Source organism: Folsomia candida, unplaced genomic scaffold (genome assembly GCF_002217175.1).
Source record: "Folsomia candida strain VU population unplaced genomic scaffold, ASM221717v1 Fcan01_Sc013, whole genome shotgun sequence".
Classification (NCBI taxonomy): domain Eukaryota; kingdom Metazoa; phylum Arthropoda; class Collembola; order Entomobryomorpha; family Isotomidae; genus Folsomia; species Folsomia candida.
In genome coordinates this window covers 20,748-92,836 of record NW_019091205.1, presented here as the reverse complement: position 1 = coordinate 92,836, position 72,089 = coordinate 20,748, and the positions used below count along the sequence as shown (strand labels likewise).

The 72,089-nt window shown below is 38.5% G+C and overlaps 4 protein-coding genes across 4 annotated transcripts; 2 read left to right on the top strand and 2 right to left on the bottom strand.

Moving 5' to 3' along the window:
• The first annotated feature begins 22,880 nt into the window (after positions 1 to 22,880).
• On the top strand, positions 22,881 to 24,388 carry LOC118437364 (zinc finger protein 665-like). Its single transcript, XM_035856319.1, has 3 exons — positions 22,881 to 23,425; positions 23,496 to 23,903; positions 23,989 to 24,388. Exons 1-3 carry the CDS (start codon positions 23,306 to 23,308, stop codon positions 24,376 to 24,378), a joined length of 918 nt encoding a protein of 305 aa, XP_035712212.1. The 5' UTR covers positions 22,881 to 23,305; the 3' UTR covers positions 24,379 to 24,388.
• A 12,108-nt stretch (positions 24,389 to 36,496) lies between these two features.
• LOC110855768 (ATP-dependent DNA helicase pif1) lies at positions 36,497 to 37,687 on the top strand. Its single transcript, XM_022104159.1, has one exon. It carries the CDS (start codon positions 36,497 to 36,499, stop codon positions 37,685 to 37,687), a length of 1,191 nt encoding a protein of 396 aa, XP_021959851.1.
• A 21,438-nt stretch (positions 37,688 to 59,125) lies between these two features.
• LOC110855555 (astacin) lies at positions 59,126 to 61,354 on the bottom strand. Its single transcript, XM_022103961.2, has 6 exons — positions 61,179 to 61,354; positions 60,842 to 60,988; positions 60,594 to 60,769; positions 60,064 to 60,205; positions 59,626 to 59,753; positions 59,126 to 59,547 (listed from the first exon to the last, which is right to left on the bottom strand). Exons 1-6 carry the CDS (start codon positions 61,276 to 61,278, stop codon positions 59,470 to 59,472), a joined length of 771 nt encoding a protein of 256 aa, XP_021959653.1. The 5' UTR covers positions 61,279 to 61,354; the 3' UTR covers positions 59,126 to 59,469.
• A 5,353-nt stretch (positions 61,355 to 66,707) lies between these two features.
• Positions 66,708 to 68,690, bottom strand: LOC110855556. The gene is made up of 2 exons (XM_022103963.2): positions 67,588 to 68,690; positions 66,708 to 67,112 (listed from the first exon to the last, which is right to left on the bottom strand). The coding sequence occupies exons 1-2, from the start codon at positions 67,928 to 67,930 to the stop codon at positions 66,778 to 66,780; spliced, it is 678 nt and encodes a 225-aa protein (XP_021959655.1). The 5' UTR covers positions 67,931 to 68,690; the 3' UTR covers positions 66,708 to 66,777.
• Between the last annotated feature and the right edge of the window lie 3,399 nt (positions 68,691 to 72,089).

Below are 72,089 nucleotides of genomic sequence, written 5' to 3'. Positions count from 1 at the left end.
TCTTTTTTGGATGCAAGCATCTCTGCTAAATCTAAGCATTGGCAGATCGTGTCTTTTGCAAATTTTATAGTCGTTAAATTGGTGATTGATTGACACTAATGAGGTAAAAATCGGAGGGCATACGCTGCAAACCTCCCTTGTGATTACATATCTAATGGATTTACTTCAATTTGTATGCAAACAATTCTAAAAGCAATTCCAACTTTAATCAATAAGTTGTGGACGATACTGCTAGATATTTTCCTAACAAACTGATTTTTCCAACTATTTACATACGTACATTGTAAAAAATGGACCTGAACGAATGGTTACAATCCGTTCGTAGTGGGGCCCAATGTGGTGCACTGCCATACAGTGTCTGTGCAAATAGCGTTATTCGTGTCAGTAAAAATTCGAAACAATTGAAGCAATGGAAATTATCAATTTATTTATTCGTGGCAACCGTAATTTTTGAATTTCTGCGAAGTTTACATTTTTACTTTGAAGCTACTTCATCCCCGATATTTGATTCTTCTAATGTGTTAAATCTGGGTTTGTGCTTAGCCTGGGGCTTGATGGGGTCCACCGCTCTGCTTTTGGAGGTCATGGTCATTCTCAAACTGGAGGAAATTCCGGTCTTGATTAATTCATTTGTGGCCTATGTCAAATTATTTTCTCGTAAAAAATAAAATTAAGAAATCAAAATCATACCTGTTCAAAAAATCTTTATTCATTCAAAATTTATCTGTTTTAAAGATTTGGAAAAAAATTCATTGAATATTAATTTATTCCGAAATTTTGACAAAATTATTCATTCGTTTCTCGTTCATTTATTTAATCTCTATCAATGAATGAATGTGAACAGGTATGATTAGAAAACGAGAAAACTAAGAAATTTAGGAAAATAAATTTCCTCACTTTTTAAAATTTCAGCAAATTTTCCGCCCTTACAGGCATCGAAACAAATTCAAATTCTTCCGCAGCTAAGACTATCCCCAAGATTCATGTTCTGCTTCAAAATTTGTATGAATTGTGGTTTAGCCATGGCACCCGCATCCGGTTTGGCGATTATTCTTCTGCCGGAAATACCATGTTCCCCATCGTCCATGTTTATGCATTGGTCACTTCCAGTGCGACTAATTGTGACGATTTGCTCGGCAAGTATGGCTTATTCTCTGATTTATAAAGCTTGGAAAAGTGCGAGATTTCATTGTCTTATGGGACTCAGCGTTCCAATTGTCGGATTTAGAATACACCAACAATTAAGGCAAGTTTAGGTTTAAGTTAATTCCACGTTGTTTATGAGGAGCAAGTCTTATTGAGTGTACATATTCTTTGTTCCTTCGTATTCTTCGTATCGTTACAAACGTTAGGCGGTTACGAGATTTTTGTAAACGTCGTAAGATTTTGCTATCGAAAATAATGTCTACTTACGATTTTTCCGAAGCTTCTCCCTTGTTTTTTCTGCGCAAACCATTTTACAAAAGAATTCGAAGACAATTGTAAATATCCTCATTATATATGTATTTACAAAAATGCGCGTTATATCTGTGAATTTCTGAATATATTTCTGTCCAAATATTTCTTTATTTTATCATATAAAAACTGGCCACCAAAATAATATATGTTAGGAAAACTCGATCTCCAAAAATCGTTAAAATATTGCTAATCTTTCAGAATTTAGATTTTGCGTCGATACAAAATTCCTGGATTTATTTCCCGTTGAATAAAAATATTAAATCGCATCGTGTTCCAGAAAGTTGTTAATATTTAATCTGGATTTCATTACAGATTAAATCTCTCATTTCGCAAATACTGGACGTCTCCCCACCTCCGTTCTTTCTCTAATCTCCTCATCCACTTCAAATCCTTGACCATTCTGCAATATCTCTTTCACTCTATTAACTCCCACTTTCTCCTCCCACTCGACCTGATCGTGTCTCACGTGACCATTGGCACGGTTTGGATATTGCTCCGTTATGGCGACGTTATCCATCCACTAATTCACATTGGCCTGTTTGGATCTATGATCGTCATGCACATCATTGTTTGCTGTCTCCTCATAATATTCGCAAGGGTGCAATTAGTTTCTGAAAAATGTGTAAAATCCTGGAAATATTGTTCCTATAGTTACACCAAAAATTGTGCAGAAAAACGAAAAGAGATGAATCGATTAATCAATTCCTGCAAACAAATTGGAATACGATTCGGTATATTTTACACGGTTAAGCCAAAAACCGTTTTATTGTATCAAATCAGTATTATCAGGGGAATTGTTAGATTGCTAATTGCAACGAGTAATGCATAGTAAATTAGTGCGGAAATAAATATAGTTGGTCTTATGTAATGTCGAAAGTTCTGTCAGTATTTATTTTCATACATAGCCTGGATATTACCCAACTGTATGGATGCAGGTATCCATCATATGATATCCATCGTGTTCTTAGAAATCCGGTAATAATATAATACCAAGCGGTATAAATTTATGTATGAGTCTACGAAAGTGGTATTGATAAGTAACACCGGGTAGTAGTCGCTCTTTTAATACTAGGCGATAGCAAGTTTATTTAATACGGCGAAATCAATACATGTTTGCGTGACTTTGCCAGATTTCTAACAGTGTATAAATTTGAAAATTAATTCAATTAATTCAATTAAGCATTGTTTGTCCGCCTCCGCAGGGGCAAATATTTGTTTCAGTTTCGGAAATACTTTACACGTGGGCAAATATCCATACATAGTTTCTGACTTTTCTCATTCGTGGCAAAGTTGTTTGAATGAGTTTAAAGTGTACCTTGATCAAAGGGTTACAAATTTAATTATTTCTTAAACTTTTCTTCCGCCTGTCCTGGAGCAACGTGTAAAGCGCCCATTAAATCGACAAAGTAAATAATGCGTGTATGTATACATACACAAATGTGAAATCAGCACGCGAAATTTCTACAAAGGAATTTTCGCAACTTTAATTTCTAAGTAATCAAGTAAACAACAATTTGCGATAAAGGATTTTCCACTAACTCAGCGCCGGTTCTCACTCTATCAGCGACGTAGCAACGAAACTGTTTTGGGCATAGGTTAAATAGGTTGAGGATAGGTGCCTTCGGTCACTTTGCATAATTTATGTTGTATAACAGCCATTTTACATAAATAATGTTTAATCATGTAAAACCCAACTTTGCATAATTGCCCAGTGGGTACTTATGTTGTATTGGGTATTATGTGCATGTCTTCACTAATATTCTCAATCCTAATTAAGAACTAATTATGTAATATATATACATATGCACATATGTACAAACATATTTATCTATTAATGCATACATATGTATATGAAAAGTCCTGCGGAATGATTTGTATGCAATAAAACTTAAGCAAGATGACCGGTATGCAGAGGATGGGCATTATGTAAAGTCACATAGGAGTCAATATCTCGAGGAATAATCAATTAACCAAAATTATCGAAAGTGGCCAATTTGGGCATGTCTTTCATCTCAAGGCCACTAACTCTGAAATTCATCTGGTCGTAATCATCCATTTCGCATGAAAATAACAAACCAGCCAACTTCAGTAAACAGAGATACTGCCATTCCTCAAAATATTACGGAGACCTCAACATTCTCCAAAAATTTCCCAACAAAATGATAACTAAAATATTCCTGAAGTTCTTAAAACAACACTTAAAAGCTGCAAATCTTGTCGGCTGTGTAGAAATTCAATGGGACCGAGCAACCGAAAGCGTCACTTCAATTTCTTTAGCTATACGAAAACGCATCGCTAAGGTCCAACTTTTTTCAGTGTTTATCTATTCGGCCCTACAGTTAAGCCTGACAGCATTTTCGAAGCACTCGGCGGCAAGTAAATTGCGGGCGATAACTTTCACTGGAATTTATGTGACTGCATTTTTTCTTATTTGGGGAACTGAACGAGCATCCATGCATCTGCTCAATTCTTTCATCAAGTTTGAAAATATGTTGTTGAATGGTGAGAATTTTTACATTATAATTTTCTCCAAATTTTGGGAACTTATGTATTTATGTAGGCAGGTGGTACTACATGAAAAATTAAGCGTGTCTTAATTACAACGACACCTTTATACATAAGCCAAGTATTATAGAGATACTCATATCTGACTATACCAATGTGATATTAATAAGTAACACCATGTAGAAGATGCTCGGTATTAAAGTTTTATTAAGGTAGTAATTTTTTTATGGAATTTTCTTTATAATTTTAATACCAAAAAATTTTCATACCGAGAAAGCAGTACAGGTGTGACAATGTCAAATTTCTTATAGTGCTCCTCAAAGAAAAATTAAAATTGTATAAATATATTTGGAGTTGTGTACGCCACAGTTAACCACGATACATTTCTAGTCGAATCGTTTCCTTAAACGAATGCTTTACTGTGATGAATTTGTGGCAATTGTGTTGTAACCAAAATGTAAATATTTCAGGTCATAATTACACCAAATCAATTCCTGACAAGCTCATGGCGCTCGTTTTACCCCTGATTCTATTCTCCATGTTTGCCGTGCCGATCTGCACGGGTGCCGTGGTCGTTTATAACCCTTGCATTCCGCCATTTCTCGGGTCAATGCTGCCCGCCTGTGGGTTCCACAGGGTTCCGATGTCTTGGGAGATTCGCCTATTTCTTGGCATCTTTGATACCTTAATGTTCCTCCCAGCCACGGTGGGGGGCGCTTTCTACCTCGTTCACATTCTTATCGCGGGAAGTCTCTCCATGTGGAATTATTGCAGAGTTATTAAACAATTGTAAGCAGGTTAATTAATTAGTTGAATTTATTAGAATTTGAATGATTGGCTAACAAACAATGGAGATGTTCTAGGGTCAGCTCTCCGATTTTGGCCAAATTAGTGTCAATGGATAACAAAGTTCATTAGTAGGACAGTTGCAAATGACACTGCTAATCTGCAAATACGCAAAGATGGGCAGAGATAGTTGTATCCAAAGAGGAGAACTCGCCACCTAATGGTGCATGGCAAGTTTTGCACTTTCAAAATTTAATGTGCATTTTTTCCTCTGCGAGTGCAAAAATCTCTGCCAAACCGGTGCATTGGTAGATCGTGTCGTTTGAAAATGTCATATTTGTGACCAATTAACTCATATTTAATCAAAATATGAGAGCATTCACTGGAAAATCTGTATCGTAAAAGTAGTTAATTTATACCCACAGATCTCTGAACACGACTCGTAAAGGTCACAAGGACCTTCTCCAACTCTACAAGAATCTGCAAATCCTTGAAGTCCTTACTAATTCTTGCGTCCGTAGACGAATGCTTCCCGCTTGCTCGATCGGACTTCCTGCCGTCCAATTTGCGGCGGGATTTGTCTGCCTAAAATTTCAAGACAGAATGAGCCTCGCGGCCGTAGCTTTTTATGGTCTCGTTTACTTGGATGCTTTGATTCTCACCACTGCGGTTTTTACAGCAACATCACACGTTTTCATTAATTCGATTGAGCTCTTGTCCACGTGGAAGACTAGTTGGCAAACGCGAGGAGAGATGAGACGACGTCTGAGATCCTTAGCCCTATCAAGATTCGTTTCGGAAATAATTTCGTGGACAATAAAACACCCCTGGTGATTCAGGATATGTGCACGAGGCAAACTGCGACATCACTTCTTATTTCGAAATAGTGTTGGGCATCAATATGTAATTAATTTATCCAGATAATTAGATAATAGACTTTGCAATTATCTTAATATTTTTAGTAATCGAGTAAAATTGTAATAATTTTCGAATTAAGTACGTGTTCAAATGAATTGCACACAATTAAAACATTATTTGTGGACAGAAATTCATTGTTTTTTGATCAATATAATTTTAAGTTGTGCATTTAAATTGCGAAATAATGCATTATTTCGCAATATTATTTCACAACAGGTTTCTAAATTAGCTGCGATGCGAAATAGTACCTTATCTGACCTTGTCAATCCGATACGCACAACGAGTGTAACATCGCAATAATTCTAAATACCTAGAGTAAATACGTAGAGCCGTGTCTAATTAAAAAAAATGCTGCTATGTTTTTATATGTTTTTATGTTGCAGGTACTTGTTGTTTAGAATAAACACCAAGTACCATCCTGCTACGATATCTAATACGGGAAATTAATTTTGGCCCAGAATGATATTTACGGCATATTTTTTGTATTATACAATGTTTACGAAAAAAGAAAATTGTTTAGCATTGAACTAAAATATGCTTTTAATAAAATCACCAGAACCGTGTTTGGAAACGCTGAAAAAGCTGACCAAAACAAATTAAAGGGTAAAATTAGAGAGCAGTTTTGTTTTTTCTAAGGTGAGGTAAAAAACTATAGTTACAGTTACACCTTAGTATGCATTCACCCCCCCCCCCCCTTCGAAAACTTTGACCGCCTCCTACAGCCAAGGGGGTGCGTTTTAGAGAAAAAAATAAAGAGACCGAAAAATCAATTACGGACCTAATCTAGTGCTATTGAAAGGGATTTTTCGATACGAGGTTCTAGAAAAAAGTTTTGATGGTGGTGAATGGTTGCGTTTCGCAATTTAAGTATGAAGGAGGCTACCTACATAGCTGGGTATTTAAATTTATGAAAGATCGCCCCCACTTTACTATAAGGGGAGACAAGAATTGGGTCGATTGGTTGAGAAACCAGCGACTTTTCCCTATAACGAAAATTTCCGAGTGGTTGCTATATAGTAACTATATAGTTACACCCTCGCTATGGAGTAATTTATAGTCTTAGCCCGTGTCCTGGCTTATGGGACCGTCATGTCCGTCAGTGAACACGATAGACTTGCAATTTTACCATATGCATATTGGACAAAGTTAGGAAACGAGTTCGAAGGTGGACGAAATCGGTCAAATGGTTGACCCGTGGAGGATCATCTAGTGGGTGGGGTGATATGCACCAGATTTCAAAATTGTCTTAGAAAGCTGAAATTTGGCATATAGATTTTTAATGGCTCCTGATGGAAGAATATGAAATCAGATTGGAAAAATTTTCATCTAGAGGGTCCCTATATGGGGTCACCCTATATGGGGTCACCCATACTGATATCTAAAAATCATCAAATCGAGTTGTAATTTGGTACATCGGTTTCCAGTCGCACCTTATGGAAGAATATGAACTGGAATTTAGAAAATTGTTATGTGAAGGGATCCTTTGAAGTCACCCACACCTTTAGAAATTGTCATCTAATAGTGGTTATGGGGCCGTCCATAAATTACGTAACGCAAGAGGGGGGGAGGGGGGGTCATGGGAAGAGCGTTACGAATTGTTATGTAGGGGGAGGGGGGTATAACAAATTTGTTACGTAACGCATTTCATAAACGCGATTAAAAATCGAATTGAACTCATGTCATCCAGAAGGTTTCAGTGTACGCATGTAAATACGTTTTTCATTATGGTGCTCACATTAAAAGAAGAGCAAAATTCTTGCCTACTTGTGAACCATCATTCCTCCACAGTGACCTCGGAGAGCGATGGTGTGACGTAAGTTTCACGATTAATTGAGCCTTACCTTTAAGATGAGAATTTGATCGAATTTGCCGATCACCTGAGCCCCAACGAGGTCACTTAGGAGGCATGATGGTTGTCAAGAATTGTACTCATCTATTAATGGTCGTACGATAGTTTTCCGGGTGCAACTTGACAAAAGGTTCCATTGTGAGTCTTGGTAAACGTTGAGAGACCTGTAAGATTTACAATTTCCATTTCTTATATGATGATGTCGAATATGATTTCGTTGTTCTTGAACAAGAAATTCACAAAATTCTAATTTATCTAGCAATTTAAAAGAAATAGAAGCAATAAAAGCGACATTTGTCTACACAACCTGGAACAAATGAAAATTTTGCAAGTTACTGTTAAAGAAATTACCTGCGGTGAAATCAAATTTACGTTACGTTACGAAGGGGAAGGGGGGTAGTCGAGAAGCGTTACGATGCCGTTACGAGGGGGGAGGGGGGGTCTAAAAAATGATGATTTTTGCGTTACGTAATTTATGGATGGCCCCTATATTCTATATTTACTTTTAAAATTCAAACCTAAAAAAGAATTAAATAAAATATAGCTTGAAAAAGTAAAAATTTCTAAGGTGAGGAAGTGCACTTAAAAGTATTAAACAAGCTTTCCACACCTCCACCCAGATAATTTTACTTCGCCTGGGCTGTCTATAAATGTCTAAATATTAATAAAGGAAATCGTGCATTACTAATATTCAACAAAAAACAAATTTGTTGGACTTTATTATGTTATTAAATTGTGACACAAACTGCTAAACCCGAATTTTACATTGTTATTAAAAAATCGGTTGTAATTAAGACGCACAAAGAGTTATTCAAAAAATCTAAAAACAATGGTTGTCACTGTATAGTACATATATACATTCGGAACCTCCTTCAACAAGAACGATGACGAAGTAGTTACAAAAATAATTAATAAATATGTAGGGACGGATGAGCCATATGTAATAATTACTACCAAATTACCATAATTGGTAATACTTTAGCATCCAGAACGTACATACTATTGATTTGGAAATTGCCCAATTCAAATGTTACCTTTAGATCAAAAAATTAATTTTAACGTTTATTTTTTTACATGACGCCAAAGCATTATTGTCGACATTTTGCATGCAGTAGACAGCCCAGGCGAAGTAAAATTATCTGGGTGGAGGTGTGGAAAGCTTGTTTAATACTTTTAAGTGCACTTCCTCACCTTAGAAATTTTTACTTTTTCAAGCTATATTTTAATTTTTAATCTATACAGCTTTAATCTGGGTGGAAATATTTTGCATACTCTATAATTATGTATGAACTTCAAAATGAAAATGTAGAGTTAATTGTGTAGTTTCATATTATACAATTTTACTAAATCTATCCACTTATGTATTCACTTGAATTAAAGTAATTGATATTCAAACTTGGGCTTGAGTAGCTAACAAATTAATAAACAACTGTACACAGGAAATTGTAAATTATTCCCATAGTTGCTACTGCACACAAACGTTTATTCTGACATTGAATAGCCGAAGTTTGATTACAAAACATAACCTCAACTCTCTGCAATCCCAGCAGAACAATTTCGATTACATACAGGAAGAATCCAAGATTTTGTATCCTTTAAAAAACTAACAGGAATAGTATTTGTCGAATTTCATAATTTTGGACTTGCTTATGTATTTATGGTTTTGTGAGACCGATTGCTAAATTAAAATCCTGTACAACTCTTGCTTTAGATTACTGAATTTAATATACAAAATGAAATCTATCAGCTCAATCCTAACCACGACGAGACCAATCACCTCGTCAACTTGTACACTAGAATCTCAATCGCTCCAAACGTTATTCACTCCCTTTCAAGCATTGAAACGATTCACCACTCTTAGCGAATGGTTCTATCCTCAACATATAACTTTTAACCGAACAACGGGGGAGGCTACACCAACCAAAAAATCGAAACTGATCCCGTGGTATTTTCTCTCATTTCTGGGGATCGAAATGCTCTCAAGCTACTTCTACGTTTTACTTCGTGAAGTGTTTTCACTGCATAAAGATCCCGACATCTCTGTGACAATGTATGTCATCCTCATAATCCTCTCTAATGCGTATTCCCTGTCGACCACAATATTTTTCATGTATCATACTAATGCTGAAGAATTTTGCTTCTTGATCAATAATGCTTGGAAAACGAAAGGTATTTAGATATTTGTTTGAAACAAAAATAAACCGATGTAAACGCACATACGGAAAACTTCAGACTCACTTCACCCCAACCAATCCCATGAAATCACGGGAACACAAAATTTAACTCTATTTCATCCATTGATTCAATTTTTGGAAAAATCTCATTATATCCCAACCACACCCCCTTGCGCCCAGGGGGTGGGGCAAACAGAGGAACATAAAATTTCACTCCATTTCATCCATAGATTCAATTGCGCTAAAAATCTCATTTTGCCCGGACCACACCCTCTGGCGCCCAGGGGGTGTTGTCCGATTGGCCCTAAACGTTGAGGATCCTCCCCCTAAGGTACTACATATGTACATATGATGGCGAAAACCGATTTCAATTATCTCGATCCATTCTCCCGTTATATAGCTGACAGACAGACGGACAGAGAGACAAAGTCTTCACATAAAGTAGCTGAAGCTACTTAATATGTAATACTAAGTTTATTTATGGAAAAATATGTTTTGCTTTCCAGCCAGCCTTAAAGGACGCTCTAATATTATCGGGATTTTTCTCAACGGAATGGTCGCCCCTGTGTTACTTGTTCCCTTCGGGGTCGCTGTTGTAACCTTCCGTCATCCAAATTTGGATCTGAGCAACCTCTGGTTTCAAAGCATAACCTCTATTTCTCCAGGGGTCAAACTATTTTTCAGGATTTTAGCCTACTGCTTCTCATTAATGCAGGCTTGCCAACTTAATTTTGGGTTTGGGATAATCGGTTTTATCGTGATTCTATTGATCCTCAGTAGACTAGAGAGGCTCACAATTTATAAGTCTAAACGGTCGAAAATTTCCGGTCTTATAAGGAAATACCGACAACTTCAAATCATCACTGTGATACTGAATCAATTACTGACCTACGTTTTACCCCAGACCAATTTAATTTTTTTAGTGGGTAATGTCATGTTGGGATATTTGCTTATAAAAATGACTGGTATAGTACCCCACGCCTTGATAATTCTAGATTTAATAACATTGACCTCAGTAATGGGCTACATTCAACTCGGATTTGGATTAATGGCAGATGTGGAAAGGAAATCGGATAATTTTTTGATGGGTTTACAATTTCAAGGAGATTCAAGTTACAGAAGGAGAGAGCTCAAAAGTTGTAAAGAGCTGAAAATTTGGGCAGGTCCTTATTTTGTGATAAAGAAAAGCACGCGCATTGAGTTATTCGGTTTAATGGCGTACTACGCAATGTCTTGTGTAATTTCGATTTGAAATATGTTCAAATCGTTTTACCTACATCGATGGATGTGTTACGTCATGACGTGAGGATGGCGGTTAAACTGGTCTTTTAATGGTTATCTGAAGCCCCTGATCAGTGCAATGCAAGAACTGTATTAAAGCAACAATTCAACATTTCGTTATTTTAATGGTAATTTTGGCAATATTGCCGTCTGGACTTTATACAGATACATATTTATAGTTACTTCATTTTCCGCACAATTTACTTTTATTTCTTTGGATTATTCAAGATAGCCTTGAAATACCAATTTGTTTCTAAGTTTGTTATGGCATTCAAATATGCACAGACAGAAAAGTCATCATCCAAATTAATTCCTGGTTTGCAATTATACGTTTCTATAAACTAGCCTGTGCTTAAATAGTAATTGGTGAAATTGTTGGTGGTAATTATTTGGATTATATTTTGGAAAAGAGGGGAAATTATTCTAGCCGTAGATTACAATATAATAACGTATTATTACTTTAAACTGTTATCAATTTAGCCTGCTCATGAAGCTAAATTAATGATGGTAGGAATCAAACATAACCAATTGTTATTGGAATGATGAATAAAAATGGTTTAATACTCAAGTATTTCAACGTCGGAATTATTATCATGTTATATATAATACTAATTTACTTTTCATATACAAAATTGCAGTTAGGTTGAAACACCCAACAAATTGCACTACCGACGGACATTTGGTTCGAAATACGTTTATAGATATGTTTAGTCCATACAACGATTGTACGATATAAGTCAAGCAAATTTTTCATAATCTGTGGAGCATGGCATGGAGCATGCCACAAAATTTAAATAAGTCAATTATATAAGTCAATTAAATAGTCAAAAAAACTAAACAAATAATGTTTCTAAATGTTGCTTTGGTGGTTATTTAAGTATTTATGCAAGTTAAATTTATCCACCCCAAAATTATTCCATAGTCCGGTTCATCTTCATTTTGCAACGTTGAGAACACAGTAGCGTTCCGTACCCCTGACAGAATCATGTACTCGAAAAAAGCGGGTCTTCTAATTTACCTAATCCTCGGGGTATCTTCTTACCTTGGCGCTTCACCAATTAGATTCAATATCTTAGCGAAACGATTTTATTCCACGAAATGGACCCGTTTCTTCATCCGCATAACGACAGTAGTGTGCACAGTCCAGCTATTATTCAGCACTTACTGTCTCTACAAATCCCCACCACTAACTAAGCACTCCACACCTGACGAAGTATTTACATTTAATAGCGTCTACATAGCTGCAATGTGTCTGATACTTCCTGTCATATGTTTTCTCCTCTTGTCATTTCGAGGAGACGCGATTGCGCGAAGTCTAACCCAAACTTTGCGCTACTCAAAAGATATCGAGTCGAAATGGTGTTCCTTCACTACGCTTGAAGAATTTCGAGGCTATCCAACCCAATTCATTTTGGAAACTTTACTCCGTTTCTTTATCCTCTTAGGGGTAGCTACCTCATTTGTGACTTCGACTGCTGTAGTTTTGCATCAAATATTTCCAAATAATTGGATCTCGCTGGTCCCAAAGAAATATTGGAATAGCCCAATGCTCTGGGCTAATTATATCTCGGAGGCTTACCTAATGACCATTTGTCCCGTTGGAGTTGTGACAACGTGCAGCGTCATTACGTTTCCACTTGGTAAGAAAACATATAAGGCGGTTGACGTTTGGGCTCCTAAATGAGCGGCAAATCTAGGTTGACATCTATCATGCATTCCAAGTTTTACCTTAAGAGATGAAAGAATTAACTTCTACTTATCTTTCTAGCATTCTCCTTACCATTCTATGATGAATTTTGCGTAAATCCTAAGTCCGGGAGACGTATGACTCTACCCGGATTTCAAAGTCCGGATGTACTTCCCAAAGAATATCGCAAGTTTGAACAACTTCACAATCAGTACATGCCAATTTTCGGTCCGATGCTTATCCCATTTCAGGCTATGGTGATGCAATATTCCATGATCAGCAATTTGATGCTGAAACACTACTGGGGCACCTTGGGAATTCTGCGGCTTGTCCTGATTTCAATGGAAGTTGGTCTGATCGTGTTTTGGATAATCGTTCTTGAAATTTCAGGAAGATATTATGCAGCCTCGAAAAGGAATAAGGAGTCATGGCGGCAATTTGGTGAGCAGAACAAGCTTTTAAGAAAATGGAGAAAATCGGTCCGTTACATTTATGCTGGGTATGAAGGATATCATGTGATCAAGCGATTAAGTGTGCTTAAATTCTTAAACGGTATTGTCCGTGGGACGTTCCGAATCTTCTTAACATTTAATGACGACTAAGAGAATGAATTGGAACGAGTTTTGTACTGGTAAATATTTGAAGTTACGTTATAAGGTGTACGCTAGCATGCACGAATTTCCTTTCAGACTAATAGTAGAACACATTTTAAATTATTGTAAACATTCAATTACGCCAAAATAAATGTAATCATACAAACATTAGAATTTATTTAATCCGACTTTACAGTACGTCAACGTTTTCAAAGTTTCCGATTTTTTTCTATCAATTCAAAAATGGTTTATCTTCAGCTGGGACAAAACTGCTCGAGTCGACGTGTATAAAAACAGGTGACCTGGGTGACTCAGCCATCGTCCCATCATCACCCTCCGGTCACCAGGTATTAGTATGCAGAACATTATGCGTAAAGTGCATCGCATCTCATCCCTCTTCCAACACTCCTTCTGAAAAGGATTGGCATGTAGCGTAATAAATATGTATTACTACCACCAGCACAAGTGACTGAACAAGTTCGACACAGGGTTACGTAGGGTATTCAGTAATTTTAGGATTCTAACCGATTAGCGACTAGATTTGGGAATCCACCAGTTTGATTATCAAACTTTGATAATCAATTGTAATCCACATGTTTGCAAAATTGCATTATTGTCACCAGATTGGAAGTACATATTACCCGTTGGTAACAAGCGTTACAAGCGTCGAATAAATTTATTATCAGTTTTAATATTGCCATCATTCCTGTTCAAAAAAATTTTTCATTCAAAGTTCAGTCATCCCGATTCCTGACTGAAGATTTTCATTCATATTCAGTCAATTTCTTTAAAATTCATTTCAGTTCACTTTATCAGATTTCATTTCTGACTTGACCCATGTACTAAGCATAGGGTGAAAAATCCTTTCATTCACAGTCACTCATCTGAAATGATGGAATCCTTCAGTCATTTTCATTCAAATGACAGGAAATCTAGTTCCACCGAAATCCTTTCTTTTTTGCATTGTTTGTGGTGTTAAAATTTAAAAAAATTGAAGAAATATTGTACATATTGTCAACTTTCAATTCCCAGCCATTTAAACCCGATCTCTCACTAAATTCGAGTAAAATCGTTATCGACTTATCGCCCACGCAGACAAACAAACGTATTCCTATTAAGGAGTTTCACCCCTTGATAACAGGTTACAGAGTTCAGATATCGATCAAGTTTATAGGAAACATAATTTTCTATTAATATTTTCTAAATTCTGATAAAGTTTGACTTAATTGGTGACTTACTATATGTTAGACATTTTCATGGATGGCCTAAAGCGATCGAGTTGCTTAATAGCAGTACGAACTCGATTAAAGTATACATAAATCCGAATTATTATAGTATGTTTACTTAGACGACATGCCCAGGTTTCCTTCTGAACTTTTCTATCTGATCGCCAGACATCATAAACTAACTAAATCACGACATTTTGTCACTAGATATTTAGTTCTATACATACATATATCTAAAAGCGTGGGTTTCATTTTGAAGCAATGTATGGCGATATATTTTGTACCAATTGTTTTCTAAATATCTCTGGAGCCTGAAATAAATAATTTACAATGGGTCCACATCCAAGTGATTTTTTTTCATATTGGTCATCAATATGATAACATCTTTATATTTAAAAACTACGATTCACATGGAGGACACCCAGCAAGATTTTTTTAATCCAGCGTTTGTTATCGTATCTAGCTCCTGCTAGACTTTGTTTCCTCGCTGTTAACTCTGACATTAATGCGTATCTATGTCTTAATTGTGCCACATAAGAAGAACAAAGTCAACAAGACTTTATCCACAAATTTCTTGGACTTTGCTTTACTTCAGCAAATAAAACAAGTCATGTTGAGAGCAACTGGGCTTATCAACCTCTTGACTTAAGTAGTTTAATGCGTATGTATTTAAATTTGCTGTAGAATGTCTTATACATAAACTGTGCATATAAGTATCTTGAAAACTCTATGTAATCTTATATATTTAGATATTTAAGTCGTGGCTTAAACAGATGACAGACAAAGCACACTTTTGGTCATCCAGACCATTATTTTAAACTATCTCTTGTCTAAATTGTCATTTCTGTCTAAGCTCTTCACAACTGTGAATTAATTTCTTGTACATATTTTTTACAGTTTTTGATTCTGAAAAGCATTTTTTACTGATATTTACATAAACATCAAACGTTAACAACCCACAAAGGGAACTTACATATACTGTTTCAATAAGCTGTATCACGTAATTGATGCAACGATGGCAACGGTAAGAAACTTAGTACTCACTTTGCAAATATGTATATAAAAAGTGAGGCCGAGCAGAATTTAATAATGCGTTTTCTGAATTATGAAGGTTTTGAACAACTTTGAATAAGTTTGGGTCGTTCCATATGATCGTACATATGTACTCTTGTTTTATTTACCATACGATCCTCGACGTCATCACTCTCATTACTAATAGCATTGCAGTGGTGACGTCGATGGTCGTAAATAAATGGACTGTATGTACATTGCGAATTAGATTGAGTGAATATTAATTGATGGATGAATCCCTAAAGATTACATTTATCCCTAAAGATTATACCTAAAGATTTTTTTATAAAAAATATGTTTAGTGGCATAATAAATAAAATTCATAATATGATTTTTCAATTCATTCCAGACGAGAAATTTAGCACGCTTTACTTATTCTTGGTACTTGACACTTAAAACGTCTATAAAATATTAATCAGAGTCTAAATAAATTGTTCGATCTCATCCAACTCCCTTCTTTATGTTTATTGTGTCAATGTTATAAATTTTTAAGCTCAAATTTTCTAAAGTTATTTGATCAAATTGATTTTATAAATTATTACCTGTAAATCCACCAACCTACCCTGTTCTTCATCCTCCTATGCTTCGGATGCTTTATCACTCCTATTTTGACTAAAGGCGTTTCAGTTTCGACGATTCCCACACAAACATGTTCAAAAGAGTGCAAACAAGAGTTTGGTGGCTGCCTTTTTAATGTAAGTTGTAGCGTTTAATCAATTTTGTCTGGTTTAAAAATTCGCGCCAAGTAAATATTATGCGATTGTGTAAACTTTGATTGCACTCACGTCAACCAGCCATATTTCGTAACAAATTGCTAATTGTGTAGCTTACATAACTTCCCAGGTCTTGCAATTTGAGAAATTTTGCAAAATTTTTGATCGAAAGCCGAAACTTGTTTCCGTTCATTTACCCGGCAAATTGGCATATTTTGATTTCGCCAAAATTTTTGCAATGACTGTTGATGCGAGATAAGAGTCCTTCTGAGTACGCCCATTAAAAAAAATTCATACAAATCTGTGTGGCAACTTCAGTTATGTAACATATGTAGGTATTTTCTCATTTTATAAGTTATGAGAACATCGTTCACGAGTTGCTTTCAATCGTTTACAAGTTGCCTTTAAATTTCGTAAACAAATATCACAAAGCTTCTTTACAAACTTCACAAGTCGTAACTTACTGCTTTATTTATGCTGGCTTCAAATTTCAGGTCGAACACCAACCTTCCCCCCACATATTATATTATTGGGCCACAACGTTAAGTGAGGCTGAAAGTCCTGCCGTCATCTCCCTGAAATTATCAGATGGACAGTACATCCCACAGTGTATTTCACGTAAACGCGACAGCTTTGAATCGGATATGGCCACGAATGGAGGTCGTGCCCCGCACTATGGGCCAGATTTAATAAATTTTGGCCAAAAATATATAGGAGCCGAATTTGAAGAAACAAGAATTAGATTTTGGTGTGAAACGATAACCTAAGGCATATATTATAAGTGAAAATTTTTAATAGTCACATGCCACACCCCCAGTGGGTGTGGCCATGGACGAATTTTCGATTTTAACTAAATTTTGCATTACTTTACCAATTGATGACCGACTTTCAAAGTGGCGACTGTTTTGGAAAGCTCACGACAATTGGCGAAACATATATTTCCAGATTTTCGAAATTCGACCACACCCCCTCGAAATCAAGGTCATAAGTTCAAAAAATACATAAAATATAAGTAATGCATATAGCGGAATTTGAAATCACAAAAATCGAATTGCATGTCGGAAAAATAGCTCGTCCCGCTGGACACTCACAACAATGTTCAAGGGGTCACATACCCCAACCCCAGTGGGTGTGGTTCTCGGCGACTTTTCGATTTCAATGAAAGCATGTCATGTAATATATCATTTTTCTCAGGACGATGAGGACATTACGACTGAATACTAAAGATTTACGAACCACACCCCCAGTGGGTGTGGCCCTCGGCGACTGTTCGATTTCAACGAAACAATATCATGTGATATATCATTTTTCTCAGCTCGACGGGAGGGTCTCGACAGAATAATTAAAATTTTGCCACCACACCCCCTCTGGGTGTGGCCCAAAGAAAATTGTCGATTTTAAGAAAACCATGCCATGTGTTATATAACTAAACGAGGGTATTTCGACAAAATAATTAGAATTGCATTAAATTAACAAAAACAAATTTTCAAAAATTGTTATTTTTTACAATTTCTTGTTGCATTTTTCAAAATTCGGAAATAGCATGCAAAGTTTTAAATTTTCAGAAACGTATTTTCATAATTTTGTTTTCAGTACTTTTTGAGAAAAAAATTGTGTTCTTTGGTTTTTAATATAGCGTTCAAATTATAAAACATTAAACTTTTTGACAAATTAAAATATGAGCTGAAAATGCACTCAAAACCACCACAACCGAAAACACGAGCCTTAATGGAAATGTAGAAGTACTGGTGGTGCTATTTCGGTGTGGGTGTAATGTAAAATTGGAGAAAACAAGTCGCTGGACGCCGCTGGGGGCGTGGTTTCAAAAATCTAATAATTCTGTCGAGATCCCCCCGCCGAGCTGAGAAACATGACATAACACATTCCATCGTTTTATTAAAATAGAAACTTTTCTGAGAACCACACCTACTATGGGTACGGTTTGCCAATCTTAGATATTGTGTCGAATCCCCATTGTCGAGCTGCGGTAAATGACATATTGACATGGTTTCGTTAAAATCGAAAAGTCGCCGAGGGCCACAACCACTGGGGGTGTGGCATATGACCATTTGAACATTGCTGGTAGTGCCCACGGTGTGGAAGTATTTTTTCAACATGCAGTTCGATTTATAGTGTTTGAAATTTAGCGATATTCATTATGTTGTACAATTTCTTTGACCTTGTGACCTTATTAATCTCGAGCGAGTGTGGTCGAATTTAAAAAATCTGGAAACATATATTTCACCCATTGAGCTAAGGTTTCTCAACAGTCACAACTTTGTCAATGTTGTTGAGCATGACAAGATCCTTGGGTTACTTCAACTAAAAAAGGCCTTTATGGTTACCCCCAGGGGGTGTGGTTTTTGAATTTCGTGTTTTGCATCCTAATCCCCTCATATAGTCAAGAATAATAACATGTCGCATGCCTGGGTTAACTTACCTGGGTTAACTAAAAAGGGCGTTGATGGCCACACCCCCTGGGGTGTGCCAGTTTGCTATTAAGCGTTAACTCTGGAAACCCATCCTTTACTTGATACTTGTACGCAAAAAATTACTTTTTATGACTTTAAGTGCGGCCTATATATATTTTTGGCCCGAATTCGTAAAATCTGGCCCATAGTGCAGTGGCCACACCCCCTGTTGATATGGTTGTTAAATTTATTATTCTCCATAATAACCTCCTTATAAAGCCAAGAAGAATGATATATCGCATGCCTATGTTTACCTAGAATGAAAATGCTTATGATGGCCACACCCCCTTGGGGGTGTGATTGTAGCAACCAAAATACGTCCCTGTGACCCCCAGACACTGCTGTGCATCTAGCATGCCTGCGGATATTTTGAGCTGGTTAAAATATATCGATTTAGCTTGAATTTGATTTCTTGATTTCAACAACTTGGAGTGGGTGTGGTCAGAGCAGATTTTGGTTACCGCAGCTATACGCAGCAGGGAATACTTATCATACTACTGGGTACCGATTGACATCAATAGGGAGTCAATTGAGCCCGGAGATGAGCGGAGATGATAGTAGATATATTTTCCCTATCTCCGTAATGTATTTGAAAAAGTCAAGGCCTGACAGGAGCAGGTTAATTGATTGGGTGATCTAAAATTGCATGCGAACGAGCCACCATACCGACAGTCCTCAAACTAAACAGACTAACAGACAGACTAAAATGACGATTTACTTCTTGTATGATGGCTCTCATGTTGGGGAAAAACAAGCAGATCGGAGTGGGGTCCATCCAACCACAATGTTGGTTTATTGACCGTGGTCAGAAACATTGGTTAAGAATTACTTAAAAATTATTTCGAAAATATTTGTCATGAAGAAATAATGAGAATTTGAAGGTTATCGTAATTTGGTAACAAGTTTGGTAACATGGTACCTGTACCATGTACCTGACGTTGAAACTGAGTCTCACAGAACCTCACAGAATTTTATACATACAATACATGCCTTGTATGTGTTGTATATAACATTCTAGTGATGGTGGGTGCAGTTTACTGATGGTGGTGATGAGTGATGACGTAATGTTTATGTTCTCAACCAAATCAAAACATCACGTGGCTTGCATTCTCGCTGAACAAAGAGTAATGGTACTCCCTCTGCTTATATTAATAAAACTCTATGGAAAAAGTTTACCCCCTTGGTTCTCCTGAGTGGGTGTAACGTTTCATTTAAAATTTTTCACGGAGGACAAGTTAATTATATAGTACACAATGGTATATGAGAATAGCCAATTCAAGATACTGCCTTAATGGCCACATTTTCCGGCACCTGGCCCATTGTGCCCCGGAAGAAGTCGAAATTCCAGCCCACCTTTTAAGCGGGACTGTAATTAAGAGATTCTTCTACAACGAATTCCCTGAACCTGAATGGATGTCAGATAATCGCGCTCCAGGGTTCTGTCCGAGTCGATTTTTTATTCCTTTCGTCATCCAACATGGCTTCCAACAGGAGCGGACTGGGTTGTGGGGCGTTCTTACGCGCGGACATAAGTCGCTCGACGCCTACTTCTACGACGTGAAAAAGCTCGTCGCTCGATATCACGAGCTGCACTGCATGACAGCGGCAGGATTTCGAATTGCTACCAGTGACTTTTTGATTTTGGGCGGGGTGGCAATGACAATTTTCATGCGGGGCTAACAACGAGTTTTCAGTTGTCGGGCGACATTTAACATTGTAAATGTCGTTGTCTCAAGTTAAACCTAAAAGTATGATTATTTAATTACTAAGGTTTAATGCAAAATGAATACTGCGAATCAATGTAACTATCTGAATTAACGAAATACATAAAAACATGAAATACAATGCTAAGGGTTTAATTTATTCCAGTTTCTAATTTATATCAGTTTGCACAAATGAGTATGTATGGTAGCAAAAGGAATATGTCCACCACTACATGCATACTCATAGATAAGATTTTTGCCTTAGCAGGATCGTTCTTCTCCTCCATGGAAATATGAATTTTTCGAAACGGAAACTGAATTTCCAGAGACCGAAGAATATTTCTGAGTTTGTGCCCATCTATTGTATGTTAGCTCCCAATCTACTTGCTGTGCTAAATTCTGGAGAATTGAAGATTTCCATTCTTCAGCTTCTAGAACATGAGGGAGTGGTCATACACCCAGTAAAGTATATATATTCGGAATCATCTCACCGAAACCTTTCCAACGATACTCCACTTGTGAGGATCGGTGACCTTTGACCTTTCGACCGCCAAAACAAGGTCACGCAGGTTGAATTCGACTTTAAGTGTATTTTGACTGTTGTTCTAGTACTAAAGATCTACATCACCCGGGAATAATAATATTAAGCGCCGTCAATAATTTCCGCCAATAATATCTTGTGGGAAACAAATTTATTTATGCTTGTGTGTAAAGTACATTACAAATTTTTGTTTACAACTTCGAAATAACAACAATGCATACATACAATTAGTATATTTCTGGAAAATATTTACCTAAATGCACCATGTGACAAACATATGTCTAAATCAAAAAAGTCTTGAATCTGTCCAAAAAAATCCATGCATTGGTGAATAATAAAATACTAAGGCAATTTGAGGCACATAAAGAGCATCCACTAAGGTTTTTGACTGACGCAATAAAATGCTCATAACTTTATACACAGTTAATGTAGTTTCAAAAAAGTTGCATATGTTTACTACCAAAGTGTCTGGATTGTCAAACAGTTGAAATTTTAATGATTTAATTCCGCTATCTGCTACAGACTGTATTTTCTTCTTCAGATTTCACATCAAATTCCGCCCATCGACTGCACCTACTTTCAAGCTGATTTTCTTCAATCTGTTCTTAAATTTTCGTAAGGTATCTAGCGTTTCTGAAAGCTTAGCATATTTGGACTTAGTCAGCGCCCAGAATTTCTCAATTGGTCGCCGTTGAGGAAAATTCGGTGGGTTTTCATTTTTCGGCACAAATTCAATTTTTTTCAGATGTCGGTCCTGAGTGACCTTTTTTGCGTCATGGGACCTTGGGAGGTCAGGCCAAAACAAAACTTTATTTTTTTATGATCTTTAGTAATAAAAGATCCCAATCCTCCTTTAATGCAGGATTTAAGATAAACCCCCTGGTTTACAATACCCTCCAAAATAACGGGATCGGAAACATGACAAATGCCAGACATGCGTTGCCAAATTCTTCATTGTTTTGTGAATTGGTCTTTCTTTTGGACTTTGTCTTCATATTTTACTTCACAGGGGTTGGACCTATGGAAAAAATGCCTTCCTGGAAGATTTGAAGGGTCAGCTGTGACGTGGGACTCATCGTCCATGATGACCACTTTTCCCCTAATCTTCTTCAACAATTTATGACACAGCGCATGAATCCTTTCCTGTTGTGTTGGTTTGTAATTTGGTGCTGGTTTTTTTCCGTGGCTACAATCCCTAGTTTATGGACTTTGATTTCGCACAGATAGCTTTTTGAAATCTTGACCTTACTTGCGGCGCCAGCCGTTGTCGTTGATGGATAATTTTTGAAGATTTTTTTATGCGATTTTTGACTTTTGTCGTCGCTAGCTTTGCAGGTCGACTAGTGGGGACTTTGAATTTGAGTTAATTGGATTCCTCGTACCTTTTTATGTAATAGTTGACATTTGAATGAGGAATACCTTCTTGCTTGAAAAATTGTCAAGTGATTTTAGAATCATAGTTTGTTCGATTTGTGTGAAACTCAATCACTCTTATTTTCAACTCTTGCCTTTCAACCCAAGTTTTTCTAGTCTTAGCCATGACTCAATAATTGGTGACATATATCAATGGAAAGCTTATAACTTGGTCTATTCAAAAATAATTTTTTCGAAATTTAATTTCGCTGTGTTCCCGCCCAGCGCGCCTTTGACGGGGCAGTCAAAAACCTTAGTGGATGCTCTTTAATTTGATGAAGTGAATATGTACACGTCTTGAACGTTGGTTCTGTAACATTGTAAACTTCATTGGACAAAGAGAGTCTTAGGAGTAGATCCTTTCAAACATATTAAATGTAAAACAAATTACGCAAAATGGTCGTGCACTTGGTGACGGATTCTTTCTGTGGACCACGTGATTTAACTATGTATCACCCCCGAGGCATGGTTGGCTATTTTTACCCAAGGATTTGTCAAATTTTCACTCACTGCTAAGATTAAAAAACGCAACCCTTTTTCACCCCATACGAATCAGAACTTATTTTATGTGTCCAATTTACTCCTAATCATCGCCTACACATGTAAGCAATCCCAGAAAACAACCAGTAAGAAATGAACTTTGGTGCACAAATGACTAAAAAGTTGAATAACTGTATAAATAGTTATAAATAGTTAACCAAACAAACTTTACCAAATTCCTGTTTCATTATCACGACAAATAGCTAAAAATATTTTGCATACTAGTCAATCCTTTTAAAACGTGTAAGTTTTGTTGGGAAAAAATTGGTTAAGCTTTGTGTGAATTTTTCTTACAGTGTATTGAACAAGCCAGATTAATTTACGTTACCATAAACTGTGTCCATATAAATATCTAAATCTCCAAGCCCAATATAATATGGATCTGAAGCCAGGATATAAATGGGAGTGTCCAAAATGCTCAAAAATGTTCAAGACCTGTCATAATTTGACGAGACACATGGTCACGCACGATCCCGATGCCAAGGTCAAATGCGAGGTGAGCCAGTAGATTTGCAAAACTGAAACTAATTTCATAATGCACCTTCGCCTTCTTGTGTCCTGCCTAGGTTTGCGGCATCATTTGCAAAAACAAAGTCGTCTTATCTTGCCATAAGTGGAAACTTCACAGCAACCGGAAGCGACCAAGTTGTAACACGTGTCACCGGGTGTTTTCCTCCTTTACAGCTTTACGCCTACATGCTGACACCGTCCACAGCACGGAGGCTCGTCCTCGTTTACGATGCACAGTTCCCTTTTGTGAGAAAACCTACCTGAACAAAGGCGACTTGGCGAGTCACTTGAGAACTGGACACGGCGAGAACTCGGTGCGATTTCGGTGCACACTTTGCGGTAAGGAATTCAAAATGAGGGGTGGACTTGACCGGCACATTCTCACCCACACAATGGAGAAGCCGCATAATTGTTCCACATGTGGGAGGAGTTTCGCCCACAGTGGGAGCATGAAATGTCACGAGGTAAATAAATTAGCACGTTATCGAAAAATTAGACGAACAATTATTTACTATTGTGCAAAATCAGTTACAAATTATTTCATTACAGAAGACGCATTTGGAAAAGTCTACCCGAGACAGGTCAAAGTGTCACATCTGTCCTCAGACCTTCTTAAATAGGAGTGGTCTACATCGCCACGTCCGATTTGTACATGAAAACCAGAGGAATTACCCGTGTCCATTTTGTGACCAGAGATTCTCCACTTCATCACGCCTGAAGCGGCACGTGGAGGCGAAACATGCCACGAATAAAGATCCCATCTACGCCTGCGATAAGTGTGAGTACAAAAGCTACTCGAAACATAATTTGGCCATTCACAGAACGCGTCACAATGCAGCGAGGCATGGGTGTTACTTCTGTGGGAAAAAATTTCTCACCTTCAGCCAGTTGGTTGACCATGGGAGAGTTCATACTTTGGAAATATTGAAACACTTATGAATGTATGTAATGGGCATGTAAATACTTAAATAAATAATTGGAGAAGTTTTACTAAAGTCGTGAAATTTGGTAAAACATTTTTATACATTTAAAGCCATGATGCATACTAACTGGATGTGTTTTTACGGATGTATGTCAATGGAATATTCTTAGAGTATTTAATAATAATATCTAGAGTGGAAAAGCCCATGGTAAATTTTGAAAATAACAACTTTTTTTTTCTTCCGATACAGACTAAAATAAGGGTGCAATAATTTCTGTATAACAACATAATGTCACAGAGTTTCAATTTTTTAGCGAAAATAGTGACCGCAAATGTGCGAAAAATAAATACTTCATCCAAAATCCTAATTCCTGCATGATTTAGGCCTTTTAAGATGGCCTTATGCATAGATTTGTCAGGATGTCTGTCTGTACGCACGATAACTCTCTTTAAATACATTCTATCGACTTGAAATTTTGTACACTTGGTCTTCGGGTCAAAAGTAAGGATAAGTTCGGAGGATGGGCATGATCGGTCAAGTGATTGGCCGGTGGGGGTCTTTTCCACCCAAATGCATTGCCATTAACTACCAAGATGCCATCTTAAAAGGCCCCGCAAAGTTGCTTGGTGTAGGTTAGCAGTGTCTAAAGAAACACTTTGGACGCCGGCCCCCCTTTCGATTTTTAAAGTGGGGGAAACGGTTATGCGACCTGGTCACGAACAACGACAACGCCAAATTGTGTCGGTTTAAAAAAAAACGGCCACCCTCCTGGGAAAATGAAATGGGGTAGCATCGTTGGGTGACCGTGACGAGGACAATGTAAATACATAGTCGGGTTTGAATTGTGGAATTACAAATTTTGGATTGTCGAACGTGCTCTGCGTGATAATTGTATGATTGTCAAGCAGATGTGTGATGGAGACCTTATTTTATTCTAAAAGTTTAACGAGGGTATATAATAATATTTATTCTCACGGGTTATTTTCAAGCATCGACTAGCATGAAACTTTGAGAAATGTTTGGATGCATTTCATTCTGCATCGTGATCATCATGGAATTGAGATGCATTGCATTCTCTATTCCATGATGCACCGTCGTAAAAGTTTATGTAGTGTGACAAGTTATGGTACATGTCAAGCATTGTTTGATGAACCTAAAATCAAGCCCTTATTGTTACCAGCTCGCCTTTCTCTCCCCTCTAAGGGTATATAAAAGCAGGTATGTTGTGGACAAATTTTGTCGTTGTCCAGTTGTTCACGAGTTCACATTTCTATGTTTACATTCACGTTTCTATTTATCAATGGAAACTAGATCCAATCTGAATTTGAATATATTTAAAATTCAGCAATTAGAATTAGTGAAATTTCGCAGGAGTACGAAATACATAGCCCAAAATCAGCGTGTTGATTGCCAAGCTTTTAAACTAACTGTCGATCAAGAGGGTCCATTATTTTATAAAGGAGATTTCAATTCATTTTCAGTTTTAATTCCTGTAATTAGACAAGTTAGATACCCTTCAGGTTTATTTACTTATTTAGAGTATTACAACGTTAAAAGTAAAAAAACTTAGTTGGCACCTCAGTGGCTTTTCCCTCCGTGTCCAAATAAGTGAAGACGATATATAATACGTAACTTATTTGCATCAATAATGTGGGAAACTATATCCATAACCGACGAGGAGGAAAGAAATCTCTTCCGCTTGTTGGAAAAATTAGTTGGCGACGAATCTACTACGAAACCACCTACTCCTCCTCCTTCAAATGTATCTATCCCACTTGCATTTAACTTGCCAATGGCTCCCATGAATGTGGAGAAAGTGTTGGAAGAGAAGAGCGAAGAGGAATTCGTCGGACAAAGTTTTGAAGATTGGCTTGAGAAGAACAATCAAAATTACGTGTTCTCGAAAGTTGACGAGTGGCTTGATCAGAATATAACTTCTTACTTGGAAGAAGATGAGCAGAAACCAGCAACTAAAGAGATGAATATGGTAATTTAGCATTATGTAATTAATGTATTTAATGACGAAAGTTGGAGTTAAAATGAATTGTTTCACGCATCTGAAACTTTTATATAAACAATTAATAAAATATTTCATTGCATTATTTACAGAAAATGGCTATTTCTGAACCACAGGAAACGGCGACTCATGAACCAGAGGAGACGGCAACTGCTGAACCAGACGAGACGGCAAATGCTGAACCAGAGTAGACGGTGACTCATGAACCAGAAGAAACAGTGACACACGATTTGCATGCATCGTTGAAGTATGAAGACATACAAGAACTACGACAACGGATTTCCAATTTGGAGGATAAATTATCCTGGATAGATTTGCAGCAGTCATATCGGGCAAGTAACAATGCTCGTTTCCATCCCTATCGACGAGCAGGGGATATGTTTTAGCAGTGTGTTGGCAAAAAGCGTCTTCATCTAGTCTTACATATGTTACAAGAAGAAGAATATTAGTCGAGAGTGTGAGTGTTAATAATTTTACTGATGGAACCGATATCAAATTTCGGCAATACAGATTATGTATGTACAGTTAAAAGTTTGTCCTAAAAATATGTATCAAATTACCAGTAACTGCTAGTCGTGTCCGTCTTGTGGACAATGTAGTGTTAAGTGCGAATGTTTATGGAAAGAAATGATAATTGTTTATGATTATGATCGTCTTTCAGAATGTTTCTTGGTGTAATTGCATGTATGTATGTATTAGTGGGGTGACGATCCTGCCATTGTTGGACAGGACCGTCAGCTGCGCAAGCACTAAAGGCTTATTGCAGTCTCCCCGTATACACCGCTTTACTGTGCTAAGTCATGACTCTCACGATTTACAGATCTAACTTGACCTACAAACCGCCCTGATCTGATTATGAATTGAATTAGATCGGGCAGAGACATAGTCACTATTTGCTCTGGTGGCAACTCATGCCTCCCAAAGAGTTCTGACCTTTGGGCACAATACTTGTCGCAGGACCCAAGAAAATGAAATACAGTCTCAGGGCCACGGCCACATAGGCACATAGCCTCATCAACTAATCCCATTGTTCTGAGGTGCCCGTTTAAAGTACAATGCCCGGTTAAGGTTTGTGTTACTGATCGGAGATTCTTCCGATTTAGGGTTAAAAGCTTACTGCTAAGCCCCGATGAAGGGGCAGAGAGAAAAGCTTTAGAAGTTAAACAACCCTTGCTGCTTTCCCAAGATTTGGTATGCTGCAATCTTGCCCAGTTTACAATGCTGGAGATTACAGTGCTTCTGGATAGAGGAATAGAGGGCTGCGGGCCAAGGTACCCAGTAAGAGTACCATCCTTGGCCAACAGGTCAGCCACTTCATTTCCTTCAAATCCATGGTGAGAAGGGATCCAATGAAGTGTTACCTTCTTAGTCTCCCCAATATGATTAAGCATCTCAATAGCCTCAGCAGTCAGTGATGAAACTGGCCATGGGCTAGTGAGCGCTTTGATGGCACCCTGACTGTCAATGAAGAAGTCAACGGTGCTATAGTTATGAGTATTGTCGGTCAGCGTTTCAGAAGCCCTGATAATACCCATAATTTCTGCTTGGAAAACTGTGGGTGCCCATCCCAGAGGAATTGAGCACCTCACAGCTTCCTGAGCAAGATTGTTGTATGTGAAGTAGTAAGCCGCACCCGAACACTCACCCATCCATGAACCGTCAGTAAAACAGTTCACGTCGGAGGCATTCATGGGCACGCTACCATCCTCCCAATCTTTCACCGAACAGATAGAGGTTTCGAAGTTCCTCTCTGCTGGCGGATTAACAAGTTTCTCACACGGCATCTGGAATTCATCAATACCAGACGCCATGATTTCGACAAACTTGTTGTGCTTTAACGCCCTCGTACGATCACCCCCGGCCCATTTTTTCCATTGGCCGTGGTGAGCGAGGCGATGGTACGTTCGTAGTGCAACTTGCTGAACCCGGATGTCCACTGGGACAAGTCCCAGTAGACACTCCAGGGCTGCAGTAGGAGTGCTAGACATTACACCGGTTGTACCAAGCATGGCACACCTCTGTACTCTTTGCAACTGGGCCATGTGGGACTTCACCTTTGTGGCCGGAGCCCACAAGAGTGACCCATATTCCATGGCCGGGCGAATTATGGATTTATAGATCCAATTTGTAATTTTGGGGGAAAGACCTCAAGTTTTACCAATGGCCCTCCTGCACTGGGCCAGGGCACGCATACCTTTTAGTGCCCTAGCCCTGCACAGTGGGCCCCAGTTCAACTTGTGATCCAATAAGACCCCAAGATATCTTACCTGTTTTTGATAAGGGATGGGAATACCATCCAACTTAATCACAGGAGCAATGAATTTGTATTTCTTAGTGAATAGTACCAGGGCAAGCTTATCATTGACTGACAAGCTCACCTCTTTGCACCAATCACTAACAAGATTTACTGCTCTCTGCACATGACTCCCCACTGTACCGAGGTCAATGCCCCGTCCCACTGTTGTGAGATCGTCGGCAAAGCCCTGTGAGTACAGTTGAGGGAACCGATGATGCAGTTTTTCCAGAATTTCACTTACGACCAGATCCCAGAGAAGCGGTGAGAGGACACCCCCTTGAGGGCACCCTCTCTCCACCACCCTCCCAATCTCGTAAGTAGAATCAGTTACCCAAGTGGTTCGTGTCCGAAGCATGTGCTCAATATATCGAACACATACTTCGTTGACGCCAAACCTCCTAAGGCTACGGATAATGGTATCAGATCTAACCTCATTAAAAGCGCCCTTAACATCCAACATCACTGCAATACAGTACTCGCCAGAGTCAAGGGCCCCGTCAACAAGGCTAACGATCTGATGAAGGGCAGCCTCCGTGGAAACGCCCTTCATATAGGCATACTGACTGTGTCTCTGCAGCCTATCAACAAGATCAGGCGTGCGGACCCAGCCATCTACCAGTTTCTCAAGTGTTTTGAGCAGGAAGGATGTTAAGCAGATGGGCCTCCAAGCGGACGCCCGTTCGTAACTCTCCTTTCCTGGCTTTGGTAAGAATACCACTCTGGACTCTCTCCACTTCAGAGGTGTATAGCCAAAGGTCAGGCACCCCCTCATGAGAGGAACCAAATACGGAATTAACTCGGCTAACCCATGCTGTAAAAGGGCTGGAAAGATACCATCCTTTCCAGCCGCTTTTAGTGGGCCAAACGAGTTAATTATGTTACTGATTTTTGAAGATGTAATCATCAGATTTATAGATTCATCATCTACTTTACTATGATCAGGTTCCCATGGAACCTGTTGAGGGTCCCTCGGGAACGACTGGTCCAATAATAATTCATAGGTCTCAGAAAGGGTCCTGGTGTAAACACCATCACCCTTGTCCAGTGATCCCAGTTTGATTGTGCCATCGTTGCGAAGGATGCGCGAGAGTCGGGCAGCAACGGGTGCCTCCTCGACACTCTCACAAAACCTTCTCCACGAGGCAGTTTTCCTCCTCCTCATTTCGTAGGAGTAGTAGTCACGAGCAGCTTTGTATTCCGCCCATGCCTCCTCTCCTCCGAAGCGGGCAATCCGATAAAGCCTGCGAGCCTCCTTCCGAAGAGAAGTCAGCTCACGGCTCCACCAAGGTACCCTCTTCCTCCTGGATTTGAGTACTTTTTCAGGGCAGGCCACATCGTATGATTTATGGATAAAGTTACTGACCCTACTAGCGCTCGCCTCAATCTCCTCCGTAGATGACATTGGGCACGCCCTAGCAGGGTCAAGTTCCGTTAGTCCTTTTAATACTGATTTGTATAGATCCCACCTTGTTCTCTTCCTGTCCCTATAGATGATAGGGTCAGGTGGACCAAGGCTTAGGCTGGTCCGAATATACCTGTGGTCAGAGCAACTTTCGTTGTCGTCGACCCACCAGGCCTTTATCCGGTCCAGCAAAAGGGAGGATACAAATGTAACATCTAACACTTCTTTCTTATTCGATACAACAAAGGTGGCTCTGTGTCCCCTATTAATGGGGTGCAGATCCACCTGTGCAATGTAATACAATAGTTGTGCACCTCTGCTGTTGATATTGGTGCTACCCCACATGGTGTGGTGTGCGTTGGTATCACTCCCTATCACCAGAGGTAGACCATTGGTCTCACAGTATGAGACCAACTGACGCATTTCCTCTGGGGGGCATGCATAGTTTCTATCCATGTATACTGAGGATATCACTACCTCTCCAATACCCCCCCACTGGGTACGGATGGCTGTGACATCTCTACAGCATAAGTCAAGCAAGGGCCACACTTTGATGTCCCTACTTGTAATAATACATGATCTGCTAGAGTGGGCATCCCGACAAAAATAATGTAGGTTGCCACAACCCCCCAGACCACGTATTTTGCCTTTATACCAGTACGGTTCTTGTATTAGGCATATGTATGTCTGCAACTCTGCTAGGGTACGACATAGAGAAGTCGTACCCTTTTTTGAGTGTTGCAAGTTAATTTGCACCAAGTTCACACTTTTGTGGGTTGGGTTTGTCGAACTGGGTTGTCATATTAAAAGATGACAACCCAGTTCGAAGAGATGTAGATGAGTGTGATGGTGTAATATTAGTGATGTTAGTGTTAGTCATTGTGAGTGAGGGTTATGACGCGAAGTTAATTTTGAGGGGGTGTTTCAGTTACCCGAAACACCAACTCATCAAAATAATAATTAAATTCGGCGGGCGGTTTTAAGGCCGCCACGCCAGATTTAGGAATACGACAAAAACAGACAAAACCTTGACCTGACCTTATAGAATGGGTCATCCTCCATGTGGTCGTGTCCATGCCTTGGTTGAGTCGAGAGATAGTGGGGAAGAGTACCTTGGCCAAGGGTGGTGTCGCCTCCCTGACCCAAAAACTCACTTTTGCTTCCGCTTCCGGTGGTTTGGGGTCACTGGTGGCGAATTTCCCCCCTTCAAGCTTGTCCACCTCCGCTTCAGCCCACAGTTTGGTGGTGGGGTCACGGCATGTGAGAACCATGCCCCCACCCCGGATCACAAGTCCACCAAACTTGAGCAGGGTTGTCGCTGCTGCCGCATCGATGGCAGAGCGAAGTCCTACCTGGATGGCCTCTTGGTCTTTTTTAGAAAGAGGGCGGTGAGGGTCATCTTTATAAGTGATGACCACTTCACTACCCTCAATCACGACTTCCCGGTAGGTAGAGGGCCTCTTCTTCTCCCTCGGATTGTTGGAGGTTGGGGTCTCCCTGCCTCTCTTGTTGTTGGTAGTAGTGGAGGAAGAAGACCCAGCGTCTTTTTTGAGTGTGGGGTCAATTTCGTGAAGATTGACCCTCTTCACTCTGTCCCCCCCCTCCGAGTGGTTGGGGTAGAGGGGAAAACCCTGCTTCCAGACGCAGCGGCGCTGGTGGCAGTTGTTGCTGTAGTGGTTGGAGCCGTGATGTTGGTGGTGGTTGTGGCGGTGGCAGTGACGTCATCGTTGGATTTGGGGGCAGAAGGCACACCCCCAGCCCGCAGCTCCTTCGCGCGCCGCCTCCTCGCCCTCCTCCTCACCGTACGGTTGTTGGCACTGGTGGCGATTTGGGATGGTGGCAATGGTCCATCTCCATCGCCCCCCATCTCCATCGCCTCCCCCTGGCCTCCACTCACTGCATCCGCAGAGGGGAGATGCGCCTCATCCGAGAGGAGTGACTCCTCAACCTCGGAGGGGAGAAGTAAGTCTCCCTCTTCGCCCTCAGGTTTGAGGATCTCCTCCTCCATCTCCTCCTCTCCTGCTGATTTCCTGGAGAGAGAGGTGAGTAAAATAATGTAGGACAGCCATAAGCCCACAAAATTTGGGCTTATGGCTGTCCATATAATTGAAATTATATAATTAATATAAATATATGGGTTGCAAAAGGGAGGAGGTCGGAGATGAGGACTTTCTCCACACATTTCGTGTGGAGAAAGTTCTCCCTCGCTCCCACTCTCCCTCCCCCATAACCCAATACTTTCCTGGGAGCAGGCACTTCCTCCCATGTCAGGGTGGGTGTAGCACACTTCACTCACCTCGACATGGTGTCCAAAATTTATTTTTTGTAAAATAACAAAAAAAAACTGGGCAGAATTTCCAGATGCTGCTCCTTTGAGCTTCGCGGTGTATTCTGGTGTAATTGCATGCGCTTGTCTTACGAGATTAAGACTTAAATAAATTACTTTGTTTTGTGTCACAATTCCAAATATTTTCCATATGCATGGTAGTCGTTCATTTGCAAGATTTGTCTCATTTTGTATCCATCATCCGACAGCAGCGTTGTTTTAACCAGCATCTCACAAATTGTATTTCAAAATGTGCAAATCTTTCATATTCTTAATACTGTTATTTGCTCCTGCATTTCACGGCCTGACAGTTTATCCAAAGCTTCAAAAATGCGAAAATTTGCCTTGTGTGATTTGCGTTCAGCAACCAAATTGTATCTTTGTCCAATTATCAGATAATTCGCTGGATTGCATTCAGGACAGCGAACTCTTACTACTGCGTACAAGAAAGACGGCTCGGACCTCATCACGTTGCGAGAAAATAGGTACGCCTTAATGACCAGTTTTTGGGACAATTTGTTACATTTTATTAACACATGACTATTAATTTAGGTATATCAATATTACATAATTTAGATAATACATTAGACATTCACATCACATACATGACACATATATACATTTTATTCATATGGGGAATCGGTTTTTTGAGGAAATTTGCTGGTTTAATTATCAATTTCACGTCGCATTATAGTCGACTTCTTTTTTTACGCCTTTTAATTTGCAACCTCACTGCAAATTCAGCATCTCCATTAACCATTCTAGGAAAATCTCTGTAAAAACATAATTGCATTTAGTACATTGCATAATATAATAATTATATTTTGTAAGAACCTGAATTTCTCTTCAGGGGCTCCAGTCGCAACGGTGACATTGACCACAAAGACCTCACCAGCAACAACCACAACGGTGGCGACGACCACAACGACGACAACGGTGCCGACGACCACAACGACGACAAAGGTGCGGACGACCACAACGACGACAAAGGTACCGACGACCACAACGATGACAACGGTACCGACGCCAACTACGACCACACCAACCACCACTCCACAGACGACAACAATCAGTTTCCCAACAGCGACACACGTCACAACTGGCACAATTACGTCGCAAATTGATCTTCCACCTCACTTTGTCTCACCGTCATCGTCACAACCAACTAAAACTCTAACTTATGGTGGATAATTATCCTTATGTATCATATCTATTGAATAAATGTAATGTAGTGCATAATATTATTTGGTAGGATCTGAAGTTAACAACAACTCACTGCAAACGCCTTCTTCGCCTTCGCTCGTCGAGGATCCACCATCTCCCACAATACCCCCAACCGCCCCAACTAGACAGCCACACCTCCCGAAGGAAAATTGGAACATTACTAATTTTACACTTAAGTCACTTTCTCCAACTCCAAAAACTACAAAGTTAGTAAATCCTCAACTTCCTGCAATTCCAATCCCACTTAACCTCAGCAGTGAATTCACGTGCAATTATGTTAATGGAAAATTTGTGGAGGAGGAGATATTGAAATTAGAGAGAATACTCTGCCGAACCTACAAGATTGTTCACAACTATACGATGACCCACCCAAATTTCGCGTTGAGGGATTGGAACTACATGAATCCTATGAGTTTGAGAAAACTGCGGTGCAGATTTCTCATCCGAAGAAATAAATTCTGCAAGAAACAAAGGCAACATTTTGTACTCAACGCTACATACATGCATATGTACATATTTTTAAAAGTTTACAATACCTTTCTTAGTCGGTCTCATCGTAAACTTCCTCATCTGAACTGGCAGTTCCTTCATAAATAAAGCCATTATTATTTTTATTAATTTGCGTACATAATAATAAATTGATTTACAGATATTATTACCAGCTTCAAGAGTAGGTTTTTGAATTTTGTTGTCCAGCTTTCTTTCATACTCTGTCTCTATTTCATCCAAAATATTTTTTAGTGACGCACTAAGTTCTTTGGCGACCCCAATATTCAAGGTGATGGAGGGACCAATCCACTTTTGACTTGTCTGTTTTGGGCAGCAAATTTTAATTGAATAAGTCCCTGCAGAATTTCGAAACTGACGAATTTTCAGGTTGGAGATTTCTAATGTATGCTTTGGTGACCAAAAATCTTGATCGTTTTTCTCTTCTATTTTGGACTCAGGCGAATTGGCAAGTCTTGGAACCAATTTATAGAACGGAGTAGAGTCAATCTCACCTATTAATTTGTCTAATATGCCAATAAATTTGTGTAGTTCGTAGTCCGACACATTAATATAACTCGGGTCAAGAGATACATCCTTATAGTTATTAATTTTTTTGATGCAGACCATGGTTTGAGATTTTGACTCAACAAAATGTTTTTTTACAAAAATGTCCGTGCCAATTTTGATGACATCTGGACTGTCAAAGAACTCGGGGTTTCTCTCTGGGCAGTAAAAATCTAACAAATTCGGAGTTAGCTCATCTCTAAGTCCATCGATAGATGGTTTATGAATTATTCGTGAACGGCGAAGAAACTGCACGTCGTTTAGAAACATGTCATCCTGTGTCTTGTTCAACTTTTTTGCCTCTGGGAAATACGGGACGAGTTCGGAAGAAAGGTCCCGTGAAAATTTACTTTGATTCATAATTCGTTCGTGTAGTCGACACAATTCTTGTAATTTTGTTGCTTTAATATCACTACCAGCACTGCTAATTCTGTATGAGTCCGGGTGTAGTTAAATAACAACTGAGGCAAATAATCTGAAAACTGGCTTATATATGCCCGTTGGGATGCCGGTTGCGGAACTTACTAGACAGAATTTGTCAAAGAACGAGTCAAATATTTTCATCTTAAAACCTATTAGAAAAGTAAACCTACACAAATGAGAAGGGAAGCGAACCGATGCCGAAGAGGAAAATCAAACAAGTCTGTGGAAGTCGGAAAAATGAACGAGGAAAAATAAATCGTCCCAAATTTCATGTGAAAAGAGGGGACTCGTGTGAAAGTGGGCTTTTCCACAATGGAGCGTAGAGAGTAATCATAACTCTCTCTGCTTCGCGAACTGTGCCTTCACATCTATCCGCTTTCCGTACCCTGCCTTTCACATTACTCTCTCCGCTTGACTTAGGCTGACTTTCACACGCGGAAATAATAATCACCACGACACGTTCGAGTGGACTGAGGGAATGAAACATTTGAAATGAGGAGGAAAATCATGGGAACGAGAGAGCATACTATCAGTGTGAAATTGAAAAAAAGAGACGCTCCCGTGAAATGCAGTTCTATGCCATTTCAAATCCAGAATGACGAGGTTTGTGGGAAAGTTTGAGCGTGAATCGGGAGTAAAAGGTTAAGAGCATTTGAAACGGAAAGGAAAAATCGTGAGAACGGCAGATGATAATATCTGCATGAGAGAAAGGACTCCGTTGCTCATAAATACGGAAACTGTATGTATAAAGTACTGAAGCGCTGGAATTAGCAACTATAAAAAGGGTCTGCTCACAGCTATACAATTCAGTACGATTTTGACAGTGCTACTGTTAACATCTCTAATAACCTTCTAAAAGTTTGAAAGTAAAGTATAGCTCCAGTACTTTGAACCATCCTCGTAAGTACTTGGAACGCCATTTTCCAATCTGACTTAGTCGCCATAAAACCCGTTTATCGGTGGTCTTCAGTGCGATTTTACCAGCTTAACTCACTCCAACCATACTTCCAAAGTGTGTCGCGGTAAAGTTGTCCTGCTCCTCTGGCGTTGGTGTTTTTCGTAATTTAAAAGAACATAACATTTCCGACCTCAAGCAATTTTTGTCAACTCATATTATTCTCCTGCATTATCTCAAAGTGAATTTGGGCATTTCAACTACAACTCCGAAAATTAAGTTGCATGAACCTTTGCATCATCCTCGTAATCTAAATGCAACTGGGTAGGTCTCAGTTATCGCATCATTGACAGCTACACGTGCGTCGTGTTTTGAAATCGGTGCTCTGTGTGGCGCAAACGACTCCAGTTTCGAATTGATAAGCCTTTGGCTCTGATCGTAGGTTCATTGCAAACTTAATTATCTGTAGTTTTGTAGTGTCCGAAGACGCAAAGAGATATGTTTGGAGATTTGGGTGAAAGGTTCGTCGACCGAACCCATGACTGGTTTGAGGACAGTGCCGTGTTTCCTAAGTCTTGTCGGGAATACCAGAAGTTTATTGATAAGACGAAGATACAAAGTTATGACTTTGAAAAGGCGACTCCAATGTGTTGGAGTCCACCTACAAAGTCACAAAAAAAAGTTCTACAAACCGTGAATAAATTTTTAGATCTTCCGAATTATGAGCAACTAGCCAGTCCTCTTAAATTGCTGATTGTCGGTACCGCTGGTAGTGGCAAATCTTGGGTTATCGAAGAAATTGTCTCTGCTTTTCGGGCCCGTGGGAAACAAAGCCTCATCACTGCAGCCACAGGACCTGCCTCTCATCTAATAGGCGGCGTTACTCTGCATAACGCATTTTCAGTTCCTTTTTTGAGGGATGAAAATTGGGAAGACCTGACCGCTAAAACAACACCGAGTGAAAAGTTGATTTCAAGGCTTCGAGATGTAGACTTGCTGATTATTGACGAAGTTACATTGCTTGGGGCAGGATTTCTAAATTTTATCAATAAACAATTACAACTGTGTCACGATGTTCTTCAGCCGTTTGGACATGCATCCGTCATATTGGTGGGTGACATTCCCTCGCAAATCCCACCCATTGGGGATGTGGCTCTTTATAGGGATCCTTCCAAATATAATAAATTCATACAGGACGGAATTTCACTCTACCTGGGTTTCAAGAATATCATTGTTCTGCGAGAGAAATTATTATACAATCTACGACGAAAACAAATTGGCCCGTATGACATTCAAGTTCTCCGAAGTCGGTTGGAAAAAAATGTTGATCCTGATATCCTTCTGAACGAATTTAGAGATTGTTTACGTATATTTCCACGCCGAAGCATGTGCAATGCTTACAATCGTCAGAAAATATTGGCGGAGGGGATGCCAGTGATTAAGATTGGAGTGAAACAAATTCCTTCGTCACCTCAAATGCAAGATTTTGAACCACTTGTTCTGGGGAAAGGGGTGAAAGTAATGTTAACCCGTAATCTTGACACAAATCGGGGGTTAACTACTGGAGCAAGGGGAGTGGTTCGAGGCCTGCTATGGGATAAGAAGAAGACACCGGGAAATGATATACCATCCGTTATTTTAGTCGAATTCGAAAAGAAAGTGTTCGGACCAAGAATTGAGAATAATTGAATTCCTATTGGACCGTGCGTTGAATTTTTCCATTGTCGACTTACCGACAAAACCTACAAGATTGAGTCCTTCCCACTCAAGGTGGCTTATAGCGTCACGGTCCATTCCATCCAAGGTCAAACTCTGGACAAAGTTTGTGTTTATTTAGACACGCCCTTCGCTGAAAACCTGGACTATGTAGCGCTATCAAGAACACGGTCAATTGAAGACATTGTTCTGCTAGATAAAAACGTTGACCTAGAAAGGTTCCGGAGCATGAGTTTTTATAAAGGAATAGCTCAACAGCGCCAGGAGATGAAACGACTCGGTATATACAAAGATGTCGTTGGAAGCGATTCTGACAGCTCTGATGAAAGCTACGACAAAGAAGACAGCAGTGCCGACGAGCAACAGGAAGTTGACCAACCTGACGACGCGGACATTGAGTTGCCTGACAGTCTAGTCGATAGTCAATTGGAAAATTTTCAACAAGATTGGATTCCGGATATCAACCAACAGCCGTTTTTACCACTTGAGAGCGTTGTATGTGTATTAGAGGAAGATCGGACGAAATACAGACAGAAACACTTTCATTAAAGATCTCATTGAACCCGAGTTGGAATCTGTAGCAGTAAACGAACCAGAAGTCATAACCAGTCCTCCTATAGCCAGTCACTCTCTTCAAGAAGCTCTCGAAAATTGCGAGCCTACCTCCAATGAAGATGTTATTGAATATCCGCTGATTGCTTCAAGTCATCGAGGTCGGACCGACGAGACAACCCTCGGTCAAATTCCAGACTTTCTAAGCTTAGGATTATCAGAGTCTGCTAATGACATCATTGCAAAGTTCTTCACAACAGCAGATGGCGAAAAACTGATGAAAATCTGTGAACAATTTCAACAGCAAGTAGTGGGAGAGCCAATTTCACCATCATTGGAAACTCCCCGGGACTCCCCAGAGCCCCCCCCTACTGTCTGGAACGGATAATATGACCCATGCAAGAGACCCCAGATTAGATAGCGTGTGGTACAATAATCAGGATTTACGCAGAGACTCTGAGGATTGTACACTGGTGTCAGATGTCCCTGCAACTCATGCATTAAATATGGAGCTTGATCCAACTCAGCCTTCCTCAACGGAAACGGATCCGTATTTCTCGTTTAATATGCAAAATCTCGCCGATGCCTATGTCAGTCCCATCGCAGCAGCCTCAGAAGAAGGACCAGATTCATTCTACACACCACCTATGGATATCGACGAGATTGACCAGATTCTTGCGGAGTTGGGATATTACGCGTCGCCACAGGCTGATAAATAAATTAAGTCATCATGGCTGAACCAATTGTATATAAACGCCCTCATATTGAGTACTACGCCAAACCAGACACTGCTAGACTCTCATATAGAGGTAGGACATTTGTTTGCTCTATTCCAACGTGTGCAAAAACATTTCAAACCATGAAAATGTGGGAGGAACACGATGAACTTTTTCATCGGTAAGTGAAAGTTTCTTTGGTTTTATTCTTTGCTCTTTTGTTCCTTTCTTTCCATTGCTAAGTATTCAAATCGTATTTCAGCTGTATTTGTGGTCTCACATTCGTCAATCTCCAGGCCGAACACACTTGCATGTTTAGACAGACCGGAGAGGGGCGCAAGAACCTTGTGGAGGCATCAAGGAACTTACAAACTGAAAAGCTAAAATTAGATCGTGTTGTTCATCGTGGTAGCGTACTTGTATTTGTAACTAAATTCAATGATGTAGTTTTGGAATCGTTTAGTGACACTTACGATTATATGTACAGTAGCTTAAGTAGTGTGATTACACAATTATTACATCATCTTAAAGGAATTAAAGTATCAATAAGAATATTTGCGGATCTACAAGATCTTCACTCAGATGCAGTCATTAAAGACCGTGAATTCTTTACCCCATATATGCGTGTAGTTCATGACAATTTCATCATGGAAACTATCCTGCTCTCTGCTACATATGCAATAAAATCTCTTAATCTCTTCCAACTTAATGGTAGTGGCTGGGCGCTCACGAGCATTAAAAAAATGGAGGTCATCATTTGCCAATACACACCTGTCAGGCCACATTCGTACATAAAGACCCCAAAGTGTCTCAAGAGAGGAACAATTTATAATATTCGCTGTCAGACTGATTGTTTCCTTCTGAGTGTGCTATGTTCAAAATTTAGATCCGAAATTCAATTACCAGATTTGCCTGGCTTAAAATTTGAGAACATGACAAAACAGCAAAAACAACGGGTGAAAAATTTTTATCAAAATCCTAGTTCATATGCTCCGATAATAAAGAGACTTTTGCAGGAGAATGAAATAAATATTGCTCCATTCCTGAACTCACCAATCCCATTAAATGAAATTGATAGATTCGAAGAACTTGTAGGCATAGGAATTACTGTTTGGCGAAATGAAGGAAATCACACAAATTTATTACTTCTTTTAGATGATCAAGATAGATCTCACTATGCATGTATACCAAGAATTTCGCACTATTTAGGTCAGAAAAATAACAAGCTTAGGAATTTCTGTATACACTGCTGCAAACCAATTGGTTTAACCATCACTGATCATGAATCAAAATGCAATCGTTCTGTGGAAAAAAAATTGTCGTTAGGAAAAGAAACGCATGTTAAGTTTTCTCATTTTTCTGCACTTCAAGATTTTGCATTCAAAGCATTTTATAAAATTCAATGCTATAATGTACCGATCGAGGAGCCAGATGTTGAAAATCCTGATGACATGAAATACTCCAATAAAGTGGCAGACTTATTATGCGCATCTTACGGAATAGTTGTCGTTGGTCCTTCGAATGAAATAGTTTTCGAGAAAGTTTACGATGGTCCGAATGTAATGGAGGATTTTTTTACAGAAGTATTTAGAATACAGGAAGATGCATTTCAACTTTTGAGGAATTTCATGGTTCCATTAAGACCGTCCCGCACAGACAAAGACAACCACAGTGCTGCAAAGACATGTCCAATTTGCCAACTTCCATTTGATAAAAAGAGAATCAAAGTCTATCACCACAACCATCTTATACCCGGCCAAGAAATATTAATCTGGTGCGGATTATGTAACATAAAAGCAAAACAAAAGGCTGTAGTATTTATAGGGCACAAAACCTCTCATCTTGATTCTCATGTCATACTAAACTCCTTGAGGCCTGAACTAGTTCGGGCTGCAACAATTTTAACCAAAGGTTCCAATGAAATAATTTCACTCACAATTAGGCCCTCTCAAAGCTCAAAAGCCCGATGTAGGTTCATTGATAGTCATCGTTTCATGCAAGAGGAGATGAAAAATCTTGTTGCTCAACTGAAATCAAAAAATGTTGGTCAGGTCTTATCTAGTCGGTTCCCATTAATGTCATGTTCTCTACGGCTTTCCCAGGGTATTCTAATTTAGAAATCCTTCTCGCCGATCACTATTTTCCGTATAAATATTATACAGATGCACAAGTCTTAAAAGACTCAGAGCTTCCACCCATAGAATTATTTCATGATGAGCTGACGGATGAAGGATTGACAAATGAACAATACAGTTTTATGAAAGAAATCTTTCGAAAGTATTGTAGAACACTTGGGGATTATGCCGAATTATATCTGAGACGCGAATGCTTTTTGCTAGCAGACATTTGCATAAACTACAACAAAAACGGTTTCCAAAATTTTGGATTGTATCCTTTCCACTTCACTGGTTTGCCCGGTTATGCATACTCCTCTTGCTTGCTAAGTATGAAAGAAAAATTCCAAAAAATTCCTTCCATAGACATTTACAATTATATAAAATCCGACGTAAAAGGCGGAGCATCGATTTCGTGCACACGATTTGCAAAAAGCAATTCCGAACGACTAGGTTTAGGATCATTCAATCCGCAAGAACCAAGAGTAGAACTTCTATTTTTGGACTGCATTTCAATGTACCCAACACAATTACTTAATTATCTTGCATTTTCTGACTACGAATTTGTTCCTAGTTCTGAACTGGAATTGCTTAACATAGGATTACTGCCTGAAAATACAGGAGTAGGATGGATATTTGAAGTTGATATTTCATACCCACCAGACGAGAAAATGATGGACCGGGATAACTACTTTCCATTAGGAATTTCACATCGAGAACTAAGGAGTAGAAGGTCACTACTTGTCGGGCCCCGATTTCGATCTCCTTTGGATATGTTGTAGTACTACATGAGTGTAGAAAAAGTGAAGGAGGGTGAGTGAGGAGGAGTGAGGAGTGAAGTCGAAAATTTTCTGACCAAGGGTATGTATTGAAAAAAATCGAAATTTCAAAAAAATTGAGTTTGCTATTGGATATGATAGAGCAACTATCTGGGATCACAAAAATGTAAATTTCTTGAAAATCTGACCAAAACCCGATTTTTGGCGATAAATTTAGTGTGGCAACTCTGGGGGTTTGGGCGCCTTTGAGGGGGTGTGGCGGGCGTAAATGGGCTCATGGACTCTAACCCTCCTTCACTTTTTCTACACTCATGTAGTACTACAACATATTCAAAGGAGATCGAAATCGGGGGCCGACAAGTAGTGACCTTCTACTCCTAAGTAGGGACGATTTGAGTGAAGACCAGAAACGAATTTTCGATCGAATGGCAAAGTCAAATGATAATCCGTTTAATATAAAAAGATTGTCAATGGACTTTCATCCCAAGCTGGGTCTTAAAGTTTACTACACACTGCTCAAATATTATATTGCTCGTGGACTTAGGATAGATCGGGTAATATCTGCACTTAGGTTTACAGAAAAACCATTTTGTAGAGAGTTTATAACACATTGTATGGCTTTGAGAGAAGCGGCAGCTGCCGTTGATGATAAGGTTAGCAGTAAGCGTATTAAAGGAATTGGAAACTCTATATTTGGAAAGCTTCTGTCGGATTCATCAAACTACACCGATTCCAAAGTTTGTGTATCTCGAGCCGACGCAATATCTCAAATTAAAAAACCTACATTTAAAAACTTGGTAGTTTTGAATGATGACTTATCAGTCTTCCAATTGGAAAAACTTACCTTACGGCATGATTATAATATTGTGGCTGGATTCATATGCCTCGACCTAGTAAAGCTAGAGAATTATAAAATGATGGAGAAGCTTCAGCGTGTTCTGCCGGGGTGTAAATTAATTCTACACGAAACCGACTCATTTTTAGTAGCGTACCCTGACCCGAATAAAGATTTTGTGAAACGCCTGCAGAGTATGAGCTGTGATTTGGATTTTTCCGAGTGCGTAGGAACGGACCTGTTTAATATAAATAACAAAGGAAAGCCTGGAAAGTGGCGTATTTTGCATCCGAACTTGAAAGAGGTCTGTTCTATCAGGCCTAAAACATACAGTTTGTTATTCTGGTGTGAAAATTGTTCATCTGACATTAATCACCTAACTCACGAATGTGAAAGCAAAGTAAAAGCCTCTGGAGTAGCAGCATCAGCCATAAAAAAATTGACACACCACTATTTCAAAAAGCTATTGGCAGACGAAGCAGCAATTACCGTCAAGTTTAAAACCATACAAGCAAAAGAATTTTCACCAGGGCTTTATGAAACTTCTAAAGCAGCAATTTCGGCTTTGAATTTCTCGAGATATTTGAACAAGAACAAAGTGGATACCACAGCCAGAGGACACATTAGATTATTACGTGGGGAAGATTTGTGATGCCATCAGAAAGTGTTTCGGAGTTCGACTACAGACTCAAGCATAGTTGTAATATAGTCTTTGCAAGAGCTTCCCGTGTTAGAAAAACTTTTGCATTGTTAGAATTGTTGCGTAATCAGGAGCTGGCATTCGACACACTATTTGACTCAATACTCATCGTTTACACACACTGGCAGGATATTTTTGAATCGTTCTTACTAGATGTCCCTAAGGCAAAATTTTTCTCGTCAATCGAAGAAACGGAAGAGTATTTGCAGAATTTAGATCCCAGCCAAAACGTATTTTATGCCATTGATGATGCATTATTAAAATTTGAACGCGATCCGACCAGCAATACTTACATCACAGAATTTTTTTGCCGCCGAAGCCATCACTCTCGAACAACTATAGCAATACTAATTCAAAATGTCTTCGTGAAGCAGTTGCGAACTGGTCTCCTTCAGACATCGTATTTATTCCTATTTTAACCCATCAAGGACAAAACTGTATTGACTAACCTACAAAAGCAGTTTAGTCCAGGGCAAAAAAAATTTCTCACTGACGCAATGAACAAGGCTACACAAAATAACAACCACAAATATTTGCTATTTGACTTTACGGTGGACACAGCAGACAGGTACTTTCCTATTTAATACTCGGTCTTACCGAATTTCATTTCACTTATATTCTAGATTCCGTGTCAGAAACTTTGCCTTTCCCGCCTTGGATATGGCCATCTATGCACCTAAAAATGACAGATCGAATTAGCAAAGCACACACATTTTTATCCGAAGTTGCTACACTTCCTATTACAAAGTGCAGACTCAGGCTCAAAAGTTGTTAAGATACCGAATTAAAATCCATCATCGAGTGCATTTTAAATCTACAATTACTAGACGTAGGCAGAAAGGAAAAAAGTGTCATTGTAAAGTGCAGGGCCCTTGTTAGATATTTTAAAAAGAAGCACACACTTAAGAGAAAACTTGTTTTGAAGTACCTTCTTGATAATATTAAACTTTTGAAGCTATATCTTTCAACGTTCTTAGTCAAACTCTGCCAGGAGGCTATTCTCTGTATATACGCATCCTAGTAATGGTATCGATAGTTAGAGTGATACCAATTTCTATTTACGACCGCCTTGTTCAGGAGGGAATTCTGGAAACAGAATTACTGAAGGATCGACTTTTAGGAAAGAACGTAAATATAAGCAGTAATAACGTGCCTTCAACATCAAAGTCAGCACCGGAGGAAGAGTTACAACCTAACCAAATCCAGCCCATGCTATTTTCTCAGTCAGCTGAAACACAGGCGTCCCAGACATCGGATCCTGGTGAAGTACTGGCGGAGGAAGCCACAAACCAAGCCGGTGGATCTAAGTGCAGATGGATTCAGTTTGAAGACAAATTCGTATTAATATGACTGATGAAACTAAAATCAAACAATTGTGGTTTAATCCATCCAGAAAAGGAGCCTTCGCTCAACTCTCGGGATTTTTAAAAAATAACCCAGAGTTCCAGGACAAGTCAAAGGTTGAAAGTACTCTGAACTCATTAATGTCGTCAACAATACATAAACAAGTCAGGAAAAAGTTTCAACGGAGGAAAGTTATTGTGGCTGGCATAGACTTAATACATTCAGCCGATCTCGTGGACTATAGACGATTTGGGCGTGTAAACAGCGGGCAAAAATGGATTCTATTAATTGTTGATCTATTTTCTCGCTTTCTGTTCGCTATCGGCCTGAAGAGCAAAAGTGGAAAGGATGTTTTAGAGGGAATGAAAAAAATATATCAGCAGTCAAAAAGACTTCCAAAACGCTTATTATGGGTGGATCAAGGGCGGGAGTTTTATAACGACTTAGTCATAAAATATCTTAACAGCAAGGGAATAACTTTATACTCAACTAAAAGTCCAGCAATTAAAGCCGCATATGCAGAAGTGGCCGTAAAAGGTTTGCGCCACAAGCTAGGAAAATTCTTTACACATACTGGCAAAAATCGCTGGGTGGACAGCTTACAAGACTTTGTTAAAAATATTAATGCTAGCTATAATCGGTCCATTAAAATGGCCCCCAAAGATGTAACCAAAGAACTCGAGGGATTAGTTTGGCATAATATTTACGCGTCTCTCGTCGCTAGAGACCCCATTCTACCAAAGTATGCCGAAGGAGACAGAGTCAGAATATCCTCCCGTAAAGTAAAAACTTTCTACAAAGGATTCACGCCACAATACTCTATGGAAATATTCACTATAGACAGAAGTCATTCCTACTCCTGGGGCTCCAACTTATTAACTTCGAGATCAAAACAACGAATTAGTAGAATCGTCTTTTTATAATGAAGATCTTGTAAAAACCTGAAAATTCTGATGAGTGAAATGAATAATTTCGTGGAATATGACGAGTTTTGTGTGAGTCATAAGCAACGCGGGAAGCGACGACTTGATAAGTTCCAATTCGAATTTTGTGAAAGTGCTGGCAGATGGATTGAATTTTAAAAACCGCGATTTTGAAGTAGCTCTCACAGATCTAGTTTTTACTGACTCGTATTGTCCACCATCTCCAGTGCCACCGACCCCTCCAACTCCCCTGCCTCCAGTCGTTCCCAAATTTTTCGATGGGAAAAATAATGTATTTAAAACACGGCCGCAATCCAAAGTAAAATACACGACAACGAAAGCGACGGTCACATCAAAAACCGTTCCCTCCCAAGTTGTATCGTTCGTTTCGGCTTTAAACACATTCTTGAAAATTCACAAAGCTCCCATCGAGATAATGAGTTTTAAAAAAGATGAAGATCCAAGCCACCGCACAGTACTAAAAATATCAAAATCCGGCCCAGATAAAATATTTACGCTCTCTGAAAATTTACTTCGCCCCCTCGGCTTCACAGCAAACTCATTTGCAGACGGATCAGAGTACACATCACAAAATTTGCAGTCAGACCACGAGTACAAGTTGCTACCAGATGACGCCGATTTATCCATTACTGGGATACATTGGGTTCAATATTTCCAAACGATTAAAGAACCTGAAGAGTACTCATACGCTGATCTAATTGATTCCTATGCTGACAGCTTAGATGACGAGCCGGTGCGAATATTTCTAACCAGGGTTGATTCCATAGATATCTTACATGTATTCATTGACAACCTCGAATGTCAATTACAATTGCAATCACATATAAACAAGTTATTCGGATTGCCAGAAGACTTCATTTTTTCTGAACTACACGAGGAAATTTTACTGCAACCACTTCCAGATCCAAATATAAACCCACCAACACCACAACCTGCTGTTCAGTCGTTCTCGAGCATTGGTCTCGTCCTGACAAATTTGGTACACCCTCAGTATATTGGAATAAAAACACTTCCAGTTATTCGAACATTTCCCAGAGAATCTTGTTCGAGCAAACAATTTAACATCAATTTTCCACGTCCGTTGTATTTACCGGTCTCCTCAAATTCAATTTCAAATATTAGAATCCAACTAGTAGACGACAAGTTGCAATATTTACCATGCAGCTTGCAAGCCAGTGCGTTAACGTTTCACTTCAAGCCAAAACGTTTATGAGAAAAATTATTTGTCGGCTAGGAGCCTGCTTCCTCGACAAACTCCCAAAGGCGCTCAAGGTTCAAACTGGTGAAGGTAAAATGAAATTCGGAAGTGGAGGGTTCAATCCTCAGACAGCAGACTATCTAATCCCACTGATTAAAAGTCAACAACCCCAGAAAACCAAACGAAAGACAAAACCGCGTCAAAGTGGTAAAGGCAAGTCTAAAAAAAGTACAAGTGTACCTATTAAAGCGTGTGGCGCTGGTCGACGGTCACGCAGTTCTAAGCCAAAGCCCAAACCGAAAGCACCGAAGAAAAAAGCTCCCAAAAAGAAAAAGTCTGCAACAAAGAAGAAGTGAAATTGTAAAAAATGGAAAAGGGCTCAGTCGAAGCAGCGTCAAACTCTGTAGATTTGTTCAGTTTACCTAACCAGGACGTAACAACAGTTAGTTCTGAAATTTCGGTGTACTACCCTATTTCGAATTTTCGTGACAACCAGAATCCTATCCAGTTTATAGTGAATAGCAGTGGGGGGCATTATTTGGACCTGGAGTCAGCGAGACTGTACTTGAAATGCAAAATCGTAAAAGCCGATGGTACCGACCGCAGCAGACGAGGTAGCTCCACAGTTCAACTTTCTCCCAAGTCTGTGGGAGAGTTCTGAGTGTCTCTTAAATGGTCATGTAGTCGCTGCTCCAATTATTACTTGTATCGCCATCACATCCAAGACTTACTCTCTTTCACCGCGGGTGGGAAAGAGAACTATCTTGCACCACAAATATTCATTCCCGACTCGCCACAGGACACATTTACTGCATTAAACCCAGGTTATGTGAAACGTCGGGCCCTCAGCGCCTCGAGCAAAATTTTTGAAACATCTGGCCGAATTGTCGAACCAGTATTTAACCAAAGAAGGTGGATACCTCCAAATATAGAAATATAACTAAACCTACGAAGGTCTCAACCAGAAATTTATCTCGTATCAAGTACAACGACTTCACCGTGCCCATACAAAATAGTTTTTGAAGATGTCCAGCTTCGAATTCATAGACATGTAATCAACCCCAAAATTATCACAAACCACCAAAAACTTCTCTCGAGTGGGAAGCGAATGCAACTACCAACAAGATCTTACGATGTCAAAACTTTTTCAGTCGCAAAAGGTTCCATGAACGTTGCTTCAGAAATTTTATGGTCTGGTGTATTGCCAGAAATGATTGTGTTTTTCATGCAAGATACAGAACGAGTTTTAGGGAAATTGAATAAGTCAATATTCTGCCTAAACCATTTCAACATTCAAAGTTTAGTCATCACTGTAAATGGAGACTCGGTCTTGTGGCGAGAAATCACATTTGACATGAGCAAAGACATCAACCTGATTGGATTTGAAACGATTCAAGCAGCTTTCACACACCCCGAACTTGGTACAGGGATCACTAAGGATGATTATAAAAACGGAACATTCATGCTAGTTTTAGATCTTTCACCTGACAACTTTGGAGGAGCATTTCAGCCACAAAAACAGGGCCAACTTCAAATAGAATTGAAATTTCGAGAAGCCCTGACTAACACAATTACTTGTTTTGCCATTGCCCAGAATCAAACGCTAATTCAAATTGACAAAAATAACCAAGTGTAGTCTGACGCCCTTTTGCAGTTTTAAAATGGATACTTTGTCACTTCTCTGCTACCTTCGAAAACTAATGATCCCACAAGGAATCCACAATTTTAATGTACTTAGTCCCAGTGAAATAGTTAACATAGATCTAAAAAGGTTGCCCGCCGCGTACATTATAAATAGCAAACCTGGAATTGGTGAGCATTGGCTAGGAATTTATATTCTGAGACGTGGTGGACAAACAGTTGCTTTTGCAATTGATAGTTTGGGAGAAGACTTTGACCACTATCATATCCCTATTCCCGTTCCAATTGTTGCCCAATTAACTAGAACGATTCAGAGTGACACATCCACTAACTGTGGCCTGTTCGTACTATATATACTCTACAAATTAAGTCAAGGGCTCAGTCTGAAGGCAGCAACCAGAGTATTCGGATCTAACCTAAATACAAACGACGAAATTGTCGAAAATTTTATAAAGCGTGCACACTTGAACAGTGAGAAAATCGGTGGACAGACTTGCTGCAGTCGAAAAGTAGCTAAACTCTTAGCAAACCAAAATTTCAGGAATAAATAATATCAAAGTGTTAAATAGTTATCAATTGGTAGTCATCAACTCAGTATTGAAACTGTAAAAATGGAGATCAACTTGTACATTTTTCTTATCTGCGCCTTCGTCCCAACAGCTCTATGCTTCCGGAACATAGAAGTCGAGTGTGTGGAGTGTGTAAGAAACGGAACTTTTGGATTTTACAAGTCAGTTTGGTTACCGATAGCTCCACCTGACTATTTTTGTCAACTGACAGCCGAGAAGAAACAGTTCGGAATTATCGTTGAACAGGCATGCACTGTTGCTGAATGCAAAATGATTCACCTAAGACCTCTGACCAAATTCATTGAGTTTTGGAGCAAATGTAATGCAAGTGTCACAAATAATTCTACTATTGCGAATGAAACTGAGAATTCTACTGAGCTCAACTTTGACCACCCAGCACTCGTAAATGAACATGATACAAGTGTACAAACCCAGCCAGAAAATTCAGGGCATGATATTATTTCATGGATTGCTGCTGGAGCAGCTGCAGCGCTTTTTATCATTCTTCAAGTCGCTCTTGTGTGGTACACAACTTGTCGCAAAACTTTGGTACGACAAATGCACCTGGAAGTCCTTCTTAAATGAATACCAAATATTAATTAGATATTATTTCTTTTTAATGCAGGGAATTTTCGGAATTCTATCCAAAGCTTCTCTTGAGGATATCAACAACAACAACCTGGTCGAAGGAAGATACCACCTCGAGAAATTGTAAATATATAAATACTATGTATATAAATACCGTATTGTAAATAGATATTAAGTGTAATCCGTGAAACCCACACCTACCAACCACACTCCATACCACACAACCAGCAACACCACCAAAAGATAAATTAATATGTAAGGCATAAATATCTTTGTGAATATGCATATCTAATATTTATTAATAAATCTATGTACTTGTGAAATAATTTTCATAGCGTTTTCATTTTCCATGCATTTTCCATCATAATTCAGCATTGCCTAGCATTTAAAAACTCTGGTTCTATAAGAAACAAAGGCGAAACTACATTTCGGTTTGCACTTGCATTCTTATCGCTTGGCGCTTGGCGTCACTCCGGTTATTCTAAGTAAAGAACTTTGCATAAAAAAAGGATCGCAAATCCAACCAGGATCCAATGCCGGTCCTTTTGTATACGAAGTAGAGAAGAGGATATATGGAGTGGAGGACATCCGATCTTGGTCACAAGTGAGTAACTCTTTTAATTATTAATAGCAAATTTCCAAATGATTGACATTGGAAAATTATCTTCCGTCACTGGAGCATAGTTCAATCTCCGCACCAAAAGGGAGACTCGGTGTTTCAAGAGGAGGTAGTACAAATGCAAGAGTTAATTGTTGCATAATTCTTACGACTATATAAAAATTATTTGCAAGTTTGTAAAGTTTGTAAAAGCCATATTCCTTTGCAAAGTACAAGATGTGTAAAAATAAGAAAAGCCATTAAAAGTTCAATTCCTGGTGGTAAATGGTGTATTAAAACCGATCATGTGCGTTTCCGAGTCCGACTCGTCTGGTCCAGTTTTTTTCTCTCTCGCTCCCTCTTACAAAAAAATACTATTACGGTAAGTTTATTTTGCAATTCTTTGTAGGGATTTCTTCATAATTTTAATTTTATAATTTAGATGGGGTGCCTTTCGAAGGCTTTGGACTGCAACAGCTGCGTGCGGAGCTGTTGGTGGGGTGAATCCGCTGAGGGAGTTTTCGCGTGTGCCCCCAATGCCACCATGTTTGATGGTCGCTGGACGACCATCTTAGGACCTGGAAATGAGGAACAGTGTCCTCCCATTCCAGGCCCACAGCCGTGTCCCCCATGTGGACAAGGTGGGTGGCCGACCGTGGCGATAATAGGTATAATTTTTTTTAAACAAAAAATATGAGAGGTTATCTGACAGAGTTTGTTTACATGGGACAAAAAAATAATTTAGAAAAATTTAAGCACTTTTGTCTCTATTTTTTTGAACGAACAGTAGCTTAAATAAATTATTTATTTATTTAGCGTGTTGGCTGGCAATCCTCGTCTTCTTGACCTGCAGTGGAACGTTTCTGTTTGCCTACTGCAAACTGTTTCGAGGCCGCGTACAGGGCCTCCTCAATCGCCGCCGTGATCCCCCTCCTCTTCGTCCTGCTCAACCGCAGCACCACGTCGTCGACGTCCCTGCAGAACCTGCCGCTACTCCCCCTCGAAACTGCCCACAAAGTCGCCCATCGTGCCCACCCCCAGCTATTCCCCAATGCTCCTCAAACCCTCCTCCCTCACTCTCCGTCACGAACCCTTTTTCTCCCAATTTCGTCCCACGCCCCCCACTTCGCCGTTCCGACCGTATCGCGACCCGCATCCCAACTTCCAGAAGATCACGACCCGGCCCCTCCTAAAGACACCGTCCACCACAACCACCTTCCAACCAACAACGACCCGGCCCTCCTTGTACACCGTCCACCACTTTTTTTATATAATTATAAGGATACGTCGACACATGGCATTTCCATGACTTATAAAATAAGTCACACGTCATAATTTTAAGTTATAATTTATATGTCCATGGCAGCCTTATGCATTTAAAATAATAAGGTTTTTTTACTTATGAAAATCATACTACTTTTTTAAATGCATATTTATTTGCATAAAACGACGACGACGACAAGTACAGGGTGGTTAAAATGTCACGCTACAATGTGCAACCTTTGGAACGCTGATGCAAATGTGACATCAGCATTTCAAAGGTCAAGGGATTCAAAATACATAGATGTAGTTTTCATATGTATCTCGCCTCTCATGTGTGTCCAAACCATATTGTGTGCAGGAGGAGATCACGAAGGGGAAGAGAGGATAGGAATGAGGAGCACAGAATGATGCCTACGTCATCATGATCATCATGATCATGAGGGCGTAGTTTGTGCATATGTAGCGTAAGTAAAGGTAGTGATCAAGTAGGCGTGGCTTATGTGATCACGTATATATAGAGTAAGCAGAGAGAAGAAGAAGGAAGTGTAGTTTTAGATTCAGGATCAGCAGGTTAGATTTAGTGATCATCAAGATCAAGTTCAAGGTTTAAGGCTTCGGAAACTTAATAATAAGTTCCTGTCTAGATAATTAGTTAAAATTTAAATAATAGCATTAGCTCTCCCACGTATTTATAATACGAGCATTTCTGTAAAGTCAATATTTTTCAGTCGGTATTGATGTAAATAAATTTAATCAAAATTCTTATAAAAAAGTGAGTTTCTACTACAAGTTTATTGCACAACGACACAAAGAAAAGGGGCATCCGCGAAAGTGGATGTGAATCAGGACACGCAATCCCATAAAAGAATAGGGAGCGTTACAAATGGAAAATTTTTCGATGGGAAAAATCCATAAATTTCCATTAGTTACCGAAATTTTGTCTCGAAAATGCAACATTTTAAGAATTTTGTCATCAGTTTTGATAATAATTTATAAAAATTTCAATCCCAAATCTTGTAACTAATGGAGATTGAGGGACTTTTCCCATTGAAAAATTTTCCATTGTGGCGTGACATTTTAACCACCCTGTACATCGTCATGTGACCAGGTCATCACGGTCACATAACCGTTCACCCCACTTTAAATTTCGAAAGTGGGGGTCGACGTCCAAAGTGTTTCTTTAGACACTGCTTAGGTTTTTTTATGAAACTATGTGGTATTGTTGTTATATAAAAATTATTGCACCCTTATTTTGGTCTGTATCGGAACAGAAAAAGTTGTTGATTTTGGGAGCTTTTCTACTCTAGTTATTATTATTAGATACTCTAAGGGAATATTACGCAAACTGTATTGTCTAAAATGTAAAATAAATACGTTGTCAGGGTGTTTTTCTATAATGATAGTAAATATTCATTTGTAAGTATTTATAAATAGTTGGGTCACCCAACTGATTCTGAATCAGTATGTAATTTATGCGTCTTATTACAACGTCGCTTATTGAGTAATTTGTCGTTAATATCGGCTCGTTATACGTATGTATCTATGTGTTTGACTTGAGTTAAAATTAAAAAGTTGCTCCTTAATTATATTTTTTTCTAAATTGTCTCAAGTATCAGTTTTATTTATGAGGGTAAAATTGAAATTAATTGTAATTAATAAGGATCAGCCCAGTTGCCGCCCATCACACACATACGTAAATAATGCAGTATATTCTTCGTCTTAAAACGCCACCTACCAAATTTTCCAAATATCTGAAATAGCTGCATATATAACAGCTATTTTTAGGAGTTTGTTTCTAAATAGTGAGTTATTCTTAGGATGCATAAACTTGGTTACGTAACACAGATAAGTTTGAAATCGTGTTTAGCGGTTGTCACGAAACATGTCTTTTAGTAAGTAAATCAGCTAACGCCTATCTACAAATTTACCACTTCTCCACCGATATGGACATGATAAATAGTTTATTATTTATGTAGATGTTGATGTAGAATTGAGACTTCATTTACTTTGCAAGGGCGTAAAATTAGTTTTAAGGGTGTCGTCGGCCTGAGCAAACTGATACAAATACAGTCAGGAGCAAAATGATAGGCGATAATGTTTTTATCGCATAATTGTCACATTAGTGAACCAAGTGACTTGAAATTCTGCACTAATATGTACAATGACATTACTGAGTTATGACATAAGTACGACATACCTGCGTCACCAGGAAAATTTAGTAGCTAGAAAAATTTGAAAAATAGGTGGTGCAAAAAGATAGGCGATCGTCGATATTTTAAATTTAAAAATCTGTATTTAATTTTCTCAGCAATATTTTAAGTTTCTAGTGACTTTCAGTACTTCGAGGCTCCCAATGCTTTGAAATACATTCATTAACTCTGGGGTATATAGAGCCAACGTACCATTCTAGCGTCTGTTTCCCCACTTCCGCCTAAATGTTAAAAATTGCATCTTTAACTAAGTGACGTTGTCGTACTGCTCTAAAATGGGGTACGTTTTGCATACCTATATAACCCAAAGATTTTCGGTCGGATTTGTAGCGGGAATCATGCTTGGGTAATCCAGAAGATGGGCTTTTATTTGGAAAAAGTACCAATGGGTCTGCCTCAACGAATGCATATCTGTGTCACATTTGCAACCAACTGAATTTCGCCCTCCCATTTCGACTACCGCATTCACTGGAAGTGTGGGAACTAGATTGTCACGTTAAGAAATATCCATTGCACTTTGCATTAACGGAATACTGCCCTGACCCTTATACCAAATGTTGCCCAAATAATGACCAATCCACCACCGTCCTGCCGGATCGAATATCGAACTAGTTGAGGTGGAAACCTTCAGACCGCTCAGGTACCATAGCCTAGGCACTACTACACTCCAACTTTCACTATATCTGCACCAGGAGTTCCGTGGTGGGTGAGTCATGATTTGGCCAGCGTTTATTGTAAAGGTAAGGGCAGTATTCTGTGAATGCAAGGCAAGATAAATGCTTCTTAACGTGTTAGTCCACTTCAGGAACATCTAGTGAAGGCGGTAGTCAAAATTGGAGATCGAAATTTATTTAGTGACAAACATAAGACGCATTTTCATTCTTCGAGGCTGCTTTAAACCTACTTTGTCCGAAGGAAAGTCTGTTTTCTGGATTGGCCAAGGAAGATTCCCACCCTAAATTAGATAGGAAACCTTTGGACAATATAGGTATGTGAGGTTTACCACATTGCGAAGCAGTATGACAACGTCAGTTAGCTAAAAGATGCAATTTTTAACATTTATCCGAAAGTGGGGAAACAGACGCTAGAATAGTACGTTGGCTCTATATACCCCCGAGTTAATGAATGTTTTCAAAGCATTAGGAGCCTCGAAGTACTAAAAGTCACTAGAAACTTAAAATATTGCTGAGAAAATTAAATACAGATTTTTAAGGGATATAATTTTCGACCCCCATAAAAATATGATTTTTCCCCGATAAAATATGCAGTTTGGCCCTAAATATTTGCCCGAACATATTACTTTTTTTACCCCATAATAATCTTTGGAATCCCATTAATAAAATGACTGGCCACATAATTACAAGCAAGTATAAATACACATATTTAACAGTAATTAGAGTTCGTTGATCAAAAAATTATATTTCCACTCAAGTCACAAAACCCTATCACCTTGTCTGGTAGCATTGGGAGCCTCCAAGTACTAAAAGTCACTAGAAACTTAAAATATTGCTGAGAAAATTAAATACAGATTTTTAAATTTAAAATATCGACGATCGCCTATCTTTTTGCACCACCTATTTTTCAAATTTTTCTAGCTACTAAATTTTCCTGGTGACGCAGGTATGTCGTACTTATGTCATAACTCAGTAATGCCATTGTACATATTAGTGCAGAATTTCAAGTCACTTGGTTCACTAATGTGACAATTATGCGATAAAAACATTATCGCCTATTATTTTGCTCCTGACTGTATTTTAATATCATTCGACTCAAGTCTGGAAGTCTAGAAGCACCTAAATATATTAAATATGTACACACATACATACATACGTGGCAAAATGGTTTGAAATCGTGTTCGGATGTTATCACGAAACGTATCCTTTCAGACAATAAGTTTGCGCCTACCTCAAAGTCCACTACTTCTTAGGCCAATATGAACATTAAAAATTAATCTGCTTCTAATAAGTACCTAACAGTTCATGCTCATCCTCTAAACAATCTAAAAAATCTAGTAACACACAATAATGCCACGTACGTGGTCTAATCTTATCGTATCACGTGATACAATGGGAATTAGATAATTTTCCAAAGTGGTAATCATAAATATGCATCTAAAGCCTTGCTGTTGTGCATTTCTGAAATAAACTGTTACTATACTGGTAATAACTTTTCTCCGATGTGTGTCCTTTTCCACACATCTACTTCCAAGCTTTCACATTTTTACACCTAATTATTATTTTTCACCAAATGGTAAAATGCTAATACCAATTGGTGGAACATTTAATGTCGCAAAAGCCAACTATCATAATTACATAGATACGTAGACGTTGCTACACCACATTTCTAAGAGTAAATTATTTTGTTCACCGTGCAACTTTCTGTCAGGGTTTCTTTGACTATACTGTTGACCAATATCGAAATAGGGTCATGTCAGTCCAAAATTTCTCCATTATTTTCAGATTTTAAAGTTTGCGAATATATGTATGTATGTAGGTACTACCTGACTCAAGTTGTTAAAAAAATAAAATACTTTGTAAAACGTCAAATAATGCAATACAGATTTTAACTTATAATTGCTAATTAAAATATTTACAAAGTAATTGAACCATTTAGGATAGGTGTCAGAAGCGGCACCTACAAATTATTCATATGCTTTCCATGATACATACATAGATTAGGGTATTTTATTTTCCTTGACAACTAAGCTCTCCCAACATGAATATATTTCAGATATTATAAATAAAACTGGAAACAAATTTTTTGATTGGCATGACCTTACCAAGAAACTCTAAAAGGACAGAGTCAATGCACCCTGCTTGTTATACAATTCGATATGTTAATGTTCTGTCTTAACCATGGACGACATGTTCTATTTGTATAGTACGCATCAAACTTAAGCCAATATTTTAGTCACATTCGACTTAAGGTTTCCACCATAACAACACAAATAAAATTGGAAATTGCAAAAATTGTGCTTTTGTATCTACATAAATAGCTCCAGGATGAAAAAATGTGTCCTTTCTATGTATCACTTATTCTTTTCGCTCTTGGAATTAAGAGTACTGTAGCATTATACAAGTTTGACCTCCATTTTATACTGGACAGCGGGGAGGAAGATATTTGGGAATCTAAGCTACAAAATCGCTTACCCCTTTCGTACCATCACAGTCCTAAAGTTATACGAAATTATAAATCACCCGTAAATATCACTTCGTTAATTCAAAGCGAAAACCGTTCTAAAAAATCCCCCCGTTCAGAAATTGTATTTATTTCTAGACCGTCATTATTCGATGTCGAATTCAATACTTCCATCAATTCAAAAGCTGAATACATCTTTGTATTTCCGTCTCATTCATTGAATTATGATGATGAACTTTTCAGTGTTATCAGGACGTCCAAGATAATATTCTTCTACGAAAGTGGCATTTTCATTTCGTGTTTTCCCTGTCACAATCTCACATTTGTGACTACCCACATTTTGTCCTTCGATGTGATTAACTCAATCTGGCATCAAAAAAATTAGATGGACATGCAGGGAGATGGTCTCGTCGCGCTATTCACAGCTCCAAATTCTTTACTTCTTAACAAAACTGCTTCTTGTGGCCCGACCCTAAGTCCACCCTATTCCACCCTACAGAGTCTTCCAAATATTGTCTGAGTTATCTGATAAAAATGCAACTCAATTTAACAGCAATGCACAGATTACATTTTGGAAATTTTAGCCTTAAAAACATAAGGACGATTATCGGTTTCAGATTTATTTTAGCTGATTATTACTCTGAAGAACAATACAGACCAAACGTTTTACTCGCCCTAAGCTATACGTATTTTAGATTTTCTATTGTAACACAATTTCCAAAAGCGGAAAGTACTTATGGGAACGTTTTTACTCCGTTTGATGTTTCGACATGGAACTTAATTTTAGCTTCGTGCATTGTAACAACTCTTGTAATTGAATTTAATCAAGGTATGCGCAACCTCCCTAAAAACAGGGCAGAATATAGTGCCAGATTCCTCCGTGATTTAATCGCATTCACTTCAATTTTGCTGAGTCAGAACGGTAGTGATAATGTGAACTCGTTACAAAAACAGAGAAAAGCTATTCCTATCCTTACCGTTTGGCTTTTCGGGTGCTACGTTCTCATGCAAAATTTGTACCAGGTATCAATCACGTCAGATTTGACCATTACACCGCTTCCTACTGTTCCCAAAACTTTGAAAGATTTAGCCAAATCTAATCTCACAATAATTACAAGCAGCACATTGTCCGCGTTAGACGGGGGGCATGAACCCCTCATAAAGTTTCTAACACCACCTTCATCTAATGGGACAGATTTGTCATCTGCTTGGCGGGACGAAAAATTTGTTACCTTCCTGCACACTTTTGTAAACCGGTTAATCTACGTTTCGCCCATAACGTATAATTTGGCAGCGATTTCGAGTAACATTTCCAACTCAAAGATCATCTCGACCAAATCCGCGGAAATTCCGATGGACCCCACATTACCAATTATAGACCGGGACGAAGGCTTAATCCGATTCATGTCACCAATAAAAATTGCTGGAAACCGCTTAGCCCTCGACGGCCTGGAGGATCTACCCTTTCAATACAATTCCCTGACACATACCAGCCACAATTACATTTCGCCGCCAATATTAAAATGTTTTGTGAGATTGAGGGAATCCGGAATAACCGCGAGGTGGGAGGCACTCGAAGTTATGAGGGACCAATTACTTTTCATGCATGATTTTGACGAAGGCTTGGAAACAAAATTATTTTTGAAATTCAGTTCCAATTTGAGAGAATCTAAGGTTGAAATCTATAATTCTCCGGCGGAAGCGTTTCCCGCACTGTTTTATGTTCTCGTGTTATGTGCTACGATTATAGCGATGGCGGTGGTAATTTTACTGGTTGAGTGCAAGTTAGCGATTAAGAGGGTCATAGAAACTGCCAGAGTTTTAATATGGCGCCTTAGCAATTATGTGGGATACTTAGCACAGTGTATGGTATACTATGGCGTGAACATTAAAAGGAGAGTACATTTTTACATGCGAGGCTTTTGGCGGGCAGTACTCTCTTCTTAAAAATTACGCCATAGGGGAATGCATATAAGTGGCGTAAAGGTACATATGTGCAGGTATTTATATATTTAAGGCACACAAAAGATTCTTAAGTAAGTATCACAAAAGGTTTGGTGAGTGTTTAATTATGAAAGTAAAAAAAGTGTACTGATCCGTGAATAAGAAACTAATCATGGGATGAATGCCATCCTATTATTTGAGTATGTATCTATTATTTTCAAAAGAATGTATTGTACGCATTTGACTTGTTTGTACACTGTCAATAAAAGTAACCAATATTTATGCATGGGTGACTAAATTATTTAACTTTTTAATTGCAGGTATAAAATACTACTTGTTATCCATTTTCTTACGAAGACATATAAATTGATTCCAACTTACTTATCTATCTCGATGTTTCCTGGCTTTTTAATTGCTTCAATTACTATAGACATTTGTGATTATTGTGATAAACCCGTCAAAAATAGCAAGTTCTTTTCCCAGAAATAAAAACATTTAGTTTATATTCAAAAGTTAAATACTAGTCAAAACCTTCACACGTACATTTTACAGTGTAAGATTGTTACAGCAAGTGCATTTAACGTAATACATATCAGACATTGTAAAATGTCAGTATAACTAATTAACAGTTATACATCCTTTTCAACTTCTGAACATCATTCCCAGTTAGATCTCTATTTGTTGGAATTTGGCCACCACTCTGCAAATAAATATTTAAGGTTAATGTGACTTCAAGCAATTACATTAATTTCGTTTTGTTCAAATTAAATTTCCTCGCCTTTGTTACAATGGTGGGCTGTCCGTTCTGGCTGAAAGAGGTGCTCGCGTACTGCATGATTGAGTTGGTATCGTACGGAACACCAAAAGTGGTCGATCCCGGACGAATGTTAAAATTATGTTGTTGAGCTAAGAGTATATTTATAATATAAGAAATTCAACTAAAATAAAATCAACTAATCACTGTAATAGAGAAGAGGTGAGTCGGGTCCGGTTCCAAAAACCCGACCAGTTTCCAAAATATCAAAAAAGCCCTATCCGTTTCCTAAATATTAAAAAAGCCCGATCTGTTACCTAAATATTAAAAAAGCCGGATCCGATCAGATTCGTCATTATGATTTTCAAGAAGGCTCGGCTCGTTAGGCACGGATCGGATCAGGCCCATTCTTGAATAACGGGGACCCGACTCATCTCTGGTACACAAAACATATTTACTTACACGGAATGATATTGTTCCAGAGAATGTTCACAAACCCGTCACGATCCGTTCGAGCTTGCTCATGGTCGTATCCAAGGGCATGAATGGATTCATGGATCACGATATATTTTACAATGCACCCGTTGTATTGAAGGTTCATATTCTAAATATTTAAATCCTTGCATCAGCCTAAATCTTACTAACAGATAACTATTAGATCTGTAAGTTCTGGCATCACGAACGAATATTTAACGAATATCAACAATAATATCTGCCTTCCTGCTAAGAGGTGCTAGATACGATCCGTCCGATTGGATTTTTTTATCCTACCATTTACAATAACATGGACACGATCGGATCGAATCCATGTTATAGTAAATGGTAGGATAATCCGGTCGGATCGGATTAGCACCGGTATTCCTGCTTTTGTATTAAATCCGCTAAAATGTTGATTTTGTAAAGGATATCATTTCCAATTTATCTAATTCACTACCGTAAATATGCCTTCACAACACCGGTGTAAGATACCGGAAATACATAGATTCATTTACCTGCCTACCACCCAATCGTCCCAAGTACGACCAACACCCAGTGCCCACACCGCCACGAACAATTTCGACATAATCCCCAGTTGGGTTAGAATTTTGTGGCCATATCAAAACTGGAATGCACAAATGGGTCCACAGTTCGTATAGGGCGTCGTTAATCACTTGGTACTCGGACGCCGCTGTGCATTTTATGTATGCAATTTTATATATGTATTTTTTGTTAGGAAATCGGCTGGAATTTAGATACTCACTGAAATCCCGACTTGGATGGACTATGAATCCATTTCGCCATCGGTACCGTTCATCGACGAGTCCGGATCTCGATTTGAGTTGCTCCTCCGTGTATTTAATGTCAAAAGAAGGGATTACAAAGTCAGGATATTCCATAAGAAGAGTGTCTAAAGAAAGGCACAAAGTTAGTCATAGTTAGTATTTCGATAATTATCTCCAAGTCTCATACATATTTTACAGGTCACGATAGACGCTACTAATTCTCTACGCGTTTCTGAGCAAAATTTCGCTCAAGAGTTCGTAGAGATTCGTGGCGACGATTGCGACTTGTCATATGGGCGATTTATTTCTACTTACAATTCGTAGGTTTGCTTGGTGGTAGGGGCTGTCCTACCGGAACTGCAAATGCACCCGACCCCAGCCAGCCAAGCAGTAGAAGAATCGAAACCTTCATCATTTTTAAGTAGATATACGAATAATTATTCAATTTTCTACAAAATTAAGTTGCAACCTTGTAATTGGGAAATGGTGTGAAATCAAGCTGCTATAAATACCTGAAAGTTTTATGAATCATTTACACAATATACAACCGTCAAAATCACTAAGTAATGTACGTAAGCATATTTAAGCTTTCCCGGGATCGATAACAAAATTATACGAAGTGTTTTGTGTTTGCAATAAATGCCGCAACTTGGTTTCTACGAATAAACAGATAGATATCACTAATCCTTTTGTTTTTTACAAGTAATATTGTGCTGTAAAGGGAAACCGAGATTGTAAAACTCGTGATTGTATTTACCAGGACGAGTTTCACATTAGAGCTAATCCTTCCTGTTTACTGAACAAAGTTCAACGAAATACACGTACATAAGTTATTTATAATAGTTAAATGCGTAACTGTATTAATTTATTACTGCAGTAATAAATGAATCATGATTCATTAATTCGAGTATATAAATATGTTCGCAAAATATGCGATATCAATATTTGCATAAACAGAACTTATGGATTAAATTTATCAGTTGTACATACATACATACATACAAATGCGTAGGTGAAGGTTAAGCGCAAATATTATACAATGATACAAACAGGATATTTTGAGTAATTAATTGAATAACTATTTGTAACCGTCAAACTTTCGAAATTTTCCGTAATTACAATTGTAATAACATAACAGGTAACCGTATTTAAATACGGTTACCTGTTACGGATAAGGGTTGTCTGCGTTTACTTATTTAACACATACTGATACACACATATTTACGAGTCAATGCTTTCACTGTAATAAGTCTAAGGATTAGATGCTTGATAAATTGCAATGATTCCCAAACATATCGGCGTTTCGATAGCAGTACTGAGGTGAGGGCGTCCCGCTGATAACGATTTTGGCCATTAATATCTTTGGCGCTATTGGAAATTTTCAATTGACATTTTTATAATTTGTTCACCTTATAGTCAGCATTATGGGTGTAAAATTTCAATTCGCTAGTGTAAATAGCACCAGAGATATAAGCGAGTTTTTTTGCATCAATTGATGCTAATTAATAAGTCCCAAAACCATTTTGACCCAAATTAGTAGCCCAATTGGTATGCAATAATCTATGTCAAAATTGGCTAACAATTTTTTCCGCTTATTTTCCACCATTGGTGCATAATTCTATCAAAATTACATATCTAGGTTGTCTATTTTGTACGGTACAAAACAATTGGGACAATCGATGCAAAGCGCACCAGAAGTACAGAATAACTGGCAGTAGCAGTTAAACAATCTTGACACCGCATTTTCAGGAGAGCGAGCTCAGAGTCGATATTAGGTTAAAATTATGTATCTATTTTCATCGCTTATTCGCTCACCCTGTGTAGCATGAGAGCTATTGAATTCCTCTTGTCCGTCTGTTAACGAGTTTTTTGCATCAATTGATGCTATTTAAAAATCCCCTTGACCATTATTGAATAAGTTAGACGCACCATTGGTATTGAACAAACCGAATCGAATTTTTTAATAAATTAATAGCACCGTTGATATCTAACAATCGGTAACACAAAATGATGCGAAATAATTGGGAGAAGGGATGCAAAACGCACCAATAGTGCATACTACTCGGCGGATTTTATTAGACAATTTTGACATGAATTTTTCAAAATTATCGTTGATCGTTGGTAGGTAATTCTGCACCAGTGATGCACAATTTTTGAACCATCCTCGATGCATAATATTTATTGATCTATTTTGTTGGATTTTTCTGCACTATTGGTGCAATATTGCATAAAACTTATGTATCTATTTTGTTGCATTTTTCTTCACCTTTGGGGCAAGATATAACCAAATAATTATTACAGGGTGAGCTACTTCTAACGTTACTACGGTTTATTTTCCATTATTAGCTCACCCTGCGTAGCATGAGAGCTATTGAATTCCTCCAGTCCGTCCGTCTGTCTGTCCGTCTGTTAACTAGTTTTTTGCATTAATTGATGCTAATTATTCAGTCCCAAGACAATTTTAACCCTAATTTGTAGCACAATTGGTATCAAAAACTCGTTAACGCAAAATGGTGCTAAATAATTGGAGCAATCGATGTATTCCATACCAATGGTTAGGATTAAATGAAAGTTCTAGTTAGCCCTGGCTGACTAGAACTCAACCTCGAAATCGTGTCAAAAATTAGGTCCGATTTTAACCATTTCGGCTGCACCATTGGTGTAATATTATATCCAATGTCTTGTATTTTTCGTTTATATTGCATTATTGGTGCAAGAATATACCTATAAAAAGTATAATATTTTTTTGGCGGCTTATTCCGCACCTTCGGTGCAAAGTTATATCGAAGTCAATATGACAGGGTGAGCTACTTCTAACGTTACTATGGTTTATTATTTTTGCAGTCAGAGGAGACATTACTGGTGGAAATACAAACAGATTTTGGAGTACAAATATTTAATTTCGTGTTATGGAGTTAGTTGGAAATAATTAGCGACATTTTTAGAGTTTGGGGGCTGCTATAACTTTTACGCTGAAACTCTACCCAGTTATTTTTTTATCAAAATTTAAACTGCATTGTGTACTACAGGCATGGGGTCACATAATTTGCTGTTTCCCGACATTTTTAGCTTATCAACAACTGCCCCATGTGCTTCCATAGGATAATTTAGGTCTGGAACAAAAAAATCATCAGTGTTTTACTTTGGGGTTGGTTGAAGGTTGCCATGTAGACTAGCGAATTGGAATTTTACACCAATAATGCTGACTATAAGGCGAACAAATTGTAAAAATTTCAATTCAAAATTTCCAATGGCGCCAAATATATTAATGGTCAAAATCGTTATCAGCGGGACGCCCTATGTACCCTCTGTATACTTCACTACTTACTTTTCCAGTATTCACATAAAATGTGCTTACATATGCGCATAAATTCCTATAGTCTATATATCTGGTATCATTGAGGAAAACAAATGGCCATAAAAAATTATAATTAAGCGATGTTGATTTTTTTACAAAATGTCAAAGCAATATTCTTTATTTCCCTAGCGCATGCTATCCTGTTAGTTATATGTATTTAATCAGTTTTGCGTTTCTTTCGGGTTTGCCGTGTTTATTGCGGTGCAAAGTAAGAAGTGCAAGAAATGCAAGGTGCAAGAAATGCAAATAAGCGCAAGAAACGGCGCGATATATGGACTATAGTGGCGGGAAGTAATTTATTGTATTTCCTGCACGTCTTGAGGGTAAAAAGTATCTGCGAGAGAGCACTTTCTTGTGGCTAATTTTTGCAGGAGGTTAATTGCATCTGAAGGAGATTATTTAACATGCCGGTGATCATATATCATGATCGAAAGCTATATCTTAAATAGCAGTTAAGCGATCCATACAAAACACAATCTAAGATAACGAGAAATACAAAATAACTTAACTTCTTTATTTAATGGAGTTGCTTGGGATGATTTTTCACCTGACCAATTTTATTTTTACATATTTAAACAAATTTACTGTACCAAGAATTAAGTATGATAAATATCTATAGATAGCACGTATGTACCTCAGGGGGATTATGGTTGATTGATGGTTTATGATTGATATATTAAATTTATCAGGATAAATGCTTATTCGATAAGTCTGAAGTAAGTCATCGATGTACATACACTTTTTTATCGTCCATATCATAAACTCGTCAGTCCATAATAGTTTTTGCATCAAATATTTTGTCCTTGCCAAGATAAGTATTTAAATCAAATATTATGTTCACATGAGCAACTGCAAGCCAGAAATACATACGAATTACTGAACCACTGCTTAGCCACTACCTATGCAAAAATAGCCACCGTGACATTGAAATAAGACTCAGGTCCTGCTTATTAGGCCAAAATAGTAATTGGGTGGTGAAAATCCTAAATTCCTGACTCCATTTCGGATCAAGAAAAAACTCACTGTGGCCCAACCTAAACCTGCTGGAGTCTGGAGTGCTCGCAGGCGATTTCCATGCGACAACCTTGCCAATACTTTCTACATGGGGGAGGCTAGTTCTTTATAGGGACAACCAAACTTACAAAGTGTCATCGAAATCCACAAAACGTCAATCACGGTTCGAAAATGCCATTCAAATTCCAAAGTCTCAATTAAACTGTAAAATGCGACGCAAGATGTACTCAAAGATGTCAATCATGGCTATTGATTGGGAAATGATTAAGCTTGATGGATTTAATTTAAATTTCAGCCTGCTCGCAATGTTAATCATTGTTTTGGGCGGGCAGAAATTTCATCACCGAGGTTATTTCACACTAACTTCCATTATTAGCTCACCCTGCGTAGCATGAGAGCTATTGAATTCCTCTTGTCCGTCTGTCCGTCTGTCCGTCTGTCTGTCCGTCTGTTAACGAGTTTTTTGCATCAATTGATGCTAATTAAAAATCCCCTTGACCAGTATTGGATAAGTTCGGCGCACCATTGGTATCGAATAATCCGTGGCGTAAATGGTGCTAATTAATTGTGCAAGTATATCGAGATAGGACTATAATCATGGAATAAGTTGCACCATTAGTACCGAGCAATTGGTTATTAAAAATGATGCGTAACAATTGGGCCCTTTATTTACCCCCAAAAATCAATGAGGCGTAACAATTGGACCATCTATTTCCCCCAAAAAATCTGTTCTATTTGTTCGATTTTTCTGCATCAATGACGCTAAAATATATAAATTTTATAATAAATAATTAGGAAAGGGATGCCATACGCACCAATGATGCAGAATGTCGGGACAAGAGGAATTCAATAGCTCTCATGCTACGCCGGGTGAGCTAACAAGGAACCATACAATTTTTTCAAAGTTTTCAAAATTGTATATCTCGTTGGTCGCTAATGTTCCACTAGTGGTGCAAACTAATTTCGATTTTTTTTTTAATTTTTCCGTTTATATTACACCATTGGTGCAATAATCTATGAGAGTTATAATCTATTTTGTCGCCTTATTCCGTACCTTTGGTGGAAAGTTATATGGAAATCATTATGACAGGGTGAGCTACTTCTAACGTTACTACGGTTTAGGCGCACCATTGGTATTGAACAAACCGAATCGAATTTTTTAATAAATTAATAGCACAGTTGATATCTAACAATCGGTAACAAAAAATGATGCGAAATAATTGGGAGAAGGGACGCAAAACGCACCAATAGTGCAAAATATCCGGGAGAAATGATAATACAATTTTGACAAAGTTTTCAAAATTATGTATCCCGAGTGGTCGCTAATGCGCAATGACTTCCCGGATATGTTGCACCATGGGTGCAAGACTTATTCTTGAAGAATATATAAGAGTTATGATCTATTTTGTCGGCTTATTCCGCACCTTCGGTGAAGTTCTGGGTAATCATTATGGCAGGGTGAGCTACTTCTAACGTTACTACGGTTTATTTATTTTTTATCAAGATACACTTTCCGGAAACTTAAAGTTCTCTATAATCTCTTTAAATTAAATCGCAAATCCCCCTCCATCCAAAGTAATCTTCCATTGTGATCACGCATTTCAGCCCAGTCGCACACGGACTTCCAAGATACGTCGTCTGACTTCCAGACGTTATTCCGGACTCGTTGTACGCTGCCTTGGGAATAAAACAGTCTCCATCCAGGCCAGAAACACAGGATTTCTTTACCACATCATATTTCTGTCCCACTAATCGACACGCACATTTCCCTTGGAGACACTCAAGTTGTGCCACGTCATCACAAATCGTCCGGATTTTTGAAATCGGAGGCAAAGATTTATAATCCACTCGAGAACAATCTTCCCCAAACTGCAGAACTAAAAAAATACCAAGTTCAAAATTTAAGTAAATTTCCCCCCAACATTTTATTTCTTAGGGGACACCATTTTTAAAAACGATGTATAGCTTAATTGTGAAATTTTTAAATTGAAAAATTTGAAGTACAGCATTAAAATCAAACTGGCAACAAAATTTGCAAAATTTCAAAGTTGCATAAAAAACACCAAACCTTTCATCGCATGTTTGCATGGCAACATACGATGACCTTCGAGATCTGCATTACGCTAGAATTTTTTTAAAACCACAAATTTTGCTAACATTCCGAACTTTTAGGGTTTTCGTCACGACTTCGCAAAAATAAAATAAAGTTCGCAAAATTGTTGGCTTGCCAAGTTGCTTGCGAAATTGCCCATCTCCAAGGGAGGCTTAAGTTTGCAAAATAATTTAAAAAAGTTTGTCACAATGCAAACATCCGAACTCTCATTTTTTAAACAACATCTCGTATCATCTTACCCCTCACACAAGGCGCCAACCCATAATGGAAAGAATCAAAAAATATCTCTTGCGACAGCTGTGTTGCCGTCGGATAATTGGCATTACACTGGCACCAAGACTTCTTCCCAAGTCTCGGAATTGGTATCGGGACACATTCCGCTTCTTGTTCACACGTCAGTTTACTTCCGGGATGACACGTGACTCCAATATGAACCCGACAAATTGCCGCCTCTTCGTCAAAATAATGGCCAAAACTGGTGCGACACGAGCATTTTCCAGATAGACATTTCAGCAGCGTTTTTGGAAATCCACATTCTGCATCTGTCCCGCAATTTTCGTCAATTAACTTGGAACAGGACATCCCATCGGGTGACCCAACTTGACCCCGGGAACAGGTACACGTTTCCGTAAACCAGTCACACCTCCCTGCCGCACAACCTTTAGTTTTCGTGTGGGAATATTGCGGGTGGCATCTTGCCCCTATGGGAATTACACATTTCCCACTGGTTTTATCGTATTTGGCGTCTGTTCGATTATTGTGACATGCGCAGAACCCATTCTGACAAGTTAGAAAGGAGAACGGGTCACAGTCCTGGTGCTTGATCTCGGGATAGGTCGGAGGTTTACAGACTTCTCCATGCTGCCGATATCCCAGTGATTGTTGAATTATAAGAAAAAGTAAAAAAGTTGAAAGTAACAATTCCCGGAGAAGTTGTGCTTTGCGCCATTATTGAGATATACACTGGAAATTGTAAATTAATATTAACATCAAAGTACATGACTTTTCCACTATGGTAATAATTTAGTGCCAAGCGTTACAAAATTCCGTACCGCACTGTTAATACTTTGTGCTCCTGGGTTATATACGATTTTTAACACGGTGATAATGAATGTACTACTATTTTTAATATATTATGGCGGTAGACAGTGGGCGCGGAAGCCTGGGGACAAGGTCGCCACAGTTTTTCGTTGTCCCCATAATCTTACCATGTTATGTTAACCCCACTCCTTCCTATCTTGCAATGTTAATGTCTTTCAATGACCCCAGAGCTTCCGCGGCTACTGGCGGTAAAGTCTCGTATAGACATTTAATTATATATGTTGTTATTACCTGACCGTACAATCGGAACACCAAACTTGTACTAAATTCATTATTAAACGCAACACTTTTATATTAACCCCTTCCCAACCCCATGGTGATTTACATAACAGTTTTTCTCTGAACTTATCCTAATTCTGGACACATTTAAATCCCACAATTCTATGAAATTCGAGATAAATAGCACGAGGACACTGTTGTAAACAACATAAATGTCTGGAATACTTAAAAACCTTGCTGCATAACTCAATTTTTATACATAAATTTCACTTCCAACAACTAAATCTGTGTCTTTATATTACCTGGAATTACATCAATTACGCAATAAACGAATAAATTTGAAAAAGAGGATAATGACCTAAATACAAATATCTGTTCTGCCTGCATAATTTTTTTACTCATAAGTTTACCAATACTTCTAAATTGTGAAATCTAAATACATTAAATTACATTAAATTGACACAATTTCAAATTGGATTAAATATTTAATTCCTGTTTACTAGGCAAGTATACCCATATGAAATAAATTTTAAAAAGTCTTGTTACCAACGCACACAAATTTAGTTAGAAAATAATTATTTTCAATGCATATTCTAAACTATTTGAGAAATCGCTATGAAAGCGCAAGTTTTAGACGGGGGCATTAAAATTTGCGAGATAGGAGGAGGATAGGGCTTATTAACATGGGTATGATTAGGGATTTACAAATGCCATGTCAACTTCTCAGTTATTTGTCAAAAATTACAAAATCTGAAAATGCTTGACATTTCCGACTTGTCTGCCAAGCTTTTTACAGGGATGATGAAGTGCAAAGAATATATTTTGTGTATCAGTTTAATTAAAAAAGGTTTCATTAAATAAAGACAATTATTCGTGTTTATTAAACGTTTATTTATTTATCAGAGTATAAGCTGTGTTCGCAGAGTTTGTTTGAGTATAATTATGCAGAAAAAAAGTATCACAAAAATTATCGCAAAATGCTGACTACGCAGGAGTCGTACGAAAAAGGTCCCTAAACTTAAAAATCGCAGAAAATTTGTAAAAAAAACACAAAAATCGCAGATAAAGTCCGAAAAAAAGGCGGAGAGAGAGAACGGACTACAAATAGTGCACTTCCTCCAGTTCCTTTCCTGGAGGAAGTGTACCCAGAATCGAAGCAACATTTCCGCGTTGAGCGGCGAGCGAAACCCACTGGCGGAGAAAGTTCACGACGTTGGCCTGTCCTGTCGTGGCGGAAATCCTCTGGCCAGTTTGGAGGATGAAGGCCAGGCCCTCTTGGCCCCAAACTCCCGTGGTCTCCATGGCAACGGGGACGAAGATGTATCGGTCAAAGAGGAAGGAATACCTCTTCCTCTTGCGGTCTTCTGCCTTGCTGGCAGCAGCGCCCTGGCGGCGCACGGTATCGGGAAGGTGGCTGGGGGCGAATGTGTCCACGCAGGTAAAATCCCAAACGAGTAACATCCCCCGCGACCAAGGGACAAGGGTCAACCCGTCAGGACGCTTGCCATTCGTGTTATTCGTGTTTCAACCTTATTATGTTGCACGTACATATTTACTTAAAACTGTATTCTCTAAATTCTTCAAACTTTCAATACACATATTTACATCTGCATGATATTATTCTGTTTAGAAAATTCATCAGACATCGTGAATTTTATGAAAAATCAAAATTCGTACTATAGTACGAAAAAAGCTATAGCTTTTCACTCAAGAAAATAATCAAAATTCTAGCCTCCTAATTTCGTATAATTGCCGATTAATCGACCCAATAAAATCATTACTTGTAAAAAAACACACGAAGACATTGTAGGTTTATTGATTTGTCTACGTGTTGCAGCTTGATGTAGGTTTCTACAAATCCCCAATTTAATACGTGACATAAGGGAAAGTGAGACACAAAAGTTCAAACTCAAAACCCGCATACAGGTACACCTTAATTTAAAAAAACATGACAATTTAAATAAAAGGTGTTTTTCAAGTTTTTAAAATTATATATGACTTTACGTTTTCAATCATTCCTGTCTTCCCAACCATAGTAAAGTACAGACTTAAATTTTACGAAGTTTTTTTTCTCCTGCAAAACTTATAATTTTTGTGCGGCTTGCACTCTCAGATAAAAATATTTTTAGCTCACGGCTGACGACAAACTGAATATTCACATCTGATAATGGGCCTTTTATAACCCTAAATATACACTGAGGATAAATCCGACAAGACTGGTCCGACCAGGAAATAATAAAACAGGTCAAGTTTTATCAATGCCGCGTATTAATTAAAATTAGAACGAAACTTGCTGATATGTTAATACGTAAGGATTTCATACTTATGAAAGGTCAGGGATGGATATAAATTTGTGTCACTTTTTAGAATTCAGGTTTCCGGGGAATTTTTTAAAAATTATTGATAACCCAACAAATGCGACACTTCACTCACGACGTATTTAAATACATGTCGTTATTAATTAGTGCATCACATCTACTCACAACAAGATAACGTTTTTAAAAATGCTTCGTTGTCTTCTACACACTTAAAAATCTGGTAGAGTCTCGTATATAGTGCGTCTCAAAATGTAAAGATAATCATACAAATGACCAAAATTAAATGACCGAATCATGTCTCAGCGATACCGTGCATGTATGGTACAGATAATCTATCTGGTACTATTCACACAAAAATTCATCCACGTGTGATATAAAATGGGGAAGATATGATAAAATAATTAAATTAAGATAAATTCGTCTGTCTCAAAATAGAAAGATGGGCGTTTTATTTTTTAATGTCTAGTGTTATTTTGGGCAGGCAAGTTAAGAGTCGTAAGTGTAATTTGCTAAGTTGTAAAGTGCAAACAAATGCCGAAAGGTCAGCCTCTGAGCGATTTCAAATTGGGGCAAATTCAGCTCCTAAAAGACCAAGGTCTGTCGCAGCAAAAAATTGCAGATTTTCTTGGGTGTTCTCAAAGCGTTATTTCAAATTATCTGAACTCAAGAACCCATCAGGGTGGCGAAAATGCTCAAATCGGACGCCCAAAGATTCTCACTGAGCGAGACGAACAGAAAATTGCGCAATTAGCATCAACAGGCCAATATTCTGTTCGTGAAATTGCGAGGGAATTGCCCATTTCCGTGTCAAAGGACACAGTTCATCGAACTCTGTGCAACAACCCGGACCTCCAGTGGCGTAAAAAGATAACACAGCCCCCGTTGACTCAGAGGCATCGCGACGCAAGATTGGACTTTGCTCGAGAACACATGACGTGGGACAAGGAGTGGCAGAAAGTCGTCTTCAGCGACGAAAAAAAGTTCAATCTCGATGGTCCAGACGGGTATGCCTACTACTGGCACAATTTGAGAAAGAGTCCAGAAATTTTCTCCAAGAGGCAAGCTGGCATGTGTAATATGTAAAGTAAAAAGCAATATACATG

Excerpts from the sequence above, each read along its gene's own strand:
- LOC110855555 (XM_022103961.2), bottom strand. The coding sequence starts at position 61,278 with ATGATGAAGGTTTCGATTCTTCTACTGCTTGGCTGGCTGGGGTCGGGT. Across the intron at positions 60,989-61,178 it reads ACCAAGCAAACCTACGAATT|ACACTCTTCTTATGGAATAT; the intron begins GTAAGTAGAAAT and ends GCCTTTCTTTAG. Across the intron at positions 60,770-60,841 it reads CCATCCAAGTCGGGATTTCA|CGGCGTCCGAGTACCAAGTG; the intron begins GTGAGTATCTAA and ends TAAAATGCACAG.
- LOC110855768 (XM_022104159.1), top strand. The coding sequence starts at position 36,497 with ATGTTTGGAGATTTGGGTGAAAGGTTCGTCGACCGAACCCATGACTGG.
- LOC110855556 (XM_022103963.2), bottom strand. The coding sequence starts at position 67,930 with ATGTCCTGTTCCAAGTTAATTGACGAAAATTGCGGGACAGATGCAGAA. Across the intron at positions 67,113-67,587 it reads GTTGGCGCCTTGTGTGAGGG|TTCTGCAGTTTGGGGAAGAT; the intron begins GTAAGATGATAC and ends GTATTTTTTTAG.
- LOC118437364 (XM_035856319.1), top strand. The coding sequence starts at position 23,306 with ATGGATCTGAAGCCAGGATATAAATGGGAGTGTCCAAAATGCTCAAAA. Across the intron at positions 23,426-23,495 it reads ATGCCAAGGTCAAATGCGAG|GTTTGCGGCATCATTTGCAA; the intron begins GTGAGCCAGTAG and ends TGTCCTGCCTAG. Across the intron at positions 23,904-23,988 it reads GGAGCATGAAATGTCACGAG|AAGACGCATTTGGAAAAGTC; the intron begins GTAAATAAATTA and ends ATTTCATTACAG.